This window comes from Ursus maritimus, unplaced genomic scaffold (genome assembly GCF_017311325.1).
Source record: "Ursus maritimus isolate PB19 unplaced genomic scaffold, ASM1731132v1 scaffold_4, whole genome shotgun sequence".
Taxonomy (NCBI): domain Eukaryota; kingdom Metazoa; phylum Chordata; class Mammalia; order Carnivora; family Ursidae; genus Ursus; species Ursus maritimus.
The window spans coordinates 69,678,083-69,748,880 of record NW_024426552.1 but is presented as its reverse complement, the minus strand read 5'-3'; the positions used below and the strand labels follow the sequence as shown (position 1 = coordinate 69,748,880).

At 49.6% G+C, this 70,798-nt stretch overlaps 1 protein-coding gene across 2 annotated transcripts; it reads left to right on the top strand.

The window, feature by feature from the left end:
* Window positions 1–18,055: 18,055 nt before the first annotated feature.
* BDH1 (3-hydroxybutyrate dehydrogenase 1) lies at window positions 18,056–54,141 on the top strand. 2 transcript variants are annotated; one of them, XM_040621405.1, is made up of 7 exons: window positions 18,056–18,148; window positions 26,385–26,511; window positions 33,226–33,298; window positions 33,958–34,068; window positions 45,593–45,734; window positions 51,944–52,096; window positions 53,316–54,141. In XM_040621405.1, exons 2-7 carry the CDS (start codon window positions 26,429–26,431, stop codon window positions 53,783–53,785), a joined length of 1,032 nt encoding a protein of 343 aa, XP_040477339.1. In that variant the 5' UTR covers window positions 18,056–18,148; window positions 26,385–26,428; the 3' UTR covers window positions 53,786–54,141. The 2 variants fall into 2 exon arrangements, with proteins under 2 accessions (XP_040477339.1, XP_008706567.1); XM_008708345.2 differs by having other exon boundaries at window positions 18,093–18,316.
* Window positions 54,142–70,798: the final 16,657 nt, after the last annotated feature.

Below are 70,798 nucleotides of genomic sequence, written 5' to 3'. Positions count from 1 at the left end.
GCCTCCTAAGCCAGTGAAAGATCAGCTTCAGAGAGAGAAGAAAGTCAAAACAGAAAACAAATATTTGAAGAAACAAGAGCCGACATTTTTCCAAATTTGATAAAGACGACAAACTCACAGATTCAAGAAGCTCAGTAAACGCCAAGCAGAAGAAACATGAAGAAAACTGCACTGAGGAACATCGGAGTCAGATTGTTCAAAATCAGTGATAAACAGAACACCTTAAAAGCAGCCGAAGGAATTAGTATAAAGGAGCAAAGACAAGGAGGACAGCCGATTTCCTATTGGGAAAAAAAGCAGGCACGAAAGCAGTGTGGAGCTTCTTTATGGTCTTGCATGAAAACAAAATCAAACCCGCTAACCAAATTCCGTAACTCGCCCAACTATCCGTCTTAAACAAAGGTGAAATAAAGGCTTTTTTTTCCGACACACAAAAGCGGAAGGGATTCATCACTAGCAGACCTGCACTACAGCGAAGGTTAAAAGAGGTCCCTTAGGCAGAAGGTCAGTGACACCAGATGGAACTATGGAACTCCACAGAGAAGGAAGAGCAACCGTGTGGGTAAATATATAAAATATTTTTTCTTATTATCTAAATCTCTATTTTTTAAAAGATTTATTTATTAGAGAGAGAGGGCACAAGTGTGCGCACGTGGGTGGGGAGGAACAGAGAGAGACGGAGACAGAAACCCAAGCGGACTCCACACTGGCACAGAGCCCGACCTGGGGGCTCGATCCCACGACCGAGACCAAAGACCGGAGACCATGACGCAGAAACCACGACCTGAGCCGAAACCAAGAGTCCAATGCCCAGCCAATTACGCCACCCAGGCACCCCTATCTAAATCTCTTTAAAGGACAATGGACTGTTTGAATAAAAATAACAATGGAGTGTAGGCTTTATAGTGCATATAAAAGTAAAATGTAAACAACAGCGGCAGAAACGTCAGGAGGAGAGAGACTAAACCCGTGAGAGCTCCCTCCTGCACGTGTGTTACATTGCTGGCAGGTGAACTGTGCTAAGTTAAAGACACATACTATAGACCTTCAAGCAGCCTCTTCTTGGCCTTTCAGGTTCCTTCCTGGCAAACTAGGCACATTAGTTTAATGATAACCTATTTTTACTCGAAGGAAAAGGAAAGCCCTTTTGTAAGCCGATAAACAGAATGTTGTGTTAGCTGTTTCCCCACCAACTTGCACTGAGTTGCAGTGACGGACACAGTCCTGTAAGAGCTCGTTGACGCTCTAATGTAAAGGCAGGGTTTACTCGTTGACATCAGAAACTAAAACTGCGCAACTCATTCTGTCTCAAGTTTCCTTCTTTTTCTCTCTTTATCTCTCTTGTTTTGTCTGTCTCCTTTTCCCACACAGGGGATTCCAGAATCCCAGCGCTTCCAGTAGGTGAAGTGTTGGTCCGGGGTTGGAAAGAACCTGGATGCAAGAACAGCCCACAAGTACTGGGGAAGGAGGAAGGTCCCAGGGCCCAGACCCGGTGAACTGCTGACCGTGGCTAAAGGCAGACAGCCAGACACACCAGGCGGAAGGTTTCACGATGGTTTGATGTTCACTCGGCTGAGGTCTGGATCCACACGGCTCTGCCTCCTCCTCTCGTCGAGAGCACCAGTGATTTCCACAGGTTGTTACAATCAGGTCTCAGTCCGGGTTTGACCTATCAGCGGCCTTTGAAGGGCTTGATCACTTCAGCCTCTTTGACATACTTTGTTCACGTGGCTTACAGGGAATGGCTCTTTCTAGGCTCTTCTCCTGCCTCCTGCCTGTTCCTTCTCTGTTTCATTTGCCAGTTCCTCCTTTCCTCCCTGACTCTTAAGTATCAGACGGCCTCAAGGGTTCAAATCTAGGGCCACTTCTTTTCTTTATACGTATCACCTCCCTTCATGTCTAGTCCAGATTCAGGAAGTTATTAGGTCCAGCCCAGATCTCTTCCAGACTGCAGTCCCGATTCTCTCTCTCCCTTTGGGTGTGTAAGCATCTCAAATCAACATGCTCACAATTGAACTCTAATGTCCCACTTAAAATCTCTCAAAACACCGCCCCCCACCCCTGGTCTCAGTTAATGGAGCGACATGGCAACCTCTCTCTCTCTCTGTCACCCTTCCATCTGATCTGGTAGCAAATCCTGGGGACTTTATCTTCAAAGCATGCTCAAGATCAGCCACTTCTCACACCTCCGCTACTAGACGTGCAGTCTGAGCCACCATAATCTCTCTCCTAAATTATTCTAATCGGCTCCTAATTGATCTCTGCTTTCATCTTTGACCTACTGCAAAATACTGTCCAAAACAGCACTCAGAGAAATTGTTTCAAAATCGAAGTCCAGTCATGTTACTCCTCTTCTCAAAACCCTCCCCTGGGTCCCATCTCAACCAGTAAAGCCCAAACCCCGGTAATCCGGCCCCAGCTCCCTCCGACCACACTGCTCTTCCTGTCGTTGGCTCTGCTCCAGTTACCCTGGCCTCTACGTGCGTTCCTAACTCACTGCGCATGCTCATGCCTCCTTTTGCACCTGCCATTCGGGCGGGTGCGTGGACGCTGGTCCCCGAGTAAGGCGGAGTTATTCCTGTGCTAATGGAGCATAAGCTTCAGATCCTCGTTTACGTGGGTCTCTCTACGGTCTTGTACCTACTTTGATGTTGATAATTTTATATTCTTTTTCTTAAAGGGGGTCTCCAAATTGTGCAAAGATCAGGTCCCACATATCTTAGATCTGCTCCTATTCTCCAGATATCTGCATGGTGCACTACTCCACCTCCTTCAAGTCTTTGTTCACCTGTCACCTTCAGCCGTGCCTGGCTGGCTCAGTCAGTAGAACAGGTGACTCTTGATCTTGGGGTTGTGGGTTCAAGCCCCACCTTGGGCCGAGAGCTTGCTTAAAAAAAAAACCTCTTTTAAAAATATCTGCTTTGGCATAAAAGTATTTTATTTTTATTTTATTTATTTATTTGAGGGGGGGGCAGGGGGAGGGGCAGAGGGACAAGCAGACTCTCCACCGAGCAGGGAGCTTGAGGTGGGACTCAATCCCAGGACCCTGAGATCATGACCTGAGCTGAAATCAGATGCTTAACCAACTGAGCCACCCAGGCACCCCAACATAAAACTATTTTAAATTGTACCACCATCCCTTTATTTCTGGCAACTTCCTATCCTCTTTTCCTACTTTATGTATATTTGAAGCACTTATCACCATCGGCAATACTAATATTTATCTTATTTTCTCTGTCCCTCACTAGATTTTAGCTCCACAAGAGCAGGGATTTTGATATCCTGTTTTGTTTCTAGGTATATCCCCAGCACCTAAAGCAAGTAGTAAGTGCTCAATAAATTTTTGTTGAATGGAGGAACTTCTACTTTTGGAGGGAAGGGGTGGAATAGGATAATTTGTAAATCTAGACTCCAAAAGAAAGGCAGCAGGACCCTGGGAGGAGGATAGGGGTAGGAAGAATGGAAAAGACAGGCGGCTCTGTGTTCACCAAGGGCCCGTTTCTAAGGCACCACCCTGTGGAAGGGTGCTTCACTCCTGAGCAGTGTCCCTGAAGTCCTTTTTCTTCAGAGACTTCTTCCATGATAAGAAACCCCTGTTCCCCAGTAATGCTCTAGGACACTTGCTGGCCCTAGGGGACCACGGAACACCTAAAATGAGTGGAGGTAGAATGGAAGCAAAGATAGGAGATAGAGGGTCAGCATTGGATCTAAAGGGTAGGTAAGATTAGTCCAAAGCCAGGGAAACAAGATACAGAGAGAAGTCCAGGACAGGTCAGAGTAGACTTGGAGGATGGGTCAAGATTCATGGTTCCGGACAAATGCCATGAACATGCAAGAGTTCTCAAGGCTCAGTGCTAAGTGGTACGAGCCGTGTGGTTCAGGGGCCGGGGGCTTGGTGGTGGCAGGAAGAACAGGTGGCTCTTACAGATGGAGCTCCTGAGGCCTAAATCTCCTGGCAGCTGTGCCTGCCCCCAAGGACCTATTGTCAGCTGATTTGGATCTTTGACAGGGTCACTGCCTTTCCAGGGCTGTCATTTGGCCTGGGTCTCAAAGACCTGTATCCAGCTGGGAGTACCCACAGGACTTGAGAGATAGAATGATAGTCAGGAAAGCAAGTTTCTAAACACCCTGTAAGGACTGAGGTTGCTACTGCTTTAAATGCTCAGCGGAGCATTTGGGAGCAAAATGATGCATTTTTTATATGGTAGTTTTATTAAGAGAATAAATATCTACAACTTCGTGGTTGTGAACAAATTTGTTCAGCCCTACATTTGAGAGGCATCTTCCAAAGCCTTATTTTAATTAACTTAAGCCCATTATATTGAATTTCTGAGTGTTTCTGGACTAAACTAAGTTGTCACGCTCAGATTAATTTCTTCTGGAGGAGAAGCAAGGCAATTATGATTGTACACACGGTGAGTGACTCAACACTGGCAAAGGCTATTGATATTTGAAGGAGTATTATTTACCTAACATGGTCAGTGATACACTGTTGAATGCTAATGTTTAATTAGACCACTAACTCAATGTACAGCCTGATTCTTTCTCAACTAAATGGAGAGCTCCGTCTTTAGCCAGTTCGGTTCTTTGCAGTCTCTCACAAGTGCTGGTACCCATGCTGGGGAGGGGTGCTGGGCTTTTTTCTGGCTCTCCACCTTGTCTCCTGCTTGTGTGCCCTGGATCACAGCTCTAAACTTGAAAGGGCAGTGACATTCATGGAAGAGTCCGGAGGACATCACACCGAGTAAAAATAATGGAACATCAGGACTCTAAGCATTCTCAGTATTACCAAGCCTGCCTGTCATTCTCTGTACACAGAGATAGATGTTTGGGTAGGAGAGGTTTTGGGGTTTTGGTTGTTGTTGTTGTTCGTTTGAGAGAGAGAAAGAGAGAGAGAGAGAGAGTGCGTGCACTCGGGGCAGGATCAGAAGGAGAGGGAGAAGCAGACGCCCTGTTGAGCGGGCTGCCCTGTGGGATCATGACCTGAGCTGAAGGCAGAAGCTTAACCGACTGAGCCACACAGGTGCCCCAGGAGAGTTTTGGGGTTTTTTTAAGTTTTGAATTTTAATTCCAGTGTAGTTAACATAGCGTTATGTTAGTTTCAGGTGTACAACATAGTGATTCAACAATTCTGTACATTACTCAGTGCTTGTCATGGTAAGTGTACACTTTAATCCCTGTCAGGTGTTTTACCCATCCCCCACCCACCTCCCCTCTGGTAACCAACAGTTCATTCTCTGTAGTTAAGAGTCTGTTTCTTGTTCTCTCTCTCTCTTTTTCCTTTGTTCATTTATTTTGTTTCTTAAATTCCACATATGAGTGAAATCACATAGTATTTGTCTTTCTCTGACTGACTTATTTTACTTAGCATTATACCCTCTAGGTCCATCCATCTCATTGCAAATGGCAAGATTTCATTGTTTTTTATGGCTGAGGATATTCCATTATATATCACATCTTCTTTATCCATTCATCTATTGATGAATCTTTGGGCTCCTTCCGTAATTTGGCTATTGTAAATAATGCTGCAATAAACATACAGGTGCATGTATCTCTCTGAATTAGTGTTTTTGTATTTTTTGGGTAGATACCCACTAATGCAATTACTGGATCATAGGGTAGCTCTGTTTTTAACTTTTTGAGGAAGCTCCATACTGTTTTCCATAGTGACTGTACCAGTTCGCATTCCCACAAAAAGTGTGTGAAGGTTCCTTTTTCTCCACATCCTTAACAACACTTGCTGTTTCTTGAGTTTTTGATTTTAGCCATTCTGACAGGTGTGAGGTGAGATCTCACTGTGGTTTTGAGTTGTATTTCCCTGATGATGACTGATGTTGAGCATCTTTTCATGTGTCTGTTGGCCACTGGATGTCTTCTTTGGAGAAACGTCTGTTTGTGTCTTCTGCCCATTTTTAAATTGGATTATTTGGTTTTTGGTTGTTGAGTTGTATCATTTTGGATACTAACCCTTTATTGGATATGTCATTTGCAAATATCTTCTCCCATTCCATAGGTTGCCTTTTCGTTTTTTTGATTGTTTCCTTTGCTGTGCAGAAGCTTTTTATTTTTTTTTTAAAGATTTTTTATTTATTTATTTGACAGAGAGACAGTCAGCGAGAGAGGGAACACAAGCAGGGGGAGTGGGAGAGGACGAAGCAGGCTCCCAGCGGAGGAGCCTGATGTGGGACTCGATCCCAGAATGCCGGGATCACGCCCTGAGCCGAAGGCAGACGCTTAACAACTGAGCCACCCAGGCGCCCCAGAAGCTTTTTATTTTGATGTAGTACCAGTAGTTTATTATTGCTTTTTCCTTTGCCTCAGGAGACACACCTAAAAAAAAAATGTTGCTACAGCTTATATCAGAAAAATTACTGCGTATGATCTCTTAAAGGATTTTTATGGTTTCAAGTCTCACATTTAGGTCTTTAGTCCATTTTTAAAAAAAGATTTTATTCATTTATTTGAGAGAGAGGGAGAGAGGGAGAGAAGGAGCGGGGGGAGGAGCAGAGCCAGAGGAATAAGCAGACTCCATGCTGAGCACGGAGCCCAGCGGTGGGGGTTGGGGGACTGTATCGCAAGTCCCTGAGATCACAACCTGAGCCGAGATCAAAAGTTGGATGCTTAACTGACTGAGCCACCCAGGTGCCCCATTAATCCGTTCTGAGTTCATTTTTGTGGATGGTGTATGGTGTGGACGGTGAAAGACAGTGGTCCAGTTTCATTCCTTTGCGTGTAGCTGTCCAGTTTTCTCAACACCGTTTGTTGAAGAGACTGTCTTTCCCACTGCATATTCTTGCCTCTTTTGTCAAAGATTAATTAACCATATAATTGTGGGTTTGTATCTGGGCTTTCTCTCGTATTCCATTGATCTATGTGTCTGTGTTTGGGCCATCACCACACTGTTTTGATTACTACGGCTTTGTAATAACTCAAAATCTGAGATTGTGATGCCTCCAGTTTTGTTTTTCTTTTTCATGATTGCTTTGGCTATTTGGGGTCTATTGTGGTTCCATACAAATTTTAGGATTATTTGTTCTAGTGCTGTGAAGAATACTGTTAGTATTTTGATAGGGGGATTGCGTAAATCTGTAGATTGCTTTGGGTAGTATGGACATTTTAACAATATTTGCTCTTCCAATCTATGAGCGTGGAATATCTTTCCATTGGTTTGTGCTCTCTTCAATTTCTTTCATCAATATTTTATAGTTTTCAGAGTATAGGTCTTTTACCTCCTTGGCTAAGTTATTCCTAGGTATTTTATTATTTTTGGTATAATTGTAAATGAGATTGCTTTATTAATTTCTTTCTGTTGCTTCCTGATTAGTGTATAGAAATGCAGTGGATTTCTTTACATTGATTTTGTATCCCACAACCTTACTGAATTCATTTATCAGTTCTAGTAATTTTTTAAAAAATTTTATTTATTTATTTGAAAGAAAGAGCATGAGTAGGGGGAGGAGCAGAAGGAGAGGGAGAAGCAGATTCCTTGCTGATCAGGGAGCCTGATGCGGGGCTCAATCCCAGGATCCTGAGATCATGACCTGAGCTGAAAGCAGACGCTTAACTGACTGAGCCACCCACGTGCCCCAATTCTAGTAGTTTTTTTTTTGTGTGTGGAGTCTTTAGGATTTTCTGTATATAGTATCATATCATCCATACGTCGTGAAAGTTTTACTTCCTCCTTACCAATTTAGATGCCTTTTATTTCTTTTTCTTGTTTGATTGCTGTGGCTAGGACTTCCAGTACTATGTTGAATAAAAGTGGAGAGGTGAACATCCTTGTCTTGTTTCCAGGTAGGAGAGGTTTTAAGGTCACAAGGCAAGATAGTGGCAGAAACTGAATGCTGGTTTTTTGACTAATGAGACGTGTTCAGACCTGCCGAACTGCTAATTTATAATTAGACTCTAGAAGAAGAGTTCTTCCCAGCTTTGTAATTTTGATGCAAGCTGCCCTTGAAAATCCTGTCTCTCAGAGCACTTTAAGAATGGGGAAAACCAGAACAGGAGTGGGCACCACTATTTCTCAGGGCTTCCCTTTGGTGTTCTCCCCTTATTGTTCCACCAAAACTCAGGAAGCAGAAACGCTAGGGAGACCTCAGAAGATGAAATAAATATGGGCACAGATGTGAGTGCCTGTCCCAGACTTCTCCACGTTAGCTGTTATCACAGCGTCCCTTGGGTGACTGCATTGCTGCCACCTCAGGAATCAGGCCACCTGATATCTCATGGTGGAAGTTCCTTTCACTTTCCTCTCTGCCTCTGGCTAAGATTACGTAAACATTGGAACCGGTTTCAGAACGGCTCTGTCCTTGTGGACCCCAGTGGAATTAGGGGAAAAGTCTGTACTCCTGCCTGGGTGGAATGGTGAAGGGGAGTGGCCTTGGGCATACTAAGAAGGGAACCCTGGAGGCAGGAGGCAGGGCTGTGGGGAGCAACTACACTCCAGAGTATTGGGATTCTCCCTTCTCTGATTACCTTGGAAAGGCTTACTGGAGTTTTTAGTGTGGAAGCAAGCAAGGGTGAATGTGCCTACTTAATGTAGTTATTCCTTCATTTATTTATTTAACAAATATCTATGGAGTGTCTATTGTGTGTCCAGAACTGCTTATAGTATCCCCCATATTCCTTCCAGTTGGCTTAGCCCCTTCAACTAAGTCCAGCTTGCCTGTTCCAGTGAATGATAGGCATCCCCACCTACTGCAGTGAGCCGCCATGCGCATTGGGCATATCTGTAGGGTTGCTCCTCTCTCTCTCTTTCTCCTATTTCCTCTTCCTCTTTTGGGGACTGTGCCTTGCCCATGCCCCACCTCCACTTTTGGTTCCATATCTTAGTTCCTTGGATCCTGGAGGCTTTTGTCTCTTGTTTGTTTTTTAACCTACTGTACATTCAGTATGAGTCTAGAATGTATGTTCCATAAGGGTAGGAATTTGCTGTACCCAGTGTCTACATTAGGGGCTAGCATTCCACATAGCAGGGGCTCAATAAATATTTATAGAATAAATCAATGAATATTGGAGCAATTTTTAAAAGTGCAAAAGGCAGCACCGCTGCTCTCAGATGACTTCTTAATTTAAAATTAATACACCAGGATTAGGAGCTTCATTCTCTCCCCTTGACCATGAGCCAGACTTAGTGACTTGTCTCCAAAGAATGAATATGGAAGTGGAAAAATAGGAACTTCACTGGGTAGAAATCTGGCAGACATTTCCTTAACCAAGTGTCAAGGTTAATGTCATCTGAGTTAAGTTATGTCAATAATATATATCCTTGATATATGATGAGGAAGGCACTTCACCTCTGTAGTATTCTCCCCCCCCCCAGATCAAATCCCGGTCTAACCATGAGAAAAACATCAAACAATTGAGGAGTAGTTGACAGAATATCTGATGCAGTCTTTCAGACTATCAAAGTCCCGAAAATCACAGCAAGACTGAGAAGCTACCATAAATTAGAAGAAACTAGGAGATGACATCTAAATGTGATGTGGTTTTTAGATTAGATCCCAGGACGGAAAAGGGACATTGTGAAAAAAAAACTAGTGTAATCTAAATAAAGCCTGGAATTCAGTTAATAGTGATGTGCCAATATTAGTTTCTCAGTTTTGACAGATATACTATGTTTATATAAAATGTTCACATTAGGGGAAATTAGGTGAAGAGTATATGGGAATTTTTCTGTACATCTAAAAATATTCAAAATAAAAATTTTATTAAAGCGTAAAAGAAGCAGCATATTTTTTTAAGATTTTATTTATTCATCAGAGAGAGAATGAGAGAACAAGCAGGGGGAGCAGCAAGCAGAGGGAGAAGCAGGCACCCCCCTGAGCAAGGAGCCTGATGCGGGATTCGATCCCAGGACCCTGGAATCATGACCTGAGCCGAAGGCAGACGCTTAACCAACTGAGCCACCCAGGTGCCCCCAAACTCCATTATTATTCTAATAGCTATGGTGTTCACTATCCTGAATAGTCTGGATTAATAATTATAGGGCTGGCGTAATAGTAGCTTTGACTCCTTTCCTTTATACTTCATTTCCTTTTCTTAACTTTCAGCCGTGCCACTGAGTGTCTGGGCGTAGTGTGTCTCTTTGGCACTCCTTTGGGGCCATGACACTGGGACTCTGCCTTCCTGCTGCAAGTCCTTCAACCGTGGGTGAAGCTCTATTACTATGGTGTGCGTGTGAGTGGGACCCATCCCCTGAACCAGCTTCTACTTATCAGAACACACTGCCTGCAAGCATGGCTCACATCCTTCTCTCTTGTGGCTGCTGCGGCCTCACGTCATGCGAGAAAATGAGCAGCCATTTGAGGAAACACCCCTAAGGAGGACCTGCTATACCCCGAATGCCAGCAAACATCTCACTTCCCTTCACACTGCCAGTTCTGCCTTTGCTTCTGGTTCACTCGGTACTGGAAGACTGGGCTGCTCAGTTTGCTTCCAGCATACCCTGTGCCCCTTTGTACGTCTCCTCATGTCCCCTACACTCTTTGATTCCTCTCTCATTGACTCACTAGGATGCCAACTTGTGTGTCCATCCTCCGCCTCCCCAGACCTGAGCCAGCGATGAGGGAGAAGGAACGAGAATGCTGGGCAGCAGCAATGGAGGCTGGCTGCAGAACCTGGTGAAATGGGAGGGATGAAGAAGCAAGGAGAGGTTCCAGAAACTCTTGGTCTGCCTGAAATAGTTTCCCGCTATGAGGAAACATTGTGCTAGGATAACCCAGAGATAGATACCCCAGCTGGCCAGGGGCCCCTAAAAAAGGACAGGTTGCTGGGTGGTTGTATAACCTTAAGAACACACCTGTTATCACCCAGTGAATCCGCCAGGAGTCAGGGGGACACTGCAAACACCATGAAATTCAAGTTTCCCAGCTCCCCAGCCCAGCCCACCCCACCCTAGCCCAGCCACTCCTCAGCCTCATCTCTTTAGACTCTTCATTTCTACAAGCTCTTCCTTCCAGTTTGGCCACTGGCTGGGCCCACAACTAGCCTGGACTCATCGATCTGTCAATATCATGAATGACCCTGTCCCCAAAAAGAAAAAGCAGGCTACCGTTCTAGATTAAGAGAAACTAAAGAGATATGATAACTAAATGTAAGTCATTATCCTTAGTTGGAATCTTGACTGAGGGAAAAAACTACAAAACTACAAAAGGACATTATTGGGGCAACTGAAAAACATCTGAGTATAGATGAACTGGATCCTGCTATTGTTATCAATGTTAAATTTCTTGAGTGTGACAATATAGTATCATGGTTATGTAGGAGAATTGCCTTATCGCCTTGCTCCTTTGAAATAGATTCTGAAATATTTGGGAGTGGTGTGTCGTGATGTCTGTCTGCAACATACTTTCAAATGACTCAGTAAAGTGTCTAAGTGTTAGTGTATGTATGTGTGTATAGGGAGGGCAGACGTGCCCAACTCTTAACAATTGGGACTTTAGATTATGGCTGTATGGCTGTTCATTATACTTTTCATCTTTTCTGTAAGTTTAAACTCTTTCAAGATAAAAATTTGGAGGAAAAATATTCTATCAGTCTTTGTCCGTATTCCAAGGCAATCACCTCCTCTATGAAGCCTGCTGCTTGGCCCCAATCTGAGGGAACAGCTCCCTCTTCCATCCTCCCAGAGCCCATGGTTTTGCCTGTTACATCATGGAGTCCAAGCTGTCCTGGAGTGCCACAGTCCCTCTCCTTGGGTTGTGAGCACCTGGAGCTCAGTGACTGCAGGGAATCAGGAGAAGGAGAGGGTGAAAAGCAAGACTTGCCATAGCCAAGCTTAGTCTAGCAGCAACCCTCTTGCCTCTGACCTGTGCTCTGAGTCCCCAAGTAATGGCCCTCCCTGCTCCTTTGGGGTCCTACCCTCCCAGACAGAAAGAGAGACCAATTCCAGAGTAGGGGGATTTATTTCAATGTTGTCTCAGGGTCTAATTAGGGAAGCAGACCAGTCTGAGTGGGTGTATTAGGGTTAGGGTTCTCCTGAGGAACAGAACCAACAGGATGTATATAGATGAAGAGAGGGGTGGGAAGAGCGAGGGTTTGGGGGAGGAAGAGGGAAAGAGAAAAAGATTTTAAGGAATTGACTTCCATGATTGTAGAGGCTTGGCAAGTTCAAAATCGTCAGCATAGGCCAGCAGGGTGGAGATCCAAGGAAGAGCTCCAGAGAAGAGTCCAAATGTGGTCTGTTGGCAGAATTCCCTCTCCTGAGGAGGTCAGTCTTCCCATTAAGACCTTCATTTGGTTGGATGAGGCCATCCACGCTATGAAGGGTAATCTGCTTTACTCAAAGTCCACTGATTTAAATATTCATTTCATCTGAAAACATCTTCACAAAAACATTCAGAATAACGTTTGACCAAATACATGGGCACTGTGGACTAGCCAAGTTGACATATAAAATTAAACATCAACAGCCATTCCGTGTCAACTTGGCACCCATACATATCTCCTTAAACCATACTTAGTCTCCAAATACAGACAATAATAAGGTAATAATTCCACCTAACTTGATATGACTACCCTGTATACAATTGAAAATGCACTAACCCTTTCCCTAGAAGAGGATGCAAAGTTTGTGGGCAATGTTTACTCTTCTCCTTGCTATCCCATAACTTAAATACAATGCTATAAAGTTAACAATACTATGATATATATGATATGAAGTCAAAACATCTTATGTTACATAAGGGAATAATAGAGGAAAGAAAACAAAGATATTAAATACACACACACACACACACACCACAAAATAAGGAAGAAATCCTCATGACAATTACAGCCCTTGTTTTCTGTAACTGATCACGTGGTTGTAGCTGGTATTTATAATTACTTTTTCCTATTGCCCATTTCATATTCCCTTTGTCCTTGTCTGTTTGTGCTTCTTTACCTGGTAGGATGCCCTGGACCTTCATTCATGGAGGATCAAGGTCATTAGCATCCTGCCTGAATTTGATTGTTGTAATTTTCCACTGACTTTAATGACAGGGCATGGTAATACTAAGAGACACCCTTAAGGGATCTCCTATACTCCAGACATACTCTTCCTTACCTCCATCGTGATGTTCAAGGGGTATGTTTTTACCCCATCCTCTCACAACTAACTCTGTCTAAAGCTACTTGGCCATCTTGAAATCTTTCTCAGGTCCTGATTCTGGGTCATGCTCAGGACTTCTCTGGATATTTCTTTCTGTTCAGACCATTTCCTATGGTCCTATGTCTACATATACCTGGCAGGAGGAGCTTGAGGTGAAGTCAGCTGGAGCTGCCCTTTGGCATAATTTTTTCTGAATAGTCCCTAATCAGTGGCATTTACTCTTGACCCTCTGCTTATCAGAGGGCTAAACTCACAGACATTTTAAGCTTAAAACAAACATTTACAAAGCTGAACTTTGCCTATTTAATGACAAACACACAAACATCCACAACTCTAAACATTGTATTTTGTCATTAGTTTGTTTTATCAAATGAGTGTGAGAGTTTCCCTTCTCTGCTAAAGGCAAGCATTGAAATAATACACATACATTTTGGAAGAGGTTTCCAGGGGTGTGTATTACACCCTATTAACTGAGCATTAAGGGGACTCCAGGTGTATCTGCCTTGGACCTTACCTGGAGAGTACCCTGCGTGCTGATAGTGCTGAGGGGACACTGCTACCCCACCACCGGCGAAGGTGAGTGAATACTGAATGTGAGAAATATCAACAGAAGGAAAACCTTCAAGTCTTGGGAAGAGCCTGGCTGAGGGGAGGGAGTTGGGGAGGGAAAGAGGTTCTGGCAACCCAAAATAGAGAGGCAGCGTCTTGGCAATTTGATTACCCTTTCAAAATAGTAGGCCCAATCCTTGGTGCAAGAAGCAGAAAATACTTTAAAAAGTACATATTCGTTTGAAAAAAATTGAAGAGATGAATAAAAATAAGCATATGGTTTGATATCCTGATTTTTAAGGGTTTACTGTAGCAAATATTCTTTGAAAAAACAGAATTTGAAGGTCAGAAAATTAGATTTAAGGGTTGAGAATCTTGTCCCATATTTTTCTCTTTCGAAGTTGATATGGTCAATTAGAACCTATAATTACTTTTCCTAGGTGAGGGCATCAGATCTTGGCACCTGTGTCGTATTTGTTGAAAGAAATTTCCGTGTAATAAGGCATTTGAGCTCCTGCTAGATCACTTACAGAAACAATGCCCAACAGGTTATAAAAAATTCTCTATTCCAAAGACCCTTATAAACTGGAATTTTCATCTTTTGTTTAAGCAAGAACCTTAGGGCAATTGGCGGTAGGCTTAAAAAAAGTCTTTGGAGGGCGCCTGGGTGGCTCAGTCCGTTGAGCGTCCATCTTGATTTCAGCTCAGGTCATGATCTCAGGGTGGTGAGATGAAGCCCCTCGTCAGGCTCCTGCTTGAGATTCTTTCTCTCTCTATCCCCGGCTTGTGCACATTCTCTCTCTCTCAAAAAAGAAAGAAATAAGGAAAGAAAGTCTATGGAATAGGGTGGACTTATGTGGTATCTGTCTCTGTCACTTGCCAATTGTATTCCTGTGGGCAATTTTTTGACCTCTCTAGGCCTCAACTTCCTTAGATGCAAAATGGGGATAATCTTAGGTCACTTTTAAGACGGTTACAGAGATTAAGTGCAATAACGCACACAAAGCTCTTGACGTGGTGTCTGGTACGTAGCAATTAACTGCTAAGTTGTGCTGTTGAAGCCGGGGACCCCACATTCGGTTATCACTGTATACTGAGAACAAAGCACAATGCCTGTAATATATAATAAGGCTCAGATGTAAACTGAAAGAAGGAAGGAAGGAGATTTATGGGTTGCGCTAGCTTGGGGTGAATGGACAGAGGCAGGGACACTGTTTTTTACCTTCTCATACTTACCGCCTTCAAAGATTCCAATTACCTCAAAGAAACTTTGCTTAAATTTCCAAACTACTGGGGCATCCGCCTGGCTTACTTCGTAGAGCATGTGACTCTTGATTTCAGGGTCCTGAGTTTAGGCCCCATGTTGGGCAAGGAGCCCACTCAAAAAAAAAAAAGAAAATTTCTAAACCACTCCTCATACCAAACTGTTGTTAAAAAAAACCCCAAAATTTTAGTTAAAGACATTGGAGTCAAGAGACAGAAAGGGGGTGAGGATGCGGGTGCCTGACACCGCCCCTCCTTTTCCAGGAAAGGCCAAGCTCTTGTTTTGCTTGCTCATTCACTGCAGGGCAAAGCCTGGGTCTCCAGTTCTCATTCATGGGCAGAATTCAGTATTACAGTCACGTCGGGATCAAGGGCTCTTTTTAGCGCATTAGATTCTGAGCACGCACGGCAGCTTTTAGAATAATCCTTTGAGCTTTTTCTTCGTTTCACTGTCAATTATAGAAAAAAGCTGCTTGATACTTTAAAAATTCTGCAGAATTAAGAACATGATATTTAGCCACCTCCCCATTTTTTTTTTTAAGAAAATTCAATTGTTTCAAAACAAACAGAAGCCCTGTAGGGTTTGGAATAGTAAACGGTGTTATTCTTCTCTCTTCCCCAGCAACGCTCAGCACAGAGGGCTGCACAGGTGGGCTCCCGGAGGGCTTCGAGGTGGCTGGCCAAGGGCAGGATTTAACCTGCGCCATTTGACATTCAACACTTAACACTGAGGGCAGAGAAGACGAAGGGCATTCAGAGATGGGACAGGGCCAGGTCTAGAGGGGGAGGGCTGGGGCCTCGGAAGATGAGGGAATGATTAGCTTGACTGGGATTCAGGAACTGTGTGAGCCAGGAGGCAATTAGGAACTGATATGGACGGGAGCAAACACTGTGGCTCTCGGGGCAGTGGGGGTCTCTTAAGGGGGCTTCGTTCCAACAGAGTCTTTCAGGATGCTACCTCTTCTACAAAGCCCGTCTTGAAGTCCTGCCAGAACTCCCACTACACTTACATATCCCTCTTTTAGAAGACTTATGGGACTTCTAATGATTCATTAACTTCTGTGCATGTCTCATTTCCCTTGAAGGCAGAGGTGAAGGGCCGCTTCCCTCCCAGACTAGCTGCATAATTTGCAACAGCACCATGGGTGTTGAAATGAGATGAAACGTGCTAGGTGCCTCACACCATGCATGGCCTGAGACCTTGTATCTGGGTAGAGGAACAGCTTTTACAAGAGGGTGAGGGGAAGAGGAGGGCAGAAAGGAGACAGAATCTCAGCACACACTGTATTGGGAGTGAATTGGGTCCCACATCATCTCCGCTTCCATGTTCAACCCCAGAGCTGAGCGTTCCTCCAGTTTCAAAGTCAGCAGCCAGGACCTCGGAAACAGGGGAGAGACTTAAGGGTTGCTGAGAATGACCTTGTCAGACTCATTTAGATCCAGGCCTTCAGCTGGCCCTGTCTCTTGGGAGTCCCCATGCCTTTTGCCCGTCTCCGAGAGCTTACTGGTGATCCCTAGAGGGCAGGGCAACTGGGAGATAAAAGGAGCAAAAGCCCAGGCTGAACAAACTGAGTCCTTGTTAGCAGACTTGGGAACGGTCTGCTGAGAATGACCCCGACAGGTGGGCAGAGATGCCTCTTTTGGGTTGATTGGCTTAGTCTGGTTTCCTGAAAAACACTCTGAGCAAGAATTTTCATACAGGTAGTTTATTTTGGGATCAAAGCCCAAGGAACAGGAATGGAGGGGTGGGAAGATCAGGCAAGGAAGGAAGAACAGACAAAAGCAAACCAAGGGTGCAGTACTGAACTGATAAAGTTGGGCACCACCGTGGGCTCTATCCTCTCAGGAGCTATGCAGAATACGCCTTAGAACTGCGCACCAGAAGAATGGAAGAGGGGAGTATTTCTCCATCAGCTCGTTTCTGCCTCAAAGCTTGTCCCAAGAAGTGTTAGTTCTTTGACAATTTGTAGGTATGCACATGTGTCAGAATGGGCAGGGATTTTCCGCAGAGGTCCCTGGCTGCTGTGACAGGGAAGACTAGAGGCAAGACGACACCAGGTGCAGCCCAGGCAAGGTGCTCACAGGTAACACCTGTATGCAGTCGTTTGTCACAGCAAAGCTCGAACAAAAAGATGGGCTGGGAAGCTGTGAGGTCAGCCACAGGTGCAGTCTGATATAACTAACTGCAGATCAAATGTCCTTTCTGTGTCTTCCATAAATAGAGCTACATTTCCATTTAATTCTCAGTCCAAAGTCAGGACTTCCGGTTTTTCTAGGTGGAAACAGTAATTCCTCCTTTAATTAAATGCTTTCTTAGCAATGCATAACCCTCAGAGTGTAACCAGCAACCCAATATAATGATTTATGTTATGCCTGTGGCTGGGCGTACCGAGTGAGTATTCTGAAACGCAGCACTGAAGAAAGTACATTGGTTTGAGTTTGTCTGTAAAATGGGTACAGAGAATCAAGTGCATCCTGCCTTTGGGACCCTCGCATTCTTCAAGACTCTATGCGTCAGGAGCTGGGGATAAAGAAGAAATAGTAACTCTCAAGAAGCTCATGGAACGGAGCTGAGAAGTTCCTTTTAAAGCCCCACCAGGTCAGCGCTTCCCTCCCTTTTTCATCTGCGTAGCCCCTTTCCAATCAACGCTTCTGTAATTTGACGGAAACATAGCCGCTGTCACGAGTTTGTCCATAGTTTCCTTCTCTCCTTAGGCGGTTTTTCATCCTAGAAACTTGGCGCGGTCATCCTGATCTGTGGGCAATTGGCCCTGACGTTCTATTGTTCAAACTCTGGTAGCTGTGCTATTAAATTACTTTTTAAAATTCATAGGAGTAATTCTTTAAATGCATTTCATCCGATCAAAAGACAAATATAAAAACCACCCAACCAACTCCGATGAGTCCTTAAGTCAGCCAACATGCGCAGAAGCTGGAAGGAGCCTCATTTCTCACCAGGTTCCCTCAGTTCCTGGTGCGGCACCTGCTCCTCCCAGTCCGAGAGCCAGCCTTTCCAGAACGCGGCTGACGATGGAGATCAGCGCCTGGCAAGGGGTTAATCTCGGGCTGGGAGCCGGATTGGTGGTACCCTCTGCGGGAGGAGGGCGAGGCGGGACGCCGGGGGAGGAAGGAGAAAGCGCAGGAGCACTCCCCGCCCCGGCGACGCCCGCGGTCCGCCCCGCCCCGCGCAGCCAGACAGCTTGCACCCACTGTGTCTAGGCTCGGCGGCATCCGGTAGCCCAGGTAGGAAGCCGCAGCCGTGGGAACGTGTACAGGGGGCTTCGAGAAGGAAACGGCGGCAGCGCCCCCACTCGGCGGTCCAAGCCAGGAGTACCCGCGAAGGGTCGGGCTCAGGGGAACGCGCCAGCTGGGCCCTCCGCAGCCGGAACCCCTCCACCCATTTGGTTTGGGGTAAGAGGAGGGGTCCACATCTCTGCAGCGCGGGCGGGATGCGCCGACACCCCCTGCTCTGTTTGGTTTGGCCTTGCGCGGCCCCTTGGCCGCGTCGCCCGGATGCGGGTGGGTAATGCAGATTCCTATAGGTCTGGCCCTGCAGCTGCGGCCGGGGAAAGGGTGGGGAGATGGACGGATCCTGCCCAGATCCGTCTCAATCCCAGGTGGTCCTCACCCACCGCCTTCCTGGGCCTTCTACCCGCGCTCTGGGAGCCTGCCTGGCGTTTATTATTGGGCATAATGTGCTCCGCAGGAGGAGGCCCAGGCTGAACACGCAGCCAGCCGCGAGGCGCCCAGGGGAAACTCTCGGCACTCATCCTTCCCCGCCTCCGCATTTTACAGAAGACCACCCCGGCCCTCCAAAGGGAAGGAAGGGGCCCAAGGTCATTTCATAGTCGGAAGCCGAGCCGGTACCGAAGCCGGGCGTTCCAGCCGCAGGCTCGGCCCACCCCCTTCTTCACCGCATCTCCCTCCTCCTGCCCCACATCGCGTCCTCCTCGAACCCCTGCTGGGGAGTGTTCCTCCTCTGCCGCTGGGCCCTCGGGAAGGATGGGAGACGGTGGTTAGGCTGCCGGTCGAGCACGAGCTGCGCCTGCTGTTGCTGGAGGACCAGACAGGCAGCAGGACGGGGAGGAGAGCAGGGGGAGGGGTGCAGGGGAGGCGCCGCGGGGCCAGCCTGCGGCTGCTGAGGTGCTGTCAAGCCCCGGCCTGCCAAGCCGCCCGCGCGCACCGCGGGGCTTTGTCTGGGCGGCTTCGTCTCAGCCAATGGGAGCGCGGCTCGAGCCGAGCCTCCTGGCTCCCGCCTCCTGCCGGCGGGAAGGAAGGGCGGCGCTGCCATTGGCTGCGCGGCCGTCCGCGCGGTGTGGAGCGAGGTGGCGGCGCCGGCGCCTCGGGCTCCGTAGCGTTCTGCTTGAGTGCCCGAGCGTGCGGGAGAAGGTGTCCTGGCTGTCCGCCCGCAGCCGCCTCGGGGAGGGCTTGGCGCTGCGCGTGTCGTTGAGCTCTGCGCGTTTTTTCCAGCCAGTCGGCCAAAACCGGCCTCGAGTCAGCTGATGGGAGTCATGGGCTCGCCCTGCTTGGGGGGTAGTTGCAGAGGCACGTGTTTCATTACGGAGGGCAGCCTGCAGGCTTCCTGCTGTCACGATCCTTTATGACGCAGCATATGTCCTACTTTCTACCTGAGCTTTGGAGGCCGGCCTTTCATGGGTTTATATACACCCTGGCGGGCGTGGAAGCCGACCTTGGGAATTTGTGCAGCTTTCATATTCTCTCCATACACATGTGTACAGTGGCTGTTTCCTGGCAGACACCAGAGTAGGTATTTTGGAGGAGGCGGAAGTCAATGATGGAACACGCGGATCCTATCTGTGGGGAACTCACAGTGCAGGTGGGAGTCGGTGAATAGGGGCTGTGAATGTTTATAAACAGAAAGACCTCTAATACTACTTGCTTAGGTAAGTGCTGTGCTAAGTGCTGTTACAGAGGCACAGAAGGAAGGGATGGAATGGAAATGTAGGCGAGAGACTGAGTTTTTAAAGTTAGGACGTCAGGAAAGGCATCTTGGAGGAGTGTCCTTTGAATCAGGACTTGGTCATATGAACAAGTCAGATGTGGTATGGGATGAGCAAAACATGGAAACTGGAGAGTACAGGGCTTGTCGAGCCATGGTGTAGCAAATGGTAATGAGTAGATGAGAAAAGTACAGTGATTTGGAGGGGCCAGGTGAGGCCTGGCTTGTTTACCCGGATTTGAAATGTGGGAAGCACTTATAAATAGAATGACTCTTCAATTTCTCAGTTGTGCTGATATTATTATTTTTTTATATCTGCACCACAAATCTTGGAAATATCTTTGATTTTTCATTCTTGCGCATTCTCCATTAAGTTTGTCAGTTAAATCATATGGGGCTCTACCTTCAAAACGTAGCCAGACTTTGACCATTTCTAATTACCTTCCTAGTTTCCACAAGGGCTGGCAGCCCTTCTGTATATCTCCAGAGAGTGCCTTTTCACATTTCACTGGAGTTGTGCAGTGCACAACTGGGATTACTGCCGCAGCATATAAATGGTCTCTCTGCTTTTCTTCATCCTCGGTTTATTCTTAACCTGGTGAGATTTATTGTATTAAAACGTAAGTCTGATCATAGTATTCCTCTGCTGAAAACCCCCTTAAGTAACTCACATATTATGTGCCAACTATGTTGAGAGCACTGTTAGGTGTTGGGAGAATGACAGTGACCAAAGCAGACAAAACCCCCTGCTCTCAGAGTTTACATTCTAATGGGACTGAAAGATAACAAGTAATTTAAATAAGTACAATGTGTATACTGTTATAAGGTAGTAAGTCAAGGAAGGGGGGGGAGTGGAAGTGGGGAAGGGGGAATAGAAAATGCCAGGGTGGGGGTGGGGTTGAGGGGGTGGCCAGGGAATGAGGGGGTAGCCAGGAAACATCTGAGTAAAAGACTGACGTGAGAGAAGGAGCCCTGTGGTTTGGGAAGGGGGAAGAATGTTCCAAGTAAGGGCAAAGTTTCCGAAGCAGGAGCTTACTTGTCATGTTCTAAGGATAGCAAGAAGGTGCTGTGAACGGGGGTGGGGGGGGGAGGACCCAAGATCATGGAGGGTCTTGGGGCCAATCTGTAGTGATTTGGGCTTTTCCTGCGAGCAAGAGTTTGGTGCAGGAGTGACACGATCTGAGTGGTATTTCACAGGATCATCCAGGCCTGTGTTGAGCCGTGTCTGAAGGTGGACAAAGGTGGAAGCCAGGAGCCAAGTCGGGTGGCGACTGCAGTAATCCTGGCAAGAAGTGAAGACGGCTTAGGCAAAGACGGTATCAGAGGGCTCTAGCTATATTGTGAAGGTGGGGTTAGGATGTGCTCACAGCTTGGCTGTGGAGTATGCAAAAAACCAGAGGGATCGAGAATGAGGAAGGCGCAGAGAAGCAGATATTCAGTGCCATAGCACAAGCTCAATTTGGGACAGGTTATTATAAATTAGAATAGATAACCTATTAAATATTCCAGTGGAGATGTTGGATGGGCAGGTGGATATGTAAGTCTGAAGTTTGGAGGAGGAGGCAGGTAGGAGGTAAACATTTAGGAGCTGGCAGCATGTAAATCCTATTTGAAGCTCTGAGAACTCACCATGGGTGTGTGAAGAGCCCGCCGATGGAACCCTGAGACTCCCACCGTTCAGCGGTCTGACTTGAATTTGCTAGGCAAGCCCTATTATCCTAGGGATGGAATGCCTGCTTAACCTGGCAATTTTGACGGCTCTGGTAACACTTTTTCTGGGGCAGGACAGATGAGAAGTGGAGAGGAGGAGGCACGGGTTCCTGTTATCACTGCAAGATCTACAGCGTGGCATTCTCAGAAGATGGGGCGAGCTTAAGAATTAGTCATAATGCTCTGCAGAAAAAAACCTGTTTCCGTGCATGTCAGCTGGTATTGCTTTGGCTGCAAGGAACAGAGACTTTAGGTTTATTTAAATCCCATGGAGAATAAAGACCTTGAGTGCCTTACAGAGCTGAAGGACAGGAGGGCAAATGGGTCTCAGAAGCAGCCCTGCCCTGAGGAGGCTCTGCTGTTGTGTTTCTCTTTTTTCTCTCTGTCCATCTCTCCTCCTTTCTGCCTGTGTGCCTGACTCTTCTCTCTGCAGATCGGCTTTCTCCATCCTTTCTGGCTTCAGGCCCAGTGTGGCATGGCTGGGCGCTCCCCACTACTGAGCACTTGTCCCTGCCCCTTCCCCAGAGGCCAGTTTGCATTCTTCCACAGAGCCAGGGGACAGAATGATGGGTTCACTGTGTCCTCCAGTCCTCCATGGCCAGACGGCAGGTCTCACTGGCCAACTACAGCTGCGGAGGCCAAATCCTGTGGGCGAGAGACAGGTCTGAGAGGGCAGGAATCAGGTGAGCAGGACCCAAAAGATGACCACCTCAGAGAGTGTTGGTGCTGTGTTGTCTGAGGAGAGCTGGCATCACCTGAGTTTAATCAGGCGACTGGACTGTCTGTCACACTAACTGAAGTGTCTGCGTTAGGTTTGCCTTCGCTGAACTAGGCTGTACAGGTAAACCCTTGGCTTTTACTGAAGATCTGTCACACAGCTATGAGTCACCTCTGTATCTATGATAAAATGGTGGCGAGACCGTCGTCTACTATATCATTTAATGTTCCTCTATATAAGACTTTGGTTCCAGAATAGTCCTCTCTGTAAGGAATAATGGTCATCTTTTTTGAATTAGGGCTTTAACCCATGTCAGGTTTCCCTTTTGCATGGCCTTAAGGAAGCCCCTGTTAACTGTGCGGTTAGCCTGTGTAGCTGAGCTGGGCTGGAACTTTCAGGCAAGCCTATACTACGTAACCAGAAGGGAAATAGCCAAAGGATAATATATATCTATCTGGGTAGGGGTTTCAAACTCAAATGCCCGCAGAGTCCAGGAAGTTAACAAAGGGGACTGCGGTTAGGCTGAAGATAGAGAGTAAGTGTAAACCTTGTATTGAGTTCAGGCATAACTTAGCTGCCTAGTTACATTGCCTTTTAAAACACTAGGCTGGACAAACAGAAACAGCCAGGTAGGACACGTTGGAGGCAGGCTGCCGGTTGTCAGACCTTCGAATCTCACACAGAAGCTCACTGGTTTTAAGCTCCTCAGTGTGGGGTCCCTACATAGGAACATTTCCTGCCTAAACCCTTCCTGCCCTCCTCAGTGGGATAGGGCCTTCCTTCCCCACTTGGTAGTGCCAAGGCTCATCGAGACTTCGCATCTAGAAACACATACGTTGTCTTTCCTGCCTAAGGCCTGCCTCCTGTGTTCCTGTTGCCTGCTGATGGCCTGCTTTTTCCAAGGATTTCAGTATGGGGAATGTCTGTCCCTTGCGAGAGAGACCTTGATCCTAGCCTACAGGAATGCAACCAGCTGCGTCCTCTGCGAGATAGTCCTGGCAGCATGCCACAAGGGAGCCCAGCACTGGGGCCAGGATGCACACACTGTTTTTTTGGAAAGAAGGTACATTCCACAGGTTATGCATGGTTGACACATTGAAAATGGAAGGGGGTGCCCTCGAGAGTAGACGCAGGTGTTCTTAGTGTTAGAAAAGTTTCTCCCTTGGGGTGCCTGGTGACTCAGTTAAGCATCTGCCTTCAGCTCAGGTCATGATCCTGGGGTCCTGGGATCGAGCCCCATGTCTGGCTCTCTGCTCAGCAGGGAGTCCGCTTCTCTCTCTCCCTCTGCCACTCCCCCTGCTTGTGCTCTCTCTCTCTTTCTCAAATAAAAAAATAAAATCTTTAAAAAGATAAGAGAGGAAAAAAAAAGTTTCTCCCAGATTCCAGATTGGCATGTGAGCATCTTGATTTCGTGACAGTATCTTCTAAATTTGGTCCCTGGCAGTCAAGTCCTCTGTGTCAAGTTTCCCTGGGGCAGCTGACTGAGTACAAGGCCCAGGAGACTGTCCCCCCCCCCCCAAAAGGTGCTCTGCCTTCTTGCAGCAGCCAGCTCTCACAGCCACCTCTGTTTCCAAACCCAAAGGCAAGTGAGGGCTTTTCAAGTTTGAGAACTTCATATTAACAGAGAAGAAAGCCCAGCACTAGGCATTAAGATGGCAAACATCCCCGAAGACTGCATGGGAATCCCACGGCCTATAGCACTGTTTGCTGTGGAAAAAGAAGCATATTTTGGAAACTTAAAAAGGAAGAAGAGATCTAAAATCCTACCATTCTGTGTGTAAGAGATGACATCGCGAATAGTGCCTTTATTCAAAGGGCCAAGTTTTCATGTACTTTAAGCTATTTTTACTCCAGGACTTTCCGATATTGCTGACTTGAGGGACAATAAAATTGAAAGCAGCCCTCTGTGTGGAGATACCATGCCACAGACACTGAGCAGAAGGGATGAAGGGCTTTAATTACAGACTACTGGATTTGGAGTCCGCCCGTGGCCGTGACCTCAGACTCTGGTCCTGACGGAGAGGGAGAGGTGGAGATGCCTGTGCTCAGCCAGCTCAGGGGCTAGGGTGGGGACGAGGCCCCCAGGTGAAGACTGAGCCACGTGGGCTCGAGCCTTCTCTGAGGGGCCAGCGCGGGCTCCGTTTTGCTGTTGCCTGCCAAGTGCTTGCTACGGCAACTTCAGTGTTGGCCACAGGCCGACTTTCTACACACAGCTCATCACCACTCGCAGAGACTCACTGAATGCATCCTTTGTGTCAGGCTTCTTCTAGGCAGGAAGGATTCAGTGGTGAACAAGACTGACAAGGCCCCTGGCCCCACTGAGCTGATGATCTAGAAGGGGAGGATAAAGTAAAGAAACACGGTGCTTTTGGATCGAAGAGTGATCTTACAGAGAGCAATCTGTGTGTGCTGCATGGGGGATCTGGGACGGCCCCTCTGAAGTCCGAAGAGTCAGAAGGACTCAGCCACCTAGCGTGAGGGAAGAGCAAAGGCCAGGGCCCTGAGCCAGGAAAGAGCTTGGCACACACACAGAAGCTTTCAGAAGGTCAGTGTGGCCATAGAGCAGTGAGCAGAGGGGAAGGTGGTACCAGACAAGGCTGGGAAGGGAGGCAGAGGCCCACTCCCAACAGGCATGGAGAGGAGGCTTTTAGGCAAAGGAGTCACATAAGTTGACAGGTTTGGTTTTTTTTTTTTAAAGATTTTATTTATTTGAGAGAGAGAGGCAGAGAGAGAACATGAGCGGGGGTGGGGGGGAGTAGGCTCCCCGCTGAGCTGGGAGCCTGATGTGAGGTTCAATCCCAGGACCCTAAGATCATGACCTGAACCAGCGTTTAACCGACTGAGCCACCCAGGCGCCGCACTTGACCAGTATTACAAAGATCTTTCTGGCTGCAGTGCCGGGAATAGTGTGGTGAGTAGGGACAGGAGTGGAAGTAAGAGCCTGCTGCATAGTCCGGGAAAGATCACACTAGCCAAGGGAGCCCTATTCGTTTTCCTTTCTTGAAGATTAAACAGATTAAACACCTCCCCCTGCCGCCCACAGAGAACCGTGCAGTGGCTAGCCAGGTGATGAATTGGCTCCAGACCTAGTGGCCCAGGTCACCAGTTAGGTGTGGGCGGCAGGACAAGGGCCGGGAGGAGCTGCCTCCCAGGCGCAACCTCCTTCTGGTAACAGTGCTATAGCAAAGCAGGTTCACCAGGAGAAGAGCGACGCTCCTCTGGCTGTGGTTGCCCTGCTCAGCTCCCTCCCAGCCTCCCCTTGCTTCCCCTGGGCCGAAGCTGATGCACACACCAGTCCACGGTCAATCATGCACAGCCAGTCCTGTGCTCAGTAGCCTTAAGGTGACTTAAGGTGACCACGCGGTACATGGCCTTGTTGCAGTAAGGTTGATTTGACTTCAAAAGAGGGTTGGGGGGCGGGGAGAGACTGTGTGTGTGTGTGTGTGTGTGTGTGTGTGTGTGTGTGTGAATTTAGGTTGATGAACGCGTGTCTCACTTTCTAGCTCCAGGCTCCATGCCCCAGAGCTGCTGATGAGTTGAGCCTCAGAGCCAGACCCTGTGTGTGGTGGGGTGGGGGAGATTGGTGGAAGGCTGAGCCCAGTGATACGTGGCACGGGCTGGGAGAGCTGCCTGTGGAGACATGTGGCCAAACAGAGCGCAGGCCGATGCCCTGGGTCACCATAGACTGATGATCTGCTGGTCATTGGGAACACAGAGAAGGAATGAGGCTCATGGAGTTGGAGTCCCCGTGGGGGTGGGTCCCCAAGTCCTCCCCCCCCCCCCCGTGGTTGCTACTTCACTTGGTGACCTGTTATAGATGGGTGACAGCTCGCCCACAGTTGCCCAAGGAATTGGTGGCACAACGAGAACTAGACCCCAGCTCCTGACTCTTTCCATCATATGAGGGTGCAGCTGGATGAGCGAGGTCCAGGAGGACCCTGCCCGGTACTGTGACCGGACCTGGGCCAGACAGACAGAGCCCAGTTGGACTCTTACAACCTGCAGCAAAAATGGCCATTCCCGCCTCAGCCCCTGAAGGAGACACCCATGGAGGCAACAAGGCAACACTGAGGGTGCATTTTGTGTTTCAGAACCCACCAGGAGGAGGCCCACCGTTCTACCTCTTGTGGCCGCCATGCTGACCGCCCGCCTCTTCAGACCCCTGTCACAGCTCCCAGGGAGAACCTTGAGTTGCTACGATAGAGAAAATGGAACAAGGTAAGAAACAAAAGGGTGGAGGTGCCCTAGAGGGTCACACTTAGTGGGCAAAACAGAGCTCGTCCCACACAGATGCTGCAGAGGTGAGAAGGCCTGACTCTCAAAGATGTCTGTCAGTCCTGCTGTCCCCCAGCGGAGAAACACAAAGGTGTCCTCAAAAGACAAAGACCTTCACAGGGCACGGAAGAAGATCTTTCATCCCTGTTTTGTGTTTTTCAACTTTTTATTTTGAAATAACTACCCTTATTTGAAGGTTGCAAAAATAGTACAGAGTTCCTGTATCTCACGTCACCTCACTTCCCTGCATGTTGACATCTTACAAACCATAGCACAATCATCAAAACCAGCAAATGACCGCTGCGGTAATATGGTGACCTAATCTACAGACCGGATTCAGAGGTCACCAAATGGCCTACGAATGGACCTTTTCCTGGTCCCAGGTACAAACCAGGCTCCCACAGTGCATTTAGCTGTCATGTCTCCTCAATCTCTTCCTCCTGGGGATGGTTCTTCAGTCTTGGTTTTCATGACTTTGACACTTTGGAAGAATGCCTATCAGTTTGGGTTTGTGTGGTGTTTCGTTGTGTGTACATTCAGATGTGTATGGAAGAACCCCCCCCCCCAAATAAGGTGATGCCCCTCTTGGAACGTTGCCTCGGGAGGCATAGAGTGTGTGTGTGTGTTTTAAAGATTTTATTTATTTATTTGACACAGAGAAAGCGTGGGCACAAGCACAAGGAGTGGCAGGCAGATGAGGGAGAAGCAGGCTCCCTGCTGAGCAGGGAGCCCGATGTGGGGCTCGATCCTAGGACACTGGGATCATGACCCAAACCGAAGGCAGAAACTTAACACCCAGGCACCCCAGGAGGCATAGAATGTTGATGTGTCTGAATACTTTGATCACCTGGATAACTGCTCTTTTCAAATCTTACACATGAAACCAGTTAACTAAAATGTCCAGAGGCTTCCCTGAATGGTGTGCATGATTTAGAGAAAGCATGAAGCACAAGTTAAACAAGCAGCTCTTCTTTGAGAACTTCTGGAATCGCCTTTTCCAAGGGGATGCAGAGTGCTCCGTTACCTCATTTTCTTCTTTTGCAGCCAGAGCAAGGAAAAAAATAATACATTTTCCATTCTTTTATATTTGAGAGGAGTGAAATGAAGGGTCAGGTTAAATGCAAAGTCTCAGCAGCTAGAAAATCAATGGATATTTTCGATGCCAATAAATAAGACTGTCTCGAAGAACATGCATTTAGGCTTTTAGGACCATTTGCTTAAAATCATTTCCATGGGCTACAGAAGCTTGGTTGGAAACGGGCTTCAACTAGCAGAGGACATCATAGAAGAAGAGTATGAAATGGCCCTTTCCACAGAGGCCACATCCCATGGAAGGGGGAATGGAGCCTGGCTCTCTTGAAGGACTCTGACCTGACAGCCTGCCTTGGTTACTGGCTCTGCGCCGCCCTCGGATTTTGAGTTTCTGGCTTCAGTAGAAGGCTCTGGCCCTGCCCCGGGAGAGGTGACTTACTGATGCATCCCCCACCTCCTGGATCCTGGTGACACAGACCAGCTGGCCAGTGGTCAGCTCTGCCTGCCTGGGCATGACATGTAATACTCCAGGAGAGCCTGATCTGGGCAGAGTGGGGAAGGGCTCCTTCACCCCTTCCAGCCCTGGTTCACGTAGATTCTGTTGGCAGTCACGTCCCTTGTGATTCATGGTTGACCAGACTCTCTTGTTTTTGCATACGCTGCTGTGTGAGGCCGTATTCCTCCCAGGCTGCACTGTGTCACTGACATTTGGCCCTCCTAGACCCCGTCTCGTTATAGTCAGCCTGTCCAATTACTTCATCACGACTCCTCTCCACAGAAAGCTGGGTTACTCCTTATTGTTGCGGATTCATGATGGGAGAGACACAGACAGGTGAGATGGAGAAGAGGCCAGAATTAATGCCCCTGCCAGCTTTAATCATCTCAAATGACATCTCAAATGCGGCCTGGCAAGTTCCTAGATGACAGGACTCTGGGGACCAAGAGGTTCTTCCACAGGCCCTTGGGGAAAGTGCCAGATTGTACCTTCTCTGCCCCATCTAATTGCACTCATTAGCTGAGGACAGCAGTCAGCGAGCTCTTCTCTGAATGTGGCTGCTGCCTCTTTGGGGTTCGACCCCTCAGAAAACTGAATCAGAATGTCAATGGCAGGGACCTGGGAGTCTGCATTTTAATAAGCTTCCCAGGGGCTTGTCCACTAAAGTTAGGGAATTGAGGTATTGAGTTCTTCCCAGGCCCAGGGAGCCTCCAGACTGAGAGGTAGCCGCATGCTAGGCATCCTGCAGCATCTGGAGTGGCCACGGGGAGAGGCTGGGAAGCCAAGTATCCCCGGGAGGGTACTCTGGTGTTGCTGGACCTTCCCCCCGCTAAGGTCGGCTCCACTCACTCGCCTTGTCAGGGTTCTTCCTCTTGGAGGTTGGGTGTGGAGGGGTGGAGCCTTGTGCTCTCCGGAGAGGAGGAACCCAGCCATTGACAGCTGGGGTTGAGCACTAGAACTTGCTATCCTACACCCAAGGAGAGTCAAGTTTGAGCCGGGATATATTTGAGAACAGGGAGGGAGATTAGAAAAAATCTGGCAGCAAGTCAGTTTGAAATAAATTCTTTCTCTTGCTGTGACCTTTCTGTTACTTTTTAAAGTATCAAGTAGTACAAAGGGGACTTGTGGGCAAAGAACACATATAATCTGGTCAAAAGAGACACCTTCTTCTTTTTGCAGTTTAACCCCTGGGGTCTCGGGAAAACAGTGATTTTCTTTGAATAAAGTCATTTAACTACCTTTGGGTTTACTAACCATACCATTCAGCTCACACTTAAGACCACCATGCACCAGGACTTAAAACCCAAACAGACTCTTCTGTGGCAATTCAAAAGGACAGGAGTTTACCTTGGCAGATTTTCCTAGTGGACCCTCGTTTCTGTCTAATGAACCCATTGTTCTTTAAGAATGTTGGATAACACATTTTTTAAAACATTTTTTTAAAGATTTTTAAAATGTATTTATTAGAAAGAGAGCACAAGGGGGAAGAGGGGCAGAGGAAGCAGGAGAAGCAGACTCCCCTGCTGGCAGGGAGCTTGACACAGGGCTGGATCCCAGGACCCTGAGATCGTGACCTGAGCCGAAGGCAGCCGCTTAACCGACTGAGCCACCCAGGCATCCCTGGATAACACATACTTATGAATATTTTAAAAACTTTATGTTTTGAATAGGTAATATATTCACATAGTACAAAATTCAACTGGTATAAAATAATACACAGTAAAAAAAAAGTTTCTCTCCTACCTCCTCTCCCGTTACCAGCTGCTCAGCTGCTCCTGCCACCTCCATTTATTGTTTGTGGTTTAATACTCATTTAAAAATTAACAGTACTTCGGGGCACCCGGGTGGCTCAGTCGGGTAAGCATCTACCTTTGGCTCAGGTCATGATCTTGGGGTCCTGGGATCGAGCCCCACATCGAGCCCCATTCTGGGCTTCCTGCTCAGGGGGAGTCTGCTTCTTCCTCTCCTCTGCCTGTCCTCCCTCTCTTTCTCTCTCTCTCTTTCCTCTCAAATAAATAAAATTTAAAAAATAGATTAAGGGGTGCCTGGGTGGCTCAGAAGTGCCAACCTCTCCCCTGCTCATGCTCTCTCTCTGTATCTCTCTGTCTCAGATGAATAAATAAAATCTTTAAAAAATAGATTAAAAAAAAACCCAGCAGTACTTCTCCTTCTAGAAAGATGGAGTAGATGTACTTTTCTCTATTCCTTCCATTGGATACAACTAAAAGCCACAGGTTATATAAAACAAGCGTAACAAGTCTCTAGAAAATGGAGAGGAGACGATGGATCAGCCAGGGACCCCAGGGTCCAAGAAACAACACAGTGATGAGCTCTTTAGGTTTACTTTCCTCTTCATCTTCCCCACACTTGGAGCTGAAGATGCTGGCAACCCAGAAACGCCAATGAGCTCAGGACAAAAAGCCCCAGCGAAAGCCTGCTCTCTCTAGCCCAAAGACCAGCCTAGCAAGACAGAAAACTTGAGACAGTAATTGCTGTATTCCAGCCAAACACCACAGGAAAAGCCGTGGCCCCATCCCTACCTGCACCTGCAAAAGTGGGTGCTGAGCCTCGACTTCCACATTCACCAGGCTGCAGTGAGGTACCCCAGTCCCTCCAGCAGAGGTAGCATCCCAGAAAGCCAAGGACGGGCCAGGCCTTTTGTTCTCACCCAGCAGCAATCAGGCACCCTGCCTGCTTGGGCGGGAGTCCGGGAGAGTCAGGACTTTGCCAGCCTCTCAGCAGTAATGACACCACACGTTCCCATGCATGTGGGGAGCGATAGTGAGGTACTCCAACCCCTCCCAGCCAGGGAGTAGAAGTGGAGACCTAGTAGGGAGCGGGAACTCCCATCCCTACCCTACAGTAACACTTCCCAGTTTAGCTTATGAAGGTAGTATTACCTGGATTCCCAAGCCAGACAAAGGCTATACCAAAAAAAAAAAAAAAAAAAAAAGAGAGAGAGAGAGAGACCTGCATACCATTATTCTTCATGAATATAGATGCAAAAATTCTTAAAACATTAGCAAATAGAGTTTAGCAATACATGAAAATATAACCCATGGGAAAATGGGTGTGCTCCAGGAACTGAGATAGCACACAAAAATCAATGTATTTTTATATCCTAGCAATGAACCTCAGGATCAAAATTTAAAACAATACCATTTAAAATGCTCAAAAAAGTGAGGTACGGAGGTATAAATACAACAAGCATGTACAGGATTTGTACTGCAGAAAACTATACAGTGCTGATGAAAGAAATCAATGATCTTAATAAATAATGAAAGAAATCAATGATCCCATAGTAAGTTCAGGGATTGAAGGACTCAAAAATGTGAAAATGTCAGTTTCCTCCAAATTGATATATGAGTTTAGCACAATTTCTATCAAAATCACAGTCAGATTTTTGTAGATAAGGACAAGATGGTTCTAAAATTTATATGAAGAGGGAAGGAAAATAGAATAGCAAAAACAATTTTGAAAAAGAAAAATAAGATGAGAGCACATAGCTCAATGAAACACAAGAGAGAATCCAGAAGTAGGCCCACACAAATATGCCTGACTGATGTTTGACAAAGGTGAAAAAGCAATTCAAGGCAGAAAAGAGAACATTTCCCAAAAAATGGTTCTGGAGCAATTGGACATTCATAAGTAAAACAATAAACTTTGACCTAAGTCTCACATTGTATACAAAACTCAAAATGGATCATGGGCTTAAGATGTAAAACATAAAATGATCAAACCTTTAGGAAAAAAAAAAACAAGAGAAAATATTCGGGTTCTGGGAGAGGCAAAGAGTTCCAAAACTTGACACAAAAAGCATGACCCATAAATCAGACCTCATCTAAATGAAACACATTCCCTCTGGGAAAGGCCCTGTGAAGAGGAGGAAAAGACGGCTTGCAAAAGAGGAGAAATATTGCATCCTGCTAGTAACAGAGGACTAGCATCTAAAATCTGTAAAGACCTCTCAGAACTCAAGAGTGAAAGAACAAACAATACAATTAGAATATGGACAAAAGAAGGGAGCCTGGTGGGCTCAGACAGGAGAGCGTGCAACTCTTGATCTCAGGGTTGAGTTTGGGCATGGAGCATACTGAAAAGCAAAAAGAAGCAAACAAAAACAGTTGAATGGTGGAACGAACTGTGGTATGCCCACACCATGGAATACAATTTAGCAATTAAAAAAAAAGAACAAATTACCGATATATGCAACAATCAGGTTGAATCCGAGAATTATGTTGAGTGAAAAAGCAATCCCAAAAAGTTATATACTGTGTGACTCCATTTATATAACATTCTTGAAAGGACAAAATTATAGAGATGAACAGATTAGTGGTTAAGGAGGATGTGGGGTGGGGCAGAAGCAGGTGTGACTATAAAAGGGTAACATTAGGGATCCTTGTGGTGATGGAAACGTTCTGTATTTTCACTGCCTCCGTGTCAATATCCTGATTGTGATATGGTGCTCTAGTTTTGCAAAATGTTACCATTGGGGGAAATTGCGTAAAAGGTTACAGGGCATCTCTCTGTTATTTCTTAACTGCATTTGACATCTACAATTATTTCAAAATAAAAGTTTAATTGGAAAAAAACTATCAGGGGGCGCCTGGGTGGCTCAGTGGGTTAAGCATCTGCCTTCGGCTCAGGTCCTGATCTCAGGGTCCTGGGATCGAGTCCTGCATTGGGCTCCCTGCTCAAAGGAGAGTCTGCTTCTCCCTCTCCCTTTGCTCCTGCCCCCACTCATGCTTTCTCTCACTCGCTCTCAAATAAATAAATAACATCTTTTTTAAAAAGGAAAGAAAAAAACTATCAGGAAGTAGCATAAAACCTTGGGGTGAAGACATTGGATTTGCAGAAGGCTTTGTTAACAACGCTGTATCACAGGAGGGCGAGTCCCACACAGTGGCAGAAATGGCCACTGCACCTGCTGGCTGACTTTGTCCCAGCCTAGCAAGCCTGAAGGAAAGAGGCCATCTTCCTCAGTAGTACCAGCGGATTGTCCTCAGGGGCTTGGGGTGGGGAGCAGTGGGGTGCACACTGGTGGCTGAGGGTCCTCTGAGTTGTTTGCCCCAGGAACGAGGTCCAGGGATGAGTGCAGCCTTTGCTCACGGCTTCCTCTTCTCCTGCAGGCCCGTGCTGCTGTTTTACTCCGCCTCTTTGGTCCCTATCGGCCGTCGTGCTTATTCTGATGAGGTGAAGCCGGTGAGTGGCAGCCCCGCTACGGTGGTCACAGCCCTTCCCTAGGGGTCCCCAGCCCTGGGCCACCCTCAGAGCGGGGCTTCAGTGCCTCTGGGATGCTCGGAACCACTTACTCTCTCAGCCGCCCCACTTCTGCCATCAGATGAAGTTTGGGGTTAAGAGTGTAGATTGGATTCTCTCAGTCCTGGTTTGAGTTCCAGCTCTACCACAGACTGACTACCTTGGGCATTTAGAAAATATCTGTTTCCTCACTTGTAACGTGGCGTAATAATCATGCTTACTGTGTGGAGTTACTGTGGGTGTTAAATAAGAAAAATGAGTGCACAGTGACTCGCACATGGTAAGAAATGATAAATACCGTGATGATGGGGGTGGTGATGATGGGGGTTGTAGATGAGGAAACTGAGGTCCAGAAGGGGGATGTGACCTCCCCAGGTAACATTGTCAGTTGGTGGCAGAATTTGGGTTGGAACCTTATCTCCTGATTGAGTCTCCAGCATTTTCCACTCTACTACGGTGCTTCTCTAACAGCTAGAGGCAGGTGGGCAGGGCCAGGACTGGCCCACTCAGGAAACACTAATCATCATTGCCCAGGGGAGGCTTGGTCACCATGCTCTTAAGGCTCCAGGGTTCCTAATGTGGGGTCTGACCTTCTTAAACAGGTTGGCAGCAAAGCTGTCCTGGTCACAGGCTGCGACTCGGGATTTGGGTTCTCCTTGGCCAAGCATCTGCATTCAAAAGGCTTCCTTGTGTTTGCTGGCTGCTTGTTGAAGGTAAGAGATGGGTCCTCTCTGTCACCATTGTCCTTTACACATAGTTACTGTTTGTAGGGTTTTAAAAATTGTAGTAAAATACATGTAACATAAAATTTACCTTAACCTTTTTTTTTTTTTTTGAGAGAAAGAGAAAGAATGGGTTAAGGAGGGGCAGAGGGAGAGGGAGAGAGAGAATCTTTTTTTTTTTTTAAAGATTTTATTTATTTATTGCACAGAGAGAGACACAGAGAGAGAGGGAACACCAGCAGGGGGAGTGGGAGAGGGAGAAGCAGGCTTCCCGCTGAGCAGGGAGCCTGATGCGGGGCTTGATCCCAGGACCCTGGGATCATGACCAGCCGTTTAACGACTGAGCCACCCAGGCGCCCCAAGAGAGAGAGAATCTTAAGCAGGCTCTGCACCTGGTGCAGAGCCCAATGGCGGGCTCGATCTCATGACTCTGAGATCATGACCTGAGCCGAAGAGTTAGGATGCTTAACCAACTGAGCCACCCAGGGGCCCCTACCATCTTAACCATTTTTAAAGTGTACTGTTCAGTAGTATTAAATACATTCACATTGTTATATAACCATTACTCCCATCCATCCCCATAACACTTTTCATCTTGTAAAACTCTATACCTAATAGCAATAACTGTCCATTTTCCCCTCTGTCCACCCCGTGGCAACCACCATTACAATTTCTGTTTTTATGGGTTTGTCTGTTCTAAGTACCTTATATAAGTAGAATTTATAGTATTTGTCTTTTTGTGACTGGCTTATTTCACTTGGCATAATGTCCTCAAAGTTTGTCCCTATTGTGGCATATTACAGAATATGTTTCCTTTTTAAGGCTGAGTAATATTCCATAACATACATATATCACATTTTATTATCCATTCATCTATCGTTGGACACTTGGATTGCTTCCAAGTTTTAGCTATTGTGAATAAGGATGCTATGAACATGGGTGTACAAATATCTCTTTGAGATCATGCTTTGAACTCTTCTCGCTGTATACCCAAAAGTAGAATTGCTAGATCACATGGCAATTCTATTTTTAATTGAGGAACTGCCATACTGTTTTCCACAGTGGCTGCACCATTTTGTATTCTCATCAATAGTGTACAAGGGTTCCAATTTTTCCACATCCTCACCAATACTTGTTTTTGTTTTTGTTTTTATAGTGGCCAGCTTAATGCTGTGAGGTAGTTTTTCATTGTAGTTTTGATTTGCATTTCCCTAATGATTACTGATGTTGACCATCTTTTCATGTGCTTATTGGCCATTCATATATCTTCTTTGGAGAAATGTCTATTCAAGTTCTTTGCCCAGTTTTAAACTGGATTGTTTGTTGTTACTGTTGTTGTTGAGTTTTAGGACTTATATATTCTGAATATTAATTCCTTATCAGATATATGATTTGCAAATATCTTCTCCCATTCTACAGATTGCTTTTTTATTCCATGGGTAGTGTCTCTGGATGTACAAAACTTAAAAATTTTTATGAAGTCCAGTTTGCCAATTTTTCCTTTTGTTTCCTGTGCCTTTGATGTCGTATCCAAGAAATCATTGCCAAATCCAAAGTTGTGACACTTTTGTCTGTTTTCTTCTAAACATTTTACTTTTGGGGGTCTTATATTTAGGTCCTTGAGCCACTTGGAGTGAATTTTTGTATCTGGTATTAGGTAAGGGCCCAACTTCTTTCTTTTGCATGTGGACAATCCAGTTATTGCAACACCATTTGTTGAAAATACTGTCTTTTCCTGCCCCATTGAATAGTCTTGGTGCTCTTGTCAAAAATCATTTGACCACATATGTGAAGGTTTATTTCTGGGCTCTTTCTTCTATTCCATCGTTCTATATGTCTGTTTCTATGCCAGTACTGGACTGTTTTGATTAGTGTAGCTTTGTGGTAAATTTTAAATCAGTAAGTCTGGATCACCCAGTTTTGTTCTTCTTTTTCAAGATTGTTTTGGCTCTTTGGGGTCCCTTGAGATTTCCTATGAATTTTAGGATGTGTTTTTCTGCAGAAAACATCATTAAGATTTTGACAGGAATGGCAATCTGTAGATTGCTTTCAGTAGTATCTACATTTTAACAATATTACGTCTTCTGGTCCATGAATGTGGGATGTGTTTCCATTTATTTATGCCTTCTTTAATTTCTTTCAGAAATGTTTCATAGTTTCATTGTACACATCTTTTACCTCCTTGGTTAAGTTAATTCCTAAGTATTTTATTCTTTTTGATGCTATCACAAATGGGATTATTTTTGTAATTTCAGATTGTTCGTTGTTTGTGTACAGAAATGCAACTGATTTTTGTGTTGACTCGGTGTCCTGCTACTTTGCTGAATTCATTTATTAGTTCCAATAAGTTCTTGGGGGGAATCTTTAGGGTACTCTACATAGAAGATCATGTCATCTGAAAACACAATTTTCCTTCTTCCTTTCCAATTTGGGTGCCTTTCATCTCTTCAACAGACTCCAGAGTTCCAAAATAGTGGGGAACTATTGTCTAGGTGGGGAAAGAGATTCCTCGTGCTTCCCACTCCGCCATCTTCCCAGAATCCTACTTCAAGCTGAGTATTTAATACCAGTACTACCCGGGACTTGGGCCAGGGTTTGTAGTTGTTTTTTAATTGCTTTCCTAACAACTGGGTCATCTGTTGCGTAAAACAGCCCCTACCTAATTCCCTAATGATTCTCTTCACTTCAGTCTCACTTGTTCTGCAGAGCTGCACTCATTCACTCATTCACTCATTCATTTGCCAAATGCTCGTGATGTGCCTGCTGCTTTGATAGGTGCTGTGGAAGAACGTTACCCGGTCCCTGCTTCTAAGGAGCTCGCTGTCCAGTGGTGAAGGACAGCCGTGCACAGACACAGCTGGAACGGTTAGAGTGAAGAGGGTTCCCAGAGTTGTGTGGGGTGTTTAATGAGAGCGCGTACAAGGAAGGGATTGCTCCTGGCGTGACAGAGGAGGTGACATGCGTTCCGGGCCATGGAGAATGAGTAATGCTGTCCCAGGTAGAAACTGAGGCTCCTTTGAGATTCATCAAGTGGCATTTAGGGTGTCTGAGGGGAAGCCCTGGGACATGAGGCTGCGAAAGGAGGAGGGGACGTTCTTCCAGTTTGGAGGGTTGTGCAACCTCACCACGATCCACTTCTCAAACATTTCCATCACTCCGAAATCTCCCTCTTGGCCGTTTGCACCGAAGCCCCACACCTACCTCTGGGCCTGGTAGCGCTGATTTCTGTCTCTTTAGATTGGCCTTTTCTGGACTGTTCATAAACGGAATCATACCACGCACAGGCTCTCGGGCCCGGCTTCTTCACCCGGTATCGTGTTTTTGAGTTTCTCCATGTTGTAGAAAGTATCGTAGTTCATTCCTCGTTACTGCTGGATAGTATTCTATTGTATAGACATACTATATTTAAAACGCGCGTTCACTAGTTGATGGCTATTTGGATGACCTGTTTGGATTTGGGGCCATTATGAATTAGGCAGCTCTGAATATTCACATACATGTCTCTGTGTAGATATGTTTTTACCTGATTCCTTTGAACAGAATTTAGAAACCGACATCTGTGCTCTTTGTCCCTCTCAGTGGACAGAGGTAATGAAGTACAGATAATCACACGCATATACATGCACACATGGTGTTTATTTATATGTCTCCTACGCGCATTTCCTGTAAATACCGCATGCTCACATGCGCGCGCACACACACACACACACACACACACACACATAATTCATGAGGTTATATTGACCTTCGATTCCTATTCAACACAACAGCATTCTTCCTTGCTTCCCTCATTCCATATTTGTTTCTTCTTTTTTCTGCCGTTAGAACCTTGATTCCCAACTCTATCAATATATTTATGCATTTGGTTAATCCTATAATACACACACAATTGCTTCAGAATTGCTACATTCATACCAACACAAACACAAAACTCCTAACTTGTGTCAGCTTGGTTCCTCCAAGAAGCAGATACCAAAATAGGGTAGAATGTGCAAGAGATTGATTCAGGAAGAGCCTGTAATGGCAAACGGGCAGTAGGGCAGGAAAAGGCAGGAAAATCCTTTAGATTTGCAGGGCCATTCTTAGGTGCCTGACGGGCTCGTAGGGACTGTGTAATTTTACATTCCCACCAGCAGTGTATGAGAGTATCTGTTTCTGCACAATTCCAGCAACAGTGTACTTTTAAGCTTTTGATTTTTGCCAGTTTGGTAGGTGAGAAATAAATCCCAGTACAGTTTTAATTTGCATTTCTTCTGTTGTGAGTGCATGCCCTGGTCTTTAAAGGCATGAATGACCCAGAAGTTGCCATAGAGCAACCTGTGCTCTCACTCTATTGACCAGACTTAGTCACATGGTCTTACCTGGCTGTTAGGGAAGCTGGGAAATGTAGTTCGTATTCGGAGACGTTATGTACCCTGCTTAAAGTCAGGGGGTTCTACCGCTGTAGAAGAAGGGAAGAATGGGCATTTGGGACAATCTGCTGTCTCTGCTCTGTAGATGAGATATTTTTCTTTATTTTGAAGGCAGTAAGAATCCATATAAGGAACTGTTTTTATACGAGGTTTAATATCTGTAAAAACAATAACTGTTCAATGTAAAAGTTTCAGTAATATAAACAATTAAAAATAATAAGGTAATTTGCATTGCCACAGTTTGAACATATATTCAGATCGGAGGGGGCTTATTTGTCCTTTTAATTTTTCTTCTTTTGAATCATGAAAGTTATATATATTTATAATAGATTCAAACCAGACAGTAGTGGATGATGTAAAAATGTGAAGTCTTTTTACTGCAGTCTCTTGCTCCAGAGTAGCTGAAATGTATGTGTGTACATTATTTGTGACTTTTGCTATTCTATTCAAAGCCACAGCGAATAGTCTTATACATATCTTTGCTTGCTTTCATTAGTAATTCTTAGGAACAATTTCTAGATGTGAAAATACTGGGTAGAACAGTGTGCAGATTTTAGGTTTCATTCACATCTGTCAAACTGTTGCTTCCCAAAGTGACACCAGTGCCTACGCCCTCTGACACGCATGCAAACACCCGTCTCAGGACGGATTTGGGGGTGATGGGTGGGGCATGCTTGGAGTTGGGTTTTCTGCATAATGTGGACCTGCTTCACAGGTCCTCGCAGGAGCTGTGATGCCACAGAATGGTTCATGCCTTTGAAGTTCCTTCTCTGTGTTTCCAGTGCCTGTGCCAACATGCGGGCTTGTCCCAGTGATACAAGGACTATATCCTGACTCCACGGCGCAGGGCAGAGGCTGCTGAGTGCTGGAGAGGAGGCTGTGAGAGAGAGTCAGGGCCTGGGATTCTAGTCCCATATCAGCCACTAGCCCAGGGACTAGGCAGACACTTCCCCTCCCTGAGCTCCTTACGTATAATAAGGGGGGTGGACTGGGTGCGCTGACATCCTTCCACACCCATAGCGGTGATCTTGATTTAGTGACTGGTGTTTTCTTCAAAATACCAGACAGGGTCACTGCCAGATTATGTCTGTTGGTGTTACTTATTGACTCTTTTGGTGTCATGGTGTGTCTTTGCTGGTCAAAAGCTAGAGGAGGCAGAAGTCACTGGGGGTTTGAATTAATGATGCAAATCAGAAAGCTGTCAGAGCCACTGGAGACCATGGATAAAGTCTTCCAGGCTGCTTCTGAGATGTTAAGCCACGTGATGGATTCTGGCTACATTTGTACCCTAAAACTCTGCCTGCTTTTACTTAGACTCGCCCCTCGTCTTGTGCTTCAGGTCTCAGTGCCTTGGGCCAACACAAGGGCTTGGCTCCAGCAGGTGTCTCTACTTTCCATATCATTAATTCCTCACCCTCTGCTGGATCATTTTGGCACGTGCGCGCACACGCGCACGCGCACACACACACACACTGATAACCTGCCATTCCATGTGCACTACTACCTCATTTCTCTGCACCCCCAGAGGGTTGTTTGGACTAGATAATTTCACCTATTTACTTCCCATTTTCCTTTCAACCCATATGGATTGGGCTTTGGGCCCCTGCCTTCTGTTTATTTGTGTTTTCATCCAACAGTATCTCTTGAGTACCTACAAGAGCCAACAATATTCTGCTTTGGAGATACAATATATACCAACTCAGTGAAGACTTCTTGCCCTTGTGGAGATTACAAGGGGGAGGGGAGACACACAAGGACTTAGATCAATAAGCAGCTTGCTTTCCTATGGGGTGTGAAGCTATGGAGGAAAACAAAGCAGGAGAAGGAGATGGAGGGTGAATGTGGTAGAGGGAGTGTTGGGTTTTAAAGAGGAAAGAAAGACCTTACTGGGAAAGTGACATTGGAAGGAGGTAAGGGGTAAGGGAGCAAATCTTGCAGATAGAAGGGGTAAGAAGGGACAGCCAAGGCAGAGCCCCAAGCAGCGTGTGTGCCTTTGTGTTAGAGAACAGCAGGGGGCCTCTATGGCTGCAGTGAGGTTGGGGGATTGGGGGGAGAGTGGTGTGCAGTGAGAGTGGAGTTGGGGGGCAGATCTTGTATCATAGAAGGGACAGATTGCCTCTCTCTGGGTGCAAGGGAAGGCTTGATAGGCCAACGTGGCACCTCACTGCCATCTGGAAGGACAAACAGGAGTGCCCTGTGGTGGGTGCTGATAGCATATTAGACACCATCAGTAGGCTGAGGAAGCTGAAGCCCAGAGCCCTCATGGCGTGAGAGGAGACCTGCTGGGAAAAGAAGGCAGGGCCGGACCAGGGGGCGCCCATGATGCCTCTGACGCAGCTTTCGTCGAGGATGCCAGCAGCCTCCATTTTGCCGGATCGATTGGCCGCTTCTCAGACCATATCCTCCTGAACCTACCAGCAGCTTTAACCAAACAAACCACTCTTGCATGTCACCCTTTGTTTCGTGACTTTGGGACGCCCCGCTCTCTTGGTTTTCTTCCTCTCCCTTGCTAGCTGCCCCACTGCTCCTGCTGTGACTCTTACAAGGCCCCAGGCTTGTTCCTCTTGACTGTTTCTTGGGCGTGTGGTAGATGCTTCCATTTCCCATGCTGAGTGTCCTTATCCTGCCTTGAGGTGCTAGGCCACCTGGCAGGACAATCTGTAAAGCCAGGTTCAGTCCATCACCTGCCTCAGGAGGGTGAGAGATGGAGGTGGAGAAGGTTGAGAGGTTGGGCAGAGTTGTTACGGTGCTGTGATATTTTCCCTTTGGTCTCAGTGAGGTAGGCTTCAGGAATACAACTTGGAGAAACAGACCCTTAACTATGGAGAACAAGCTGACGGTCACCAGAGGGGAGAGGTGGGGGGATGGTGGAAACAGGGGGTGGGGTGAAGGGACGCACTTGTCCCGATGAGCACCGGCTGGTGTATGGAAGTGTGGAATTACTGTATTGTACCCCTGAAACTAATAGAACACTGGATGTAAACTAATTGGAATTAAAATAAAAACTTAAAAAATTATGAGAGAGCTTACCATTTATGCCCCGGAGTCCGAGGCCACAGAATGGTATGTTAATATTTACCAAAAGAATTCTAGAGGCCCAAGAACGAGGCTGGAGCGGCTTACCTAGAAGCAGAGCAGAGAGAGCTGCGCCGGGGGAGCGCTGTCCTGCCTGGGCTGGACTCTCCCAGGAGAGCGCTGTCCCTCTGCCTGGGCTGGACTCTCCCAGGAGAGCGCTGTCCCTCTGCCTGGGCTGGACTCTCCCAGGAGAGCGCTGTCCCTCTGCCTGGGCTGGACGCTCCCAGGAGAGCACTGTCCCTCTGCCTGGGCTGGACGCTCCCCGGAGAGCACTGTCCCTCTGCCTGGGCTGGACGCTACGGCCTGGACCCGATGTGGCCGAGGTGGAGAGTGCTTGGAGTCATCGTAAGGGCGCCCATCCAGTGAGCCTCCTAGGAGCAGCCACGGGGCCCCCGCCAAAGGGGTGCCTCACTGAAGCCCGGGCTGCGGGAGAAGAGGCCCAGCTGGAGGCATCCGGTGGAGGGATCTCTGCAGAACCCACAGAAGCACCCCAAGAAGGGAGGGTCAGCTCTCGCGCAGCTGCTGTCCCAGGGCACCGACAGCAGACAACACAACCAGCCTCAGAAGACTCCAGTCTTGCCCCCTAATTTGCCAGCCCCTGGATCCAACCCTGGAGGGGTCGGAGATTAAGGAACAGGTGAGGAGGAGCTAGAAAAATAGGGAGGAAGGCAGTCTTCAACCCCATCTGGCGTCCCACAGGCTTCCCACACTCCCCCAGGCCTGGGTCAGGGCAGGCTTTGAATTGTGTCCAAGCTTGAGAGCTTGGGTTTTCAAACCAGGCTGCGCTGGAGTCACGTGCATAGTAGGCTGAACTGGACTCTTTAATAAAGTCAAGCCAAGAGGCTCTCTATTATCTGAGAATGTGTGGAAACACTACAAGAACTGCCTAAAATTTCATCCAGGAGTAGAAGAGAGAGCTCGCAGATGAAATGTAAAGGGATAATGAAAGAAGCGGGTCTATCAGTAAACCGGTTCCAGAGGCACCAACACAGCAGGACTGAAAGCTCGTCCCCGAGCAGCAAGACAGATGAAGACGAGCACAGAAACCCTGGAGCCACGGAGGCGGTGTGGCCCATGCAGCGTGGCCTCAGACTGAGAGGACAGGTGGCTCTGGAAGGGGACCGGCTGCCGTGCTGGGCAGCCCCGAGCTGAGGGTGGTCAGGAAAGGTTTCCTCTGACCAGCTGAGGGCAAACCGACAGTGCGTGTCCCCCGACGCGGCCGTCAGGAGCAGGGTGAGGAGGCTGCTCAGGGTCATGAGGGCTCCCGGGGAGAGCTGTCACGGGAGGGGAGGAGCTGGGCTTCTCTCCTGGGGTCCTGCATGCTGAGCCTGAAGCTGTGAGCCATGGGATGAACTCCCGGTTTCCTCCGAGGAAAGGCTCTTAGCTGCTGCGCTACCAAACTGAGTTCACGTGGGCGCCCTGAGCTGGGTGAAGAGCCCCCCACCGGGGACTTAGGGGCATGAGCTCAGTGCTGGCTCGAGGCTCAAGGAGAGGTCTGGTGTGGGGTCTGAGAGTTGCTGAAAGGCAGGGCTCAGAAAGGCCAGGAAGAGGACAGGACGCTAGGTGGCTGTCCTCTTGGAAGTAGGCGTCCTCACCCCCTCAGGGGCTCAGACCACCTGGGCTCCGCTCTGAGGGGCATTCGAGGAGGCACGGCATGAAGACTGCATTCAAACAAGACACGTGTTTTCTTGGTGTCTGTGGGCACCAGCCCTTCCCTCCTCTGGACTGGCAGCTGTCATCCCGGGGAGATCTTTGCTGGCGGGCCCTCTGTGGAAACGGCCGCAGAAGCTGTAGGCCTGTAGATGGAACACCTGCCGTGTTGTCCGGGAAGGTTGGCACCTCCGGGGAGTTTCAGAGCCAAGACTTGGACTAACCGGGCCTCACACCTGGCTGCTCTATGCCCAGGCGACTCCGGGTGTAGCTGGCATGCCTGGTGAGACTCAGAGGACCACGCATGTTGCTTCTTTTCAGGACCACTGGGGAGGCTGCCTGTAGAGGGTGACTGTTTCGGAGTGGAAGAGATCTTCAGGGGGCTGGGATCAGCCTGACCTCCTGTCTGATGCTGGGTTTTCTTCGCACCATGTCCCCCTGCTGCCCCAACCCCGACCTCCGCCCTCACTGTCTGAACTCCTCCCGGGCAGTCTCCCCATCTCTGGATGGTGAAAGTCACTCTTCATCTTGGGCTGAATTTGGCTTCTTGGCCCTGCTTCTGTTTTGTGGGTGGCATGGGACCAGTCTGCTCCCTCACTCTCATGTTCTCCCCAAGTCTCTCTCCAGAGTGATTATCTCCAGCACGTCTGGCCCCATTTGACACAGTCCCTTCATCGTTCTCTCCTATGTCTCTCTGACGTGGCGTGATGCAAACATCTCATTCTGGGGTTAGGGTTCTCCTGGTTCAGACCACTTACCAGGCTCCACCTGATTCCTAGAGAACTTTCACTGTGGACGTATTCGGACATTCTCGGGGTTCCTACTCTTGGCCTTGCCGGGGAGGTTAGCTTCAATACCACGTGTATCCCAGGCATGCCCTTGGCTGAGAGTAGGCATTTCCCTCTCGTTTCAGCCCCTGGCAGCTCCTGCCGTCCTCCTGCTAGATGCCTTCCTGTTTTCTTGCACCACTGAGAAAGTCACTGCCAATTACATTATCACTGATGGTGTTTGATTTTCACATCCATTGTAGTTCATCCCTAAGGTGGAAAAGATGTGGGTCGTAGAATGGATGAACCTGCCTCACGGTGTGCGGACTAACGAGAAATGCCTGTCAAGTGCTTCGCACGGTGGAAAGCACGGTGAACACTCAGTAAATGCTGCTGGGTTTTATTCATGCCTTCCAGTAGCTCACCACTGCGCCCCAAGAAGACCCCCGCCCGCCCGCCTCCCCAGCCTCCTGTGCAACCGCTTCCTTATGCCTCTGCTCGGCCTGCAGAGGCCTTCCCTCTCCCTGAAATGTCCCATCCCCAGGGCCCCTCTGGTCCATGGCCTCGTCTGTCACTGCTCCTGAAAGGCCTGCCCCGGCCGTCCCACCTTCTGGGCAGCCTCTCCCGTCCCGCAAGCTTTCACGCCGCAAATGCTGCCCATACCGTCCGCTTACGCATGCGCCCCCTTCCTGAGAACGTGCCTCCTTGAGCACAGGGGCTGAGTCACTTAGTTTTGTGTCTCCAGTTCTTAGGGCAGTGCCGCAGTAGGATGGAGGCCCAAGGAATGTTTGCCGAGGGAGTGACCCTTTCTCATGTTTAATAATACCTGGATTTACATAGCGCTTTGTAGTTGAACAGGTTTTTAACAGAGATGACTCCCTCATTCCATTAACCTGAGCAGGTCGGGACAGGTGGTGATGTCCTTATTTCTGAACACCTGGAAAGGGCTGCACCTGAGGGCACAGAGCCTGGGAGCAACCAAGGACCTGCTGTGGCCTCTGACCATCTTGGTGGTGACAGGCCCGTGGCGTAGACCGGAGGTGACAAACTGGCAGCCCTCTAGGCCCGTGGATGTGTGTTGGCCTACCCAGTGTGTGTGTGTGTGTGTGTGTGTGTGTGTGTGTGTATTTATTTTTATTTGAGTAAGTTGCCAACACTTAAACAATTGGGAGATCCTGACGACTAGCTTGAACATCTGAGCATCTGGCCAGCCCGGCTTACCCCCATACCCACACAGGCAGCTGCGGGCAGGGCTTGAGAGGTGGGCATGTGCTGCATTCCCAAGTCCCCACCCTCCCCATTGTGGGGCACCCACATGCTGAGCCCTGATAGGTACTGACTTGGCAACCTTTGCTTAGAGAAAGGCTCCTGCCAATGAGGCCTTGGGGGCTTGTGTCCGTGGCACTCGGGTTGGCTTGATATGTCATCAGCCCTGGGGTTGAAAAGAACCACCTGGCGGTTGAGCAGCCTCGGTGGGTCTCCAGAGACCCCGTCCTGCAGTTGTTAGTTGTTAGTAAGCCAGGCTTTGTTAGGGCCTTGGCCCTGGTCCTCCAACTGGAGGTGGGGGGGGAGGGAAGGAGGCGTTTGAGGCAGCTCCTCTCTCCTCCCCAGGACAAAGGAGATGCCGGCGTCAAGGAGCTGGACAGCTTGAAGAGTGATCGATTAAGAACTGTCCAGCTGAATGTCTGCAAAAGCGAGGAGGTGGAGAAAGTGGTGGAGACCGTCCGCTCGAGCCTGGAGGACCCTGAGAAAGGTAGGGGGCCCACTGGGGCAGCAGGGGTAGTGCACCAGCCGTTCCGAGGGTAACTTTCCTAAAGGCTACCCCCGTTTGCCCGCATCCTGCCTAAGGCCACTTTCCCTGTTCTTGAAGCTTGTCCTCTTACACAGCAGGAGGAAGTGGGTTAAATTAAACACACCCATGCAATAAGGTAATGGGAACTAAAGCTGAGGTGGTTTCGAAATCTCTAGGACTGGTGAATAGATGAGCACGGGGGCAGGTCAGTTCAGACAATGCTCACTGAATTCACACCCTGGGCCAAGTGTTGGGGACACGGCGATGGCCAAGACACAGTCCTGGTTCCCAAGGACCTCACCGTTCATTGGAGGCTAACCCAGATGATCTCCACACCCCCTTTCAGGAAGCAGCACATGACCGAGGGACACAGCCCAGTCCTGGGTGGGGTGGGGAGCCCGTTCGCGGGAGCGGATTGTGGCAGGGTGCAGGAAGGCCATCCAGGAGTAGGGGAGAGAAGGAACAATGGTGGGAAGCACACAGGGTGTGCTGGGGGACAAGTCAGCGGTCAAGTCTGCTGGAGGTGGGGGCAGTAAATGGGGTTGAGGACGGAGGTCATCCAGGGGTCCAAGGCCACTCTCCTGAGGGCACCGGGAACCACTGTAGATTTCCCAAGGGGAATGACGTGTCAGTCTGGGGACTGGGGCAGCAGTGTGGAGGGTGGGTTTAGAGGGAGAGCATGAGTGCAAGAGTACTGAACGGGGCAGCGGGTGTTGGGCATGAGGAGAGGTCAGATTCGGGAAGGCACAGCTGGCTGGACTTGGTGATGGAGGCATGCGGGGGTGAGGGCGGGGCACAACGCCTCTCCTGGTGCCTGGTGCCCCCCCACTGGAGGAGCAGGGCGAGGGATGGCGAGTGTCCGTGGGTTGCCCTGCGGGAATGTCCGGGTGGAGACCAGACGTCCAGGGCTGGAGGTGAGGCTAGAGTGGGGAAGATGCAAGGAACATGAGCAATCAGGGGCTAGACAAGGGGGAGAGGCTGCTGGCAAAGAGGTTGGGTACTGTGCTCCCAGAAGCTGAAGGAACAGAAAGTTTGAGGGCCAGGAGCTGACAGGGTCACATGCTGCAGAGAGTTCCAGTAACATAAGGACTCGGGTGTTCAGCCGAGTTCAGCCCATGGAGGGACCTTGGTGAGAGGGGCTCTGTTCAGCAGAGGGGAGGAGACCCCATTCATGGAGCACACAGCCATGATGCTGCTGCATTATGGGCTACTTGCTTCCTCCAAGACATTTGCCTTTGAGCTTCCTGGCAGACCAGGCAGAAAGGGCTCTCTCTTTCCCACAGATGGGGTGGGGGCATCTTTCCTGAGAGGTGACTTCAGGTGCTAGTAGGGGCAGGGGAGCAGAGGGGACCCCCAGGACTGTGCTGGGCTCTGTTGAGCATTTGTGATACAGGGGGGAGATGCTGCCATCAGCCAGCAGCTGCCTCAGGAACTCCTGTGCCATGTGGCTATTGGAGAAGCTGCTGCTTGGGCTGCCAGCCTGTCACTGATGCATCACCGTGTCAGCCCAGGGCCATCCCCACCTCCAAAGCGGGCCATTCCCAGGCTGCTCTGCTCTCGGAGGAGAGGCCCGTGAGTTCCCTAACTCCCTGAACATCTGTTTCGTAATTAACAGGCAGAGCCAGGGCTCCTGTCCCATTAAAAAGGCAGGATGGGTCCCACTGGGATGATTACCAGCTCAGGGGTATAGCCTGCCTCACCCCTCCCGGGTGGTAACTCCTCCTCCCGCCCGCCTTCATCAGCGATTAGGCAGGAAAACAGCTGCAGTCAGCACCATAAAGCCACTTCATTGCAGCCTGAGGGTTTGTGGTGATTTAAAGTGCCCACGGAAAGAAATCCTCACTGTAGACCTGAGCACAGCGTGGGGCTGCTCCGGAGCTGGGGGCTGCTCAGGACCCTGGTCCGGTCGCCTGCAACCACGACAGAGTCACCTCCATTACTTGTATGGGTCCGGCCAGGTCGCTTGACAGGCAAGGCAGGGCAGACCCGGAACCCCTGCCCTGGGACTGAGCTCAAACCCTAGCACCACTCCGATGCATAAACTTTCCCCTGCTGCTTTTTTCCACATGGCACCTTCCAGCGAGGATTGATAAACCACATCATGACCTTACTTACGCGGTACTGCATTTGCTGGATAAAGATTTGAAGATTTTTTTTTTTAGGTCTGAAAAAGATGAGAAATTTGTCAGACATGTGGGTGTCCAGGTCTCTCTCTCCCCACTTCTCCCTCCACCTCTCTTTCTTCCCTGTGGCCTCCACCCCTGCCCCACCCGGGGCTGTCTTTCCTGGTGAAGCCGTTGCAATTCTCCCCTTCTTGGCAATGCTGTCTTTGAACTCCAGGTGGCGCCCTGCTAGAGCTTTCAGATCAGCTCGTGGTCCCTAAGCGGGTGGCCACTTCTGACTCACCCCACGCAGGCAGGATCCTTCCAGGAGACAATTGGAGTGCACATTTTGATGGCAAGTTTGGTGCCTTTTATCCTGCCTGCATGGAACAGGGAAGCCAGCCTTGGGGGGTGAGATGAAGGGATTGTCTGATTAGAGCAGGTGAGCCATCTGCCACCAGCCCCTGCGCTGCCAGCAGAACTCTGAGGGACTGGATGGACATCTGGAGCCTGGAGCCAGCACTACCCCCCCACCCCCCCACCCCCAGCGAAAGGCTGAGTGAGCCAACCGGCAGGCCTGATCTTGAAACCATCACTTAACCTCACAGTCAGGAGATACTGATTGAGTACCTGCTGTATGCTTGGTAGTGTGCTGAGCACCAGTGAGGGTATGGCCTGGCTGGAGGAGTTTGTGGTTGGATACCAGCCAGATGTAAGTTGGTGGCTTCATGGCAGGACCTCTTCAGAACACTGGGGACATTGTGCCATGGATAGGGAAGACCCTGTCCTATATCTGGGACACCCTCAGTCTGGGAGTGAGAAGACTGCAGTGACTGTAGGCTTCACCTCTTACTAGAAGTGTGACCTTGGGCTTGTACCTTCCCCTGTGTGGGCCTCAGCTTGCCTATCTGTGAAGTGGGAAGAGTGCCCTGCTCACACATCCAGGGCTCACACCCAGATCTGACTGCTGCAGGAACATGGGCAGAATATCAGCAAAAGCTGCCCTCAGGCTGAGGGATGGGGGTGCTGAGCAGAGCCAGGGAGCAGCAGAGGCAGGAGGGGCCACAAGGCAGAGGAGTGGCCAGTTGTTCAGGCTTCCAGAAGGCAGAACAAGAAGCCTGGCAAAGGAGGCCTCCCATACCCTCTATGAGAGGGAACCATCAGAGCAGGAAGTGACTGACGGAGGAGGAGAGTCTGTCTGAAGGGCCCACCATGATGGAGGTGGAGGGCAGAGGCTGCGACAGGGAGACCCAGGAGAAGTGTCTCCAGTGATACAGGATGGAGATGACAAGGACCCAGACTAATGCTGTGGAGAGAGGAAAGAAGACACGGATTCTATGACACAGCAGAGGAAGCCAACAGCAGCACAGGGTCAAGCTTGAGAGCTGTGTCTTCACACAGACCTGGGTCCAAATCCCATCCTGTCCCCCTGTTACCTGAGTGACACTGAGCAAGGTGCCTAACCTCCCAGAGCCCCAGCTGCCTCCTCCAGATGTGGGACAGCTTCGCATCGGAATGAATGCACGCAAAGTGCTTAGCTCAGGGCCTGGCTTCTGTCCTTTTGATCTTGATCAGCAGTATTAACAGTTCTCATCAGATGGGGGGAAGCGAGAGTGTCCAGGGGTCTGTTAGCGAAGAGGCTCAGGCTGGCGCAGCTGGCGCTAGCTGGTGTGGGAAGGGGGCGCTGGGGACCTGTGGGGCATTGAGGTGAAAGTGACCGACAGGAGGAGCAGACTGAAGTCGGGAGAGAGCCTTGAGTCCAAGGGGTACACGGGAACCCTTGACGTGGTCATGCGCCGGGGCTGTTGCAGGAAAACAGCTGTCCCCCGGAACCAGCAGGAATGTTCATTGTGAATTTATCTGGAATGTTGGCTGAGGACTCTAGAGAGCTCCTAGGTCCACAAACTGTTACTACTTATCAAGTCAGTGGAGCTATAATCCAGGAGCAATGTGCTTTCACAGGTCAAGTTCAATTATACTTTTTTGGATATCAGTGTCAGATGTAATTAGTTTTTAGCTGGAAAAAAAAACTGTGTGTTTTAGATGTGATACTTCTCACGTGAATCAAATAGAAAGCAACTGGAAATTTCCATGAACATAAAGAAGACGAGGCTCCCTAGGCATTGAGTGTAATTGAAAGAGGGTGGTCTAGGACGGGACAGTGGCAGATGCCTGTCTTTAGGGGCTGGTAGAACGGTGTCGGGGAGGAAGGAAGAGATGCTTGGGTGTTATTAATGCCAAGGGAGGGGTGAGTGTCAAGAACCATGAGTAGTGCTCATACTGTGGAGAGGTTGAGGGAGGTGAAGATGGGAGCGAGGGATGAGGTGGGACAGTGGCATCCTTAGCATGTCACACCTCAGACACTGTGGGGCAGCAGCAGGGCTGGGACCCAGAATGGCAGGGAAATGGGGTCTGAAGGGTGTGGCTCATGTTCTCAGAAGCCCGGTTGTGGTGGGAAGAAGAACAGACAGCGGTGTGAGGATGTAACGTGGTAAAGAGAAGGTTCTTTAGGATCTTGGGACATGGTATTTGTAGACATTCATTCATCTGAGAAACATTTCTTGAGTGTCTCATGTGTACAACGTTGGAGCGAGGAGCCAGGGGCGAGGGCAGGGTTGAAGTTGCATAAAAAAGGAACAAGGAGTGATGGCTTCTGGTTTGGAAGGTGGAGGGTGAAGTGGCAGCCTTGGCAGGTGGAGGGAGGCCTCCATATGCAGTGCAGGCTTCGGGAAGAAGAGAGGGGCGAGGACCCCCGAGGAGTTCTGTGGGGTGGGGCTGTAGTGGCCGTGTCACCGCGAGGTCACTGTGAGACCTGAGGGCTTGAGGCTTCAGCTCAGCCGCTGTGGGGAGTGGGAATGAGAGCCTCACGAGCACTTTGTTAACCAGCAATTCCCTTCCCTAATAAATGTCCTTAATTCTCCGTAATTCAAGGAGATGGCAGCAGAGGTCAGTTGAAGCTTTAATTTGGGTAACACGGAAGGAAAGCAGCTAGAGACCAATTACTCTGTCATTTATACAAACTCATTTCCATGATTAACTTGGAAAGCAAAGCGGGGCCAGGGTTCCCACAGGCAGGAGGACATCTCTGCCCTGAGGCTACAGCCCATGCCGTCCTCACACCCCACAGATGGAAATCAGAGACCCTGAAAAGCAAGGCTGTCTCCTTGGTGCCTCCTTCCCTCATTCAGCTCTGCCTCTGACTTGCTGGGCACGCTGAAGCCCTCCTCCTCCTCAGGGCCTCTGCTTCGCTAGCTGTAAAAGTAGCAGTCAGAGCTCCAAGGATCCTTCTAGCACCAGTGCATCCCAAGTCTGCGGAAGCCCTCTGTCCCCTAGCCGATAGTACAGGGAACAACCAACCCGAGTCACTCAGAGGGTGTATGTTTGCTCCAACTCTGCTCTGCCCGGGACCACACAAGGCTGAGGGGTGTTCTCGACCTGGTGTGTACACGTGGGCCGTGGGGCTCACCAGTGATCACCAGCAAGCAGTGCATGTTTCAGAGAGAGGAAGGTCAGTCTCAGGATGGACCAGGACTGGGGCTCCCCCCGAGGTCAAGTCTTAGCTGAGCCTCTAACTGTTGTGAGACGTTGGACACTGGGTCCCCTCCTTGATCCTCCAGAGAAGCCTTGGCCTGGAAGACGCTTGAGGTTCTCCTGGCTTCTGGTTGGAGGTCGAAGGCAAGCGAAGGTGGGGAGGCAGGAATGAATATGCAGTGCAGGCTGCGGGCAGGTGACTGCACAGAGCCTGTGGAAGGGAGTGAGCTGAGGTGAGACCCCAGGCTGCACACACCTGGCAGGGCTGGGTCACGCTGGGCCCAGAGTCCATGCAGGTAGGAGCGAGATGGTAATTAGATGTTTGAGACTTCAGAGAGGGTCACAGCCAGCACCGTAGGCCTCCCCGTCTCCTGTTGTTCTTGGTGATTCTAGAAAGTGTCCTGAGAGCCTTGGACAAGAAGTGGCAAGTTTTGGGGAAAAGGGACAAAAGCGAGGAGGGGCATGGGCTGCAGGCTGATGGGTGGTGTCTGAGGCCAAGCCTGCGTGGTGACTGTGGTTCTGTCCCATCCTGTCCAGGCCTGTGGGGCCTAGTTAACAATGCGGGCATCTCAACTTTCGGAGAGGTGGAGTTCACCAGCATGGAGACCTACAAGGAAGTGGCGGAAGTGAACCTCTGGGGCACGGTGCGGATGACGAAATCCTTTCTCCCCCTCATCCGAAGGGCCAAAGGTGAGTTGGAAAGGGATTTCCTCGTGTCCCACCTTTTCATCTTTGCTGAGAATGGAAAGAGGTCTCAGCAGATCCAGCCTCCGTGCCCCAGTGAGGCTGAGCACATGACTCTCGGGGGCCGTGCAGGTCTCGTGGATGGTGGTTGGTGGAGGTGTCGTGGCCAGCCAGGTGGAAGGGGATGTGTGGTTTTCAGAAAGGAGGGCAGCTGAGAGGTAGCAGGCTCAAAGGCTAAAAGATTACAGCAGTCATCGCACTCTGGGGACTTAATTTACAGAAATAACTACCCTTGTGCACAGAGCTCTGTGTACATACATCAACTATCAAGAGAGGCGTGGTTAAGTCAATTTTGGTATATCCGTTCTATGGGCTACTATGCCACAGTTAAAAAATAAGAGCATTGTGGTAGAGTGTAAACTATCGTAATAATAATAATCAAGATTAGAAATTTGGAAAACAGACAAAACACTCACACCGTGTCAGGTAGCCAAAGAAGTCCCTGGTTTAGATGTTCTCCCTAGAGAGCCGACGATGATGGCGAAAAGGGGATGAGCCACACGATCTATCCCAGAGTTTCAGCAGTGATAGGATAAACCCAGAGAACAGCTGTGGGATTTTAGCAGAAAACCCCAACCCTTCAGTGACTTCCAACTTAGAGGTTTCTGAAGGATGCCTTCCCACGGTGCCCAGGATGGGGCTGTGCCTTAACTTGCTGAGGGCACTCCCAGGACAAACACGTCCCAGGTCTGCGTGGGCTTAAGTTGGATGGGCTCCTTCCATCCCACTACCCGAGCCTGGGCCTGTGGGAAAGCCTCTTGAGGTCACTACTCTCTTCCAGTGCCGAAGACTCTGTCCACCTGTCCTAGCCCTGAAATCAGGTGAGAACCCTGGCCCGGCCTGCGTGCAGCTAGAGCCCTGGCCGGTGCTAGCAATCTACCCATTGTACTGTGCCCTCCTGTGTGCAGACCTGCTCATTTCTCTTCCCCTGTCCCACCTGGCACAGTCAGGGAAAATCAGGGAGGTTGATCTGGACATGTGGGCCTGAGCTGGCTTTGATTATGAATTAGAAGGCTCCCTGCCCCTGGGTCATTTGGGCATCGAAACAGGTGTCAGGGCCAGGAGACCAGGTTCCAGCCAGGCCTCTGGAAGCCTGCCGGGCCCCAGGCCCTCTGCCCGACCAGTCTGCGCCTCCTGAGCAGGGGTTTGCTGTCTTCCTCTGTAGGCCGCGTCGTCAACATCAGCAGCATGCTAGGCCGCATGGCCAACCCGGCCCGCTCCCCGTACTGCATCACCAAGTTCGGGGTGGAGGCCTTCTCCGACTGCCTGCGCTACGAGATGCGCTCGCGGGGCGTGAAGGTCAGCGTGGTGGAACCCGGCAACTTCATCGCTGCCACCAGCCTCTACAGCCCTGAGCGCATCCAGGCCATCGCTGATAAGATGTGGGACGAGCTGCCTGAGGTGGTGCGCCAGGACTATGGCAGGAAGTACTTTGATGAGAAGATTGCCAAGATGGAGACCTACTGCAACAGTGGCTCCACAGACACATCCCCCGTCATCAACGCGGTCACCCACGCTCTGACGTCCGCCAGCCCCTACACTCGCTACCACCCCATGGACTACTACTGGTGGCTTCGAATGCAGATCATGACCCACTTGCCCGGAGCGGTGTCCGACAGGATCTACATACACTGAAGAGTTTGCCCCTGGCCTTTGTGGGGGGCCCTGGTGGGAGGGAAGTAGGAGGGGCCGGGGGAGGGAGGGTCTTGTGCAGTCACCTCTTGATTATCTACTTGTGCATTATCCGCAGGACCTACTCCCAGTTGTAGCATTAACCAGAGGGGAGAGCCCAGCCCTACTTGTGTGCACAGTGAGTGGTTTGGGCCTTCTGGGTCCGGGTATGGAGTGGTGGGCAGGGTCCCTACGCCTCAGGGCAAACATTGACATCCATCTTTCTGAAGCTGATTTCATACAAAGAGTTTGGGAAGACACATTTGTATTAAAAACAGATCTATTATAAAATACAATACAAATCCTTTACATTTTAAAGCTAAACAACAGTTCAAAAATCTATCTCCTTTGATCCTTAAACCAGCCTCATGGTTTGAGGTAAGAAGGACAGATACTTTTTTTTCTTTTGTACATGAAGAGTTTGTGGCCCAAAGAGGATACATGAGTAACAGTTTGTTGTGTGTTCCTGCCATTGCTGTAGAAACACTTCACGGTTTGTGTTCCAGGGCTGTTCTGGATCCAGTTATCTGAGGATCCTGTGATGAGCTCTGTACCCTCGCCTGAGCCAGGCACACCGCATGCCCACTATGCACCCCTCTGCGTGTCCTTGGTGCTTGTATGTGTGGCCCAGAGCCAGAGCCAGCAATTCCAAGGGGTGGGGACGTTCTGGAAATTTCCATTTGCAATTTCTGCAACCTCTCTTAGGACTTGTGTAGAGGTGCTTGTTGGCCAAGAGGTGGGTTGGTTTCTGGTTTGAGTCTGCTTAGTTTTGCCTGTGTTGGGACCATGTTGATGGGGCATCCTTGGCAGGAGCCGTGGTTCACAGGCCTACACCTGGGGTAGGTTTTTAGGTCCAGGTTCCCTGCCTGTCTCATGTGGTGTACACACACACACACACACACACACACACGCCCCCCCCCCGGGGGGGGGGCCTTCACTGTATCCCTGCTTTCCTGCTGTGGCCTTATTTTTAAGTAAGAAGCCAGGTCACTGATGGGTAGAGTCTGTGTTATCACTTCTTGGGTTTGGGCTTGAATGCTGCTATCCCTACAATTGCCCAGAGCCTGGATGTTTGGACCGAAACCGGGCACCGCTCTCTCCCCCAGGTGGCTGCAGGCGGTCCTGCGCGCCAGCCCCGCAAATTGAACTAGCACTTCCGCCTCTTCCTGGAAGGGCCAGGCCTGCCGCTAGAGGGCGCTCTGCCCCTTCTGCAGCCCCGGCCGCCTCTGCTGCCAACCTGGTTGCTTCCACCCAGCCTGAGGTCTCAGAGGGTTCGAGATCCCCCTCCTTCCAGTCCGGGCACAAAGAGCAAGACCCCTTTAGAAACAGCGTTCCTGCTCTGTAAGTAGCTGCTTGGAACAAATGTGGAGCCTGGCGCCAGGAGGAGGCAGAACAGCTGGGCAGCCAGGCCAGGCCTCCCAGCTCAGGCAGAGCCAAGGAACAGGGGGCCTCACAGGGAGGAAGTTCAGCCTGCCTTTTGGGCTTTGGTCCCCTCTGTCTTCAATCAGGGATGCCCTGCGCAGCCACCTGTCTGCAAGGTGAGGCCGGAAGGGCCTGTGGGGATGACGGGGTGGGCAGGCAGGGCTGAAGCCCGCCAGAGCCGGACATCTGCTGGCCGTCGTGTTCACATTACGGCACATCCTTTTGAATCACAGGGCTGACCTTTCAGAGTTGCATTTCTACAGCTTGGGAGATTTTGTTTCCATGCTCGATTTTATAAGCTGGACAGATGCAACACTTGGAGTTACACGTGTGTGTGGATACCCGGAAACTGGTGGGGAGGGGAAGGCTCCTGAGCACCAGACAAGCCACATCTTCCTCTGCGGGGGGCTCCGGGACTAGGATAGGACTGCTAGGCTGGGCTGCAGGCCGTCCTGAGATTTTATTTTTACCCCAGTGACTGAAAAGCCCAGAGCACCTTCTTTCCAGATAATCTCGATGCTAATTAAAAGCTCACAATGACCAAATTCACTCTGGTGGCCTGGAGCCCACATGGGTGCAGGTCTAGTTCTGATCCTTACAAGAGACGCAGAAGTAGCCAGAACAGAGGTGGTTGTTCCCATTTTACAGATGACATAACTCAGACCCAAAGAGGGAAAGTGACTCAACCAGTGTCACAGTGGATCTGTGACAAAAGCCTCCTGAATGGTGCTGTTCGCCATCACCTCACTCCAACAGTCCTGGGAACTCACCTGGCACCCAGACCCTCCCTGCTTGCCTGTCAGCAGAGAGCTGCCCCTCTTGGGGTGGAGGTAGGGAGGGGGTGAAGGGAGAGAGGGGACTCCCGTTCTGCTGGGTACAGATGACGTCCACGGGGGCTGCCCTGGGTAGGAGCATGATCTCTAGGGTACTGGTCCTGATGATGGCTGGAGGCTGGGTGAGAGCTCTCTGCAAGACACTTCTGACGGGAGGCGCTTACCATTCCACCTGGGGCCAAGAGGCTGGTGAGCGGGTGCTAGGCCAGCCGGGCCCTGCCTGCCACGGGTTCCTGGGGCTGTGTCTCTGCTGCTTGTGGCAGGGGTCTGCCAGACTCCGCGCTCGTGAGGCCTGTTCATGTCCTGTAGCTCAAACAGGGCCTGACTCTGCGAAGCTCTTCGGAGCTCGTCTGGGGCAGGTGCAGACATGAGCAAGGCAGAGGCTCCCTCCGCTTGGGTGGCATCAGGCTCAGGCTGCCAGGTGACAACAGGCACATCTGGGCGGTGCTGGGGGCCTTACACAGCCAGTTCGCTGCCTCTCCCCTGAGTCCCGCAGCAGCCCTGGGAGGGAGGCAGGGTGGAGTTACAGTCTCATTTTACACATAAGGAAACCAATTACCCCAAGTCTCTTGCCAAGGGAGGGACAGAACTGGCCAAGCCAGATCTAACCTCCAGCCCAGAGCCAGCGCATGGAAAGCAGGGCAGATGGCACCAGGATCTAAAATAAGGAGGGAAAAAAATACCTCAATTATGTAACAGTGAGAAAAATCTGTAAGCATATACACAGTAACAAGCACAGAGAGCTGCCACATGAACCATCCCCTCCTTCCCGGACCCCTGTGGGTGAGGGGAGGCTGGGGGAGCCTGGGCCTGTCCCTCCAGGAGGAAACGTGCCTTCACGGGGGCGACACTGCCCCCCACAAGGGGGGCATGCCCTAGGAATATCGAAACTCAAGCTGCAGCAGAGACAGATTCTGAACTGCTCCCACAGTGCTTGAGGGCTATGGGAGCGCAAGGCTGGAGAGGCCTCAGATAAGGATGTGCAACAAGGAGAGCTGTGGGGTCTGGTGCTCTGCTGGGGTAGGTTGCCAAACAGGCAAGCCCAGAGCATCATAAAGCCCTCCTGGTGTGTGTGTGTGTGTGTGTGTGTGTGTGTGTGTGCGCGCGCGTGCGCGCGTGCGCTAAGGAAGCTGGTCTGTGGGTGGCAGCTTCAGATGCACTTGCTGGGCTAGGGACCAGGGCTTGGGCTTAGGCTAGGGCCAGGAGAGGCTGCTAGGACCCCCAGAACTTCAGAGAGGGAAAGGGGATTCAACCACCAGCAAGCCTGACTCCCAGCCTCCGGGGAGCTGGACAAGGCTTGAAGCCCTCCGGTGACAAGGAGCTCATGACTTCCTGAGACAGCATGTCCTTTGTTAGGAAGAATTGATTCAAAGACGGAGCTGAAATCTACCACCTCAAGCATAACTCCTTTGGCCCTTGGCTGTGACCCAGAACTGCACAGAACATCTGCTATTTGGAAATGGCCAGGTCGGGTGCAAGACCCCAGGTCCCTCATTTGACAAGATTTCCATACTCCTCACTGCACAGGAGGTCTCCGCTGTGGTTAGCCCATATTTCATTCTTGATGACACACAGCAGGCTGCATGACCACCTGTGTCCCCTCCAGCAGCAAGAACTTGGAGACAGGTTTTAATACCTTCGGTGAGATGCTGACAACTTCTCACGCATGGGCCCCCGCACTACTAAGGGCACTCATGACTCCTCTGTCATCTGCTCCTCACAGCTTATGAGTTAGGCGGGACCACTACTGCCATTTTATAGATAAAGAAACTGAGCCTCAGGGAGGTGAAGTGATTCGCCCGAGATCACAGGGCCAGGAAGTGGGAGAGCCTGGCTTCCATCCTTGGGGCCCCTTCCTTTATTCCTAGGCTGCCTCAGTCTCCCCACAGGGCCTTTGAGATGGGCTGGACCCCACTAAGTCAGAGGCTGGCCATGTAGCCTGTGAGGGAGTCGTGAGGGGAGCACCTAACTCAGCTTTCTCCTAGCCCACAGTTTTGCAGAGAGCAGTGTGGAAGGGAGGCTGGGCCTTGTGTCTCACTGGAGGTGTGGCTGTTGTGTCTGTGGGCTCTGCCAGTGGCCAGGACACTGGTGGATGGCCTGAAGGTTGGACACGGCAGGGCCAGGAAGCGTTCCCAGGACCATGGCTGAGGACCATCCTGCCTCTGCACCGATGGACATGTGTTAGAGGAGAGAGAGCGTGAATGGGGACCCACCTCAGGGGATGTTGGGGCCCAGAAACACCTTGTTCTGCTCTCTCAGACTTACTCTATAAAATGTGAGGCTGCTCCCACTTATCAAATTACGGACGAGCTTAATTACAGCGCACCGACTAACCACACCGGGCTCCTTCAGAAATAGCAGTGGGCTGGGCCAGCTGCAGTCCCCCCGGTTTCTGGCAGAGCTGCCTGTTGTTCGTAGGGCCTCAGTGTTGCTCCACTCTGCTCTCCGACAACGAGAGTGGGCTTGGTGGACTGCTCTGGGCACCCTTCTCTGTGGGCCATCTGGCCTTGTGTTCCATTATCGGGTTGTTCACACTGCGGGGACCTCTCTCTCTCCCACTTCTGTTGTGTTCTGGCCAGAGGTTTTGGTTCATCACATCTGACCAAAGTCTACCAAGTAGCGTGGGACTTGCCATGAGAAACGAAGAAGGAGCATGGCGCCGGATGGATGAGAATGCATGCACCCTGTGAGGCTCTGCGGGCACCTTCAAGGGAGTAGGGCGAGGAGCAGCAGGCCACGAGGTGCTAGTGCTGTCATGAAGGGCGTCGTAAACTTCCCTGCAGCTGGCAGGATCGACAGCCTGGTTCCAATGGAAGAAACTGGCAGAAGGCGCGATGTGATTCCAGGGGGCTTTGATGGGGGTGGAGGAGTGATTGCCTGTCATCATCCAGACGCCCCTCGTGTCCCCATATTCAGAGGATCAGCCCTGTGGTCAGTAGCTGCTGCTCCCTCCCCCGCTGCCCCATGTATTACTTGAGTCTCTTCTCTGTACCAGGCCCTGTGCTGGGCACAGTGTCCAATGGCAGGCAGCCCACTGCCCTCCCAGAGCCCCCGGGCTAGCCCAGGGAGCCAGAAACTTTAATCCAGGGTGACAAGTGCTGTGACGCAGAGGAAGTGAAATGCTTTATTCTACCAGAAATGAATATTATAGCCAGTTTTAATCCACGCACAACCTAATGTGGCTTCATCCTTGCATAACTTTAGAGCCCCGAGGCAATAGCAGATGGGAGGGTGGGCATGAAAGGACAGGGGTCCTTCCCTACCCGGGGAGTCCCCAACTTTCTGAAAGGAAACGTAAAAGTGAATGTCCCTGGAAAAGCACGGCTGGGCCTTGTCCAAATGCCAAAAACATAAGGTAGCCAAGCCAACAGTGCTGGAACCACTTGAAGAATGGCCAGGCAGGGGGCTCGGCCACATGGGGCTGGGCATGTGATCTGGAGGCTGAAGGCAGAACCAGGCCAGATGCTCAGGCTGAGCACTGCCATGGAAGAGGGGACACCACCTGGAGGAATGCGACAAATTGGAGTCTTCAGCTTTGGGTGTTTATCTTCTGTGAAGCTAAATGTACAACAAAAGATAATAGGACGCTGAAGAGATGCTCTTGGGAAAGCAGAGAAAGAAGGAACAAATTTGGGGGTCCTGGAGCTGACAACCCCCGGGGAAGGGAGCCTGCTGCTGGTGTCCCGTTAGAGATGGAAGGACCTCACAGACCCTGTAGTCAGAGGATGGGAAAGAAAAGGCTTTGCTGGAAATTTCATTCTGGGCGAGGTTGGGTAGAAAGAACACACGTTTTGGAGCCAGATAGACCTGACTTTGAATCCTGTTCTGCAACCCTCCAATTGTACAATGTTGTCAAGTCATCTCCCAGCTTCGGGCTCTTTATGTCTAGACTGGGGGTGATAGCGGATCTGCTGCAGGGCTGTTACATAGATTGGGTGAATGTGGAAGCTCCGCAGCCCAGCGCCTGGCACAGGGGGAGAGACGCAGGGGGCACACCAGTCAGCGTAGCCAGGGCCTAAGTAACCCTCTCCTGTCCCCACCCACGCCACCTTGGCCTTTCTGAGAAATGCATAGGCCTTCGTCCATGGGTGTTTCACTCAAGGCTGAACCACAGTGGCCAGAGCCCACCTTCCTGCTCACTCTGCTCCTTCTGGGGGCCTGGGGCAGAGGAGGTAACTTCCTCCTCCCAATACCCCTTCCTGATTGCTAAACACAGAACAAACTTGACAGCCCGACACTACCTCCTTGCAGAAATCCCTAAAGGGGATGCCAGGTGGATTAAGGAATTATTGGCCAGAAGGGCTTCAGCCTGGAAATATAAGGAACAAATGCATCCCAGGCACAGAAAGGGGTATTTTCTGAAGCACCAACTCTTGCAACTGCCCAGGGGGCTCATCCCAATCATTCGGCTTAGGGGAGGAGGATGGTCCGGTTCCTCCTGCCCCCAGCTGTCTGGCTTTGGATTCTTCCTGTTGCCTCTCAGTTATGCTTTAGCCAGGCCTGGCTTCCTTCCCGTCTTTTCTTTCTCGGCATCCAAGTTCTGAGGGTTAAGGGCTATCTAGAATCAGGCTGCAGGGGATCTGTGGTAAGATTTCATTCCTAGCCTGGAGGTGCTCCCAGTTGGGGGGGGGGGGCAGGTGGGCTGTGCACCAGTCTAGGGGAGCTGACCATCACTCAGGACAACCTGTGCTACACTGGGTGTACAAGCATGTGGGGGAGCCCAGGAAAGGGACAGGGGACTTCTGACGGGGCAGGCTACAGGTGCCTCCTAAAAGAGGTGGTGTGAAGAGGATTTTGGCAGAATCAGGAGGCAGGGCACTTGGCTGGGCCTTCACACCGAAGGGAGCAGCAAGGGATAGGCCCACCTGCTTGCTGCTCCACTCTGCCCCTCAGAACCTCTGTGTTGCTGAGTGTCTTTTCCTTAGCCAGGAGGGGGCAGTGAGCTGCCTCTACTGAAGACTTCCTGCCTTTTGCGTTGAGGCCAAGGTGGGTGTGGGAGGTCATTAACCAGGACAGGACTTTCTCTGACCCGTGGCAGGAGGGCTAAGTTCCAGTGCCTGGTTCTCAGTGGCACACTGAGCCGCTGGGAGGGGATGAGGAAAAGCAGTACGCTCCCATCCCTGTGTTTCAGTGCTTAGGTACCTGGCTGCCAAACGCCTAGCTGCCTGGACAAACCAAGAGGCTTGGAGCAGAGACTGTTAAAAGTTTCTGTTATTTATTCCCCTCTTCTATAGGAATATATCCACCAATGTGTAGCTGGGCATAGGGCTACCCATAATAAAGACTTCATTTCCCAGCTTCCCTTGCAGTTAGAAGTGGTCATGTGACTATGTTCTGGCCAATGGTAAAACAACAGCTTTCAGGAAACTTCCTTAAGAGATCGACTATAGGCACTCTTTGGCTCCTTTATCCCTTCACTCAACTGTCTGGTTGGAACTTGGATGCTGCCATCTTGAATCATGAGGTCAAGGCCATGTGTGGTCTCAGTCCCAGACACTGGTGAACCACTTTCCTCCCTTGACCACCCATTTAGATTTTATGTGAGAAGAAATAAACTTCTCTCTCTTCTGCATTACCACTATTTTGGGATCATTTCTTTGCAGGCAAACCAGATCTTAACTGATGTAGGCCCTTGATGGACAGCAGGTAGGGAAGCCGTTGCACACACATGGGGGCAGGAAGCCACATTCGATAATAATAGTGATGAGCATTTATTGAGCACTTCCTACTTGCCAGGCCCTGGGTTAAGCACTTTATATGCATTATCCCATTTGATCCTCCCAGTGATACTATGAGGCAATATTTATAATCCCAATTTTATAGATGATTAAACTGAAGCTTAGGTTTAAATACCTTGCCCAGTCAGTCAGAAAGTGACAGGATTCAGAACCAGACTCTCTTTAACTGCTGTGTGCAAGCACTGACTATTCCTCAGGCGATGATGGGGGTCCCTGCCAAGCTGGCTGCGGCCTTCCTGACCTCACCTGAGCCACTGGGGCCTGTGGCTCAACTTAGATTGAGAGGAGAGATTCATGAAGTTGTGACTGCACTGCACTTGATCATAAATCAGTCTGAGATCCTGGGCAGCCCAACTTTGGTGCTTAAGTTATGAGGGTGGGGGCCTCAGGAATGGAATTCATGCCTTATGAAAGAGGCTCTGGAGAGATCCCTAACCCCCTTCCAGCATGGGAGGACACAGTAGTGAGAGGTGCCAGTTATGAACCAGGAAGAGGGCTCTTATTGGACTATGCTGGTCTATGCTTTGATCTTGGACTTCCAGCCTCCAGAACCGTGAGAATTACATTTCTGTTGTTTGTCAGCCACCCGGTCTGCGGTACCTTGTTACTATAACCCAGGCTGATGAAGACACCATCTCCTGTTGAATGGCTGAGCTAAGAGGGCTCAAGACCTCTCTTCTGCCACCTCTTCCTCTTCTCCCCACCTTCCTTTCTCTTTCCTTCCCTCTCTCTTCTCTCTCTCTCTCTCTCTCTCTCTCCAAATTCCCCCTCCTCCTCCATTTCCTGAGGTTCATGGAGGTTGTACCAGAGGCCCCTTTTAGAGCATGGTCTCTTCCAGATGGGCTTTTGTTTATCTGCTAAGATTTCCAGGGAGCATCAACCACAAAACGCCTTAGACATAAAGGACTCATCTAGAGAGTCAGGAAACCTTGATACTACTCCCCACTCTACTACCAAGTTCCCTTGTCACCTGGGCAAGTTCCTTTCCTCTCTGGGTCTCACTCTCCTCGTCTTAAAATAATAGTAATGATAACAAAAACAACAATCTTACCACTTTTTTTTTTTTTACTGTGACACAGGCACCACATGTTCTAAGCACATTTACATGCATTAATTCACTTAATCCCTGTAACAACCCCAAGAAGGAGGTACTATTACTATTCTCATTTTACAGGTGAAGAACCTGGGACACAGAGGGTTTCAAGTTGCCCAAGGTCATGCACAACAAAGTGAAAATGTGAACAATTGACTTGAAAGAGGAACTCAGACTTATATTTAGTAACAGTCTCTTTTAAATGACATCTCATGCAGTCAAGAAGAAAGTGGGGGTCTTGGGTAGAAAGGGAGTGGGGGTCTAAACTCTCACCCCTTGGCCTCCCCTGTGCTCTAGAACAGTGTGAAAGCCACAAAACTCTCTAAGGACCCTCCAGTTGGAACATCCTGAGAGTCTCTGTGGCAGGGGGTCTCTGGGTTTGGAAGACCCTGAACAGAGCACGTGGTGCCCTGCCATCCCTGCCTGGTCTGGGATTGAAGGCTTGATCAGAACTTGTCTGGGAGTCCGCCTGTACGATGATGAACTCCCCCCCCCCCCCAGATGGCCTATTTTCCAGGTGAGCAAAAGCTTCACATAGGAGAGCTGGGGGCCCCCGGGCTTCTTGCTTGACCTCAGCTCCTTGCAGAAAGCAACTTTGCTTCAAACTACTGGCAGCACCTCCTCCCGGGAGCGGCAGAACGGAGGCAGCGATGACCTTTGGATAGACTGGCCGCAGCCGCTGGTCCCGACAGGCGCGGCTGTCCCCGCCACCTCCCCGGCGTCTCGCAGGCCCCAGGGCGCATTCCTGCCACCCGGGGCGCCGCTCCCCCGCCGCATCCTCAGCGCAAGGACTCGGGGCTCGCCCACCGCCCCGGCCGGGCTCCACACGTGTCCCCTCCTGATGCTTCCCAATCACGACCCTCCCCACCTCCGGGCTGAGCAGCTAGGCCGTTGGAAGTCAGACAAATCAGAGGCCACGCCCTGCCCCAGCTCTGTAGAGCGACAGTGGCACCTGGGTCAAGTCTCGGGCCAACGTCTTAGCGACAGAGCCGTGAGCCTGGCCTTCTGTCCCTCTGTCCTTACCTGTGTGGAGTGTACTTCCCTTCAAGCCCCTTTGCCATATTAACACGGTGTGGTGGTTTGCGTGTCTGACTCTGCCCACTCCCCATCCCCAGGCTGTCAGCTCCCCTCGACAGGAAGCCAACTCCAAAGGCCCACCAAAAAGTCACTCTCTGGCTCATGCAAGTGCCCTGCGGACCGTTGGTGGGAGACACAGGGGCCCTTCTGCAGGTGGGTCAGTCTCCTGCTGGCCACTAGCAACGCCTGGCTGCCAGTGCTCCAGGGAACCACGGAGAAGGCAGAACCAAGGCAGCTGGAAGGAATTTCCGTTTGTCCATTCTTGCCAGGCCTGCTTCTGCTTTATTTCAGCAACGGGCTCAGCGCCTCAGAAACGTCCCGCCGAACATTCTTGTTTTCAAAGGAGGTGGTGAGTCCCTTGCTTCCCAGCCAGATTTGTTTATTATAACAGTGTCAATACATTCCTCTCCTCCATTTACAAGCCATACCCCCTTTATGAGCCTCCTTCCTCAGGCTGTGTAAATGGCCTGGGGATGAAGGAAACTTTCCGTTTCTCTTTGATGCCACACTGAGCTGGCGACACCCGTGCTGTGGGTTAGAGACCTGCGCTGACGGAGGTTTTGAGACAGTTAGGGACCATGGGACCAAGCCCCAAGCAAAAAACATTGTGTACATAGGGCACTTTCTGTTGGCTGTTAGCGTATTTTTGTTTTTTTTAAATAAGTAGGCTCCATACCCAGCATAGGGCCCAACACAGGGCCTGAACTCCGGACCCTGAGATCAAGAGCTGGCCTCTTAGCCAACTGAGCCACGCAGGTGCTTTTGGCTGTTATCTTTAAACCCCTAGTCCCACAGAGCTGAACCAGAATGTGTCCAGGATATGGCTCCATTTACAAGCCGGACTTAAACCAGAGGACCGCGGCTCCAAAAAGCACCAATGAGCTGTGAGAGTTGCCTCCAATATCGACCAATCAGGACGAGTCCCTTCCAACCAATCAGGATGAGGCCCTTCCAACCAATCAGAACGCGGCCCTTCAAGCCAATCAGGACGAGGCATTTCCCCCCTTTGCCTTATTAGTGTATTGGACCAGAGTGGGAACCATCTGAGCGGGAACTTTCTCTACACAAGCAGGGCCTCCTAGCTGTCAGGTGAGGTTGGCGTAATTGCCGTTTGTTGGTGTTGTCTCTGCTCCACAGCTTGGGCTGTAAGCTCAGTAAACCCTTGCTTGTACTTTTGATTTTGGGGTCCAGCTTCGTTATCCATTCTTGTGAGCTCAAGAACCCGACTCCCATGACAGTATTTTAGGTTTGTTTTCCCCTCTGGTTTGTTGTGTGCCGAGAGCTCCATTTTCCACATCTGTGCAGTAAATCAGCGGCGCTTCCTCGAGTCTCAGCGAGTCTTCAGAAGTAGCTGATAAAGGGTTTGCTTTAAGATCTTGTGAAGAAAGTAGTCTGCTTTTAAAAAAAGGGGGGGGGGGCGCCTGGATAGCGCAGTCGTTGAGCGTCTGCCTTCGGCTCAGGGCGTGATCCCGGCGTTTCGGGATCGAGTCCCACATCGGGCTCCTGGGCTAGGAGCCTGCTTCTTCCTCTCCCTCTCCCCTGCTGTGTTCCCTCTCTCGCTGGCTGTCTCTCTGTCACATCAATAAATAAAATCTTAAAAAAAAAAAAAAAAAAAGCTTGAAAACCACTGACCTAGATGACTTCATACCTGCGTCAAGGAATTGTCTGCTTGGGTTTCTGACTGAAGACTTTTCTTAGGCTTAATCACTATGAGGTCCTGGTCTGGCATGTGATAGTGAATGCCTTGGGCTTAATAGTCATGTGATAGAAATTTCTTATTGCGGAACGAGGCACAAAAATGCCAAGTGAACTGGACGGCTGGTCATGTCTGTACTAAGTTGGACTGGCTCGTCAAATGCAGCTATGCCAGTTTTCATTGACTGGGGCGGTTAGATGGGGCTTCTTAGGATGTAAAATATTACTAATGTGAAGATGCACTTTGAAGGTCAGGTAATGATTGTGGTAATTTGGTTAAATGCGCTATAAATATTGAGAAAAATGAAGGGATGAGGAGCATCATACGACAAAGGACCTGCTGACCCAGGGTGGCCCCAAGGAGAGACAGGAATTCAGTCCTTCTGCAGAGCTCTTGTGCCTCCTGGAGTTGCAGGTCATTTCTGCATCCACGTCCTCTCCCTTCCTTTCCAGGCCTCTGTCTTTTCCTACAAGATAAGGACAACGAAGTCCTCCCACACCCTGCTTTCATTTGACACAGCAAACTTATAATGGAGGGTGGGACAGGAATTCGTTCCCCCATTTTACAGATGAGAAAACAGAGTCAAAGAGGAGGGGATGGAACAAGGTGACAAAGCATATTTTGGGCAGAATTGTGTCAGAATGCTGGCGTCCTGATAACTTCAGGTAATCCAGGACTCCTGCCAGCTGGGGAAGTGGCTCTGAGACGTGTGATGTGGCAAGATGGAAAGATACCCTCTGAGCGAATCCACCCTCTTGAAGCTGCTCTAACAGGCTGTGGCACAAAAGGTTGGGATGTGACTTCTCTTGGTCCCCTGGGGTCCTCTGAACACTTCCTAGGGCTCCTGAGCCAGGGCACTTTGAGAGATGGACAAAGGTTTCTGGCAGAACCAGACCAGAGATAGGAAGACCCTGATCCGGTGATCCCCACCCCCCTTACCCCAGCCCCCCCCCCACCAAACGCACCTGCCAGTGAAAGGGGTTCTCGTCCATGGTAGGTTCCCTGACACAGGAGTGCTGTATGAGCAGAAGGGACCTCTTTGCCAGCCAGCCCACAGGGCTCTGAGAATCTCCCCTTGAGCATTGCTGGCAGCTTCTTAGCTTCCTCTGCTGTTTCTAAGATGAGCCTAGCACGTCCTCAAGGGACCCTGAGTGGAAATCAGGATTCTAGTCACATCTCCAGTGTCTGTAATCCCTCCTGCTTGGGCAGCATGTGGGAGTTTACAAAGCACATTCACACCAGAGGCCAGGGAGGCAGGCAGGGTGGACAGCAGAGAACACATTTATCCCCATTTTATGAACTGGACAAAACAGGGACTTGGGGAGGGGAGTGACTTATCTAAGCTCATGCATGGCATTGGAAGACCCAGAACTCGAACCTGGGCTGCTACTGTGTCAGGCTGAGGGCCTTGCTGTGGCAATTCCTGGCTTTGCCTGTGGGGCTTCCTACTCCACTAAGACCACAGTAGCCTCTCTGTCAGAGACTAGAGCAGATCCTTCTTTATTTCCAGCACTTGCCCATGACAAGCTGCACCTCTTGCAGTCAGAAAAGGGAGGGCCTTATTGGGGTCAACAGTCTTGTAACTGGCTTTGGAAATAGGCACTTTCCATGCCCTGACCTGGTCCCCACCAGCCTAGGGGAGTGGGAATCAGGAGGCTGGGACGCGGTGTCTGGCTCCACTGCTGACTCTCTGGGCCCTCGGTCAGGAGGGCTTTTCTTTTTCAGTCTCAGGTTTTTTAAGCTGTAAGATGGGATGAAAGACCAGAATCACTAGTCTCAAACAATTCCTATTAGGATCACCTGGAGAAGTTTGTACGAAACCCAGATCTTGGGGTTTTACCCTGGACCTAGTGTATCAGCTGTGGGGATGGAGAAAGCTGTGGGAATCCACACTGTTAACTAGTTCCCTGGGTGATTGTGAGGCCCACTGACGTCTGAGACCACAAGACTAGATGGTCCCAAGGGCCTTTCCTGCTCTGACATCCTATTATTTGAGGCATCAGGAAGTGTGGGAAGTGCACTCTGACTCTCTGCTTATTTCCTTCCATATTTAATTCTTTGTACTGGACTCAGGGTCCTAGAAGTGGAAAATATCTTGGACAGATTACCAGAGTACAGCCTCTTCAGGAAAAGTACAACAAATACGAGAAGGCCCACGAGGGGCAGGAGTTTGCATTCCCATGAGGCCATGAGCCAACTGTGGGTTTTCTGGGCCTCCACCTATCAGGTGTTTCCCAGGCCACTAGTCTGGGGTGTATTAAATGACCTACCCCATAGGCATATCCCAACAACAGGATGAGTTCTGTGATGTGGCCTTCACCCACAGATTTACGGGAATTCTGATTCCATCCAAAGGCTCTGTCTGCCTCAAATGGCCACCTTCCCTCCCTGTTCCTGAGGAGCCCCTCACTTGCAGCCTGCCCGAACAGTCCTGCCCACAGCTGGAGTGTCTGTATGCTTGGCATCTGCATGCATAGTTTCATGGAGAAGCTAGAGGTCATTACCTGCTGGCCCTAAACTCTACCAGTTATGGTTCTTGGCTGAAAACAACAGAAACATTCCAGCTGACTTAAGCTGAGAGGGAATTTATTCAAGGATAGTGGGAAGTATTGAGACTCGCCAGCAAGGCTAGAGAGCCAGACTTGGAAAACAGGTAGAAACAAAGCTGACTGCCTCCCATAAAGACTCATGCTGTGGAGATTCCCCAAAACTAAAGAGGGGATTTAGATGCTGTGCACTCCACAAAATGACAAATTCTCTACTCACCTGTAGATGGAACAGCCTGAAAGACTCTACACCCAGAGAAACGTTGGTGATTTTTGCTGTGGCTGGTGCCAATAATTGCATTTCCTACTCTTATAGTGAAGTTTCAGAATCCCATGTGCATCCTATCTGAGAAGGGTCCTACCAGGAATCATCTCCTTCCCTCTACCCTATTGATTCATTATGATGCTATAGTCATGTTTTCCATGCTCAGCTAGTGGAGCTGCTAGCTTCTGGCCTCTGATTCCAGATCAACCCTTGTCCGCCTGCCCAAAGACTCATGCCCAAATACCCTATCCCATGTCTCCTTGGTCTGTCCCACTGTCCCAGAGAAAGGGCATTTGATCTCCAAAACCATCTACTAGGATTGTACCTTTTTCTCCAATCACTTTTCTCCTTCATCCAGCCAATCAGTGTTAATACCAGGTGACTACTATGTGCCAGTGACTGTGCTGGGTGCTGAGGGATAGGACAACCCTATCTGCATGGAGCTTACAGTACAGGACACAGGCATTAATCAAAGAATCAGACAGTATCTTTTTTTAAAGATTTTATTTATTTAATTGACAGAGCACAAGCAGGGGAAGCAGCAGGCAGAAGGAGAGGGAGAAGGAGAAGCAGGCTTCCCGCCGAGCAGGGAGCCCAATGTGGGGCTTCATCCCAGGACCCTGGGATCATGACCTGAGCCAAAGGCAGATGTTTAACCGACTGAGCCACCCAGGTGCCCCAGAATCATACAGTATCTTATTACTGACTGAGATAAATACTAGGAAGAGAAAGCTCACCAAAACCTTAAATGTGTTAGTAGGGGGACCTGATCTGGTCTGGGATGCTTCTATGGAAAGGTGACATTTGAGTTAAGATGTAAAGGATGAGCTAGAGCTAGCCAGAGGAAGGGAAAGGGAGGGAAGAAGGGAAGAAGGAAGGGCATTCTATGTAGAGGGAACAGCATGGGCAAGGATTCTGAGACAGAATGAAGCTTATCTACTCCCAGAAGTCAGATGAAGCAGGGTGGTTGGAGCTCTCACTGCAAGGGGGCGAGTCATGTCCCCCCCAGACTAGAGAGGTAGGTATGGGCCAGACCAGCAGAACATTGGACTCACATCATGGATTTTAGTTTTTACCAAAGAGCATCAAGGAATTTTTTAAAACAAAGTTTAAAAAAAAAAAATGTAAAGAGGAGTTGGGGCTGGCAGAGTGGAGAATAGATTGAAGACAGCAGAACTGGATAAGAGGCCTTGTGAGGATCCAGGTGAGAAATAATCATGTTTTGGCCTACTGCGTGGTGGCTGTGGAATGGAACATAGCAAACAGATTCAAGACATATTTAGGAAGTGAAATTGATGGGACATGGTGATGAACAGGATATGGCTTGGGGGTGGGGAAGTGAGGGACATCATGTGTCTAAGATGACTCCAAGGCTTGTGACTAATGCAACCAGGTGGATGGTATTAGGGAACACTTGTTCCCCACTCCTCATGTTTCCAAGCAGAGGGACTTCTATTAGAGTAACACTCCTGGGCTCTGTCCCAATGGCTCCTCCTCATGTGATCAGAGCATTAGGGAGGAAGGACTAGGCTAGTGTGACTCGGAGCCTTCTGGGTTTTCTGGTCACTTCTGCCTGCCACAGACCCGTGTGATCCAGTTTGTTCTCAGAGCCCTGTGGTGATCTTAGTGGGGCCGGCTGTGCCCTGGCAGTAGGCGCCTGAAGCCTGGGAGGCAAGTTCAGTCCAGGCTGGCATAACCAGTTCGGCCAGCCTCAAACCATGAGTTCTGCCCTGGAAATGGAGCCACTCCACACCAAAGTCCCAACAAGGAGAGGCTTATTTCCTGAGGTAGGGAACACTGAAGGAAGAGTAGGTTTTGAGTGAGAGATTGTGAATTCAGCTTTGGACCCCTTTCCCGGCCACTTTGATTTCTTAACTTTGGCTAAAATGTTCTACTAAATCTCTACGCTTGCCCACGTGCCACTTTTTGAATTCTTATCTTGGGACAAGGATTTCTAAAATTTTACTTGGCTGTGGTAGCTCAGCCTGGACTTAAAATGTGAGCTAAGTCTCCTCAGAGAGGTGTAAACCTTCACCCCATTCTGGAGGATTATAACAGTAACAAGTACCCCGACTGTGCACTTAACACCCCTCCTCTACTGTGCTAACATGATCTCACTTAATCTTCACAAGTTTTTTTATTCCCACCCTGCAGATAGAGAAACTAAGGCCCAGAGAGGTTACATGGCCAGAGGCAAGGCTGTCTGGCTAATGAGAGCTGAATCTGAGATTCCAAAGCTCTTGCTCTTGAACACTGCTGACCTGGCGGGTGTCCTGGAAGATTTTTAACCAACCGTGTTTAAAAGGA

What these genes read in the sequence shown, in the direction of transcription:
- BDH1 (XM_040621405.1), top strand. Translation starts at nt 26,429, where the DNA reads ATGCTGACCGCCCGCCTCTTCAGACCCCTGTCACAGCTCCCAGGGAGA. An exon ending in ATTCTGATGAGGTGAAGCCG is followed by an intron (nt 33,299 to 33,957) that starts GTGAGTGGCAGC and finishes CTTCTTAAACAG; the next exon opens with GTTGGCAGCAAAGCTGTCCT. An exon ending in CCTCATCCGAAGGGCCAAAG is followed by an intron (nt 52,097 to 53,315) that starts GTGAGTTGGAAA and finishes CTTCCTCTGTAG; the next exon opens with GCCGCGTCGTCAACATCAGC.